This window comes from Drosophila obscura, unplaced genomic scaffold (genome assembly GCF_018151105.1).
Source record: "Drosophila obscura isolate BZ-5 IFL unplaced genomic scaffold, ASM1815110v1 contig_9, whole genome shotgun sequence".
NCBI lineage: Eukaryota > Metazoa > Arthropoda > Insecta > Diptera > Drosophilidae > Drosophila > Drosophila obscura.
Genome location: NW_024542883.1, coordinates 1,998,145 through 2,070,233, shown reverse-complemented (window position 1 = coordinate 2,070,233; position 72,089 = coordinate 1,998,145). Strand labels below are relative to the sequence as shown.

At 42.0% G+C, this 72,089-nt stretch overlaps 2 protein-coding genes across 5 annotated transcripts in view; one reads left to right on the top strand and one right to left on the bottom strand.

Annotated features, from left to right (window-relative positions):
• The window catches only part of LOC111079587 (RNA pseudouridylate synthase domain-containing protein 2), a 19,079-nt gene extending 13,122 nt beyond the window's left edge, over positions 1–5,957 (top strand). For all 4 annotated transcript variants that reach the window (XM_022374822.2, XM_022374821.2, XM_022374820.2 and 1 more), the window contains 5 exons: positions 2,038–2,258; positions 2,323–2,513; positions 2,581–2,808; positions 4,937–5,268; positions 5,335–5,957. In XM_022374822.2, the coding sequence (XP_022230514.2) occupies positions 2,038–2,258; positions 2,323–2,513; positions 2,581–2,808; positions 4,937–5,268; positions 5,335–5,409 (1,047 nt within the window). In that variant the 3' untranslated portion in view covers positions 5,410–5,957. The remainder of the gene's footprint in view (positions 1–2,037; positions 2,259–2,322; positions 2,514–2,580; positions 2,809–4,936; positions 5,269–5,334) is intronic.
• Positions 5,958–37,687: 31,730 nt separating this feature from the next.
• On the bottom strand, positions 37,688–52,682 carry LOC121405357. The gene is made up of 4 exons (XM_041596025.1): positions 52,459–52,682; positions 38,132–38,309; positions 38,037–38,070; positions 37,688–37,985 (listed from the first exon to the last, which is right to left on the bottom strand). Exons 1-4 carry the CDS (start codon positions 52,680–52,682, stop codon positions 37,840–37,842), a joined length of 582 nt encoding a protein of 193 aa, XP_041451959.1. The 3' UTR covers positions 37,688–37,839.
• Between the last annotated feature and the right edge of the window lie 19,407 nt (positions 52,683–72,089).

Here is a 72,089-nt window from a genome sequence, read left to right as displayed (position 1 = left end):
AACTAGTATGAATTTACTCGCTATAAATACATATGTATGTATGCCGTGTAACTCTAAGTAAACGGGAATGGTCCACGTCTGTCCAAGAAACAAATAGAAAAAATTAACTGATTTTATTAATATTAGATAATTCAAAATGTGCCTTTACGATATACATACATACATATGTGATGCTACATTTTACAATTTTATTGTATTAATATATATACATACATATTAGGCTGGGCCAAAAAATATTCAAACGGGACACCCCCTAGTTTTGTTACCTTGGATTTAATAGTAATTTACAGTTTTTTTTAATTTTTTTAAATTTTTTAGAGGTTGCTACCGAACTTTACAAAAAATTTTAATCAAGAAAATTAAAAAAAAAAATGTTGTTGCGGAATGAGTTGGATAATTGGTTAAATCTATTGCATATAATTAATACCATTCATATCGTCATTAATCAGTTATTGGGAGTAAGAAACCTGCACAAGTTTTTGCGATCTAACTAAATATATCAACCTCAGCTGAACTTCTTGATTTTCACCAATCGTTAATTTTTTAACAGTAACTAAAAAAAAAAAAAAAATACCTAATTATCAATATGAACTAGTTTCTAAGTTTCAAAATTATTTGAAAAAACCGCCGAATTAAATTTTTTTTAATGTATATTTACCCAAAAATTTTTATTTTCTTTCCGTGGTAGCAACGCCCAAACATTAAACTAAAAATTTAAAAAAAAATTGTATAATTTTATTGAATACCAAAAAATAGAATTGTCCCTTTGAAAAAACAAAAAATTAATTTTTTGGTCAAATTTTGGCCCTGCCTTATGTGCATGTGTAAAGGATCAAAATCTATCAAAAAAAGATGGCATTGTTCAAATCGGAGAAATGGTGTCGGGTAGTGTTTTTTTATCCTTGCATTTGTTTTTACTTAATTTCAAATAAAGTATTTGTTTATAATCTTTTTTTAAGTATTTCCATTCATTTACAATTAAATTAAAAACGATACGATAATGTGAATATGTATTTAGGTATTTATTCAAACTCTTGCATACATGCAGGTGTCACTCGAAAAATATAATCTAACCGAAAAGTTGAGGCTAGTTTACTAAACCGGAAAGTTTTTTCAAGCGTAAATACGATCAATATTTTAAGCATTGAAAACAAACTGAAAATATTTCCGTATTTGGCTACAAAAAAATAAGAAATTACCTTTATAGAAAAAAAATATTTTGTATTGATAAAATCTAACTTTTTTTTTCTCAAGGATCCAAACCGACTTTTTCTGATAGATATGGGACTTTTAAACTTTGTAAAGAATCATTGTTTTTTTCTATGGCAGAACTTTTTTTTTAAGTCTGGAATTTTTTTTAAAACGTTTTTCAGAGGTAGCACTTCTTTTTTTCACATTACTCTAGTATATTACGTCTGGTTGTTAAGAACTTTGCTATTTTGAAAAGATAGTTAAACAGCTAGCTTACCGTCTGGGACATATAAAGCATTGAAATGCAAAAATGATGATTTTTGTGCGGTATTTTTTACGAAATTTTGACTTTAAAAACTCAGGAAAATTCGAAAATTATATCCGGTGTTCTCTATTTTTTTGGTGTATATGTGCTTTATATAGGCGTCGTTAAATAATATGGAGAAACTTTGGAGCTAAAATTCGTTAACCAAACATAAAAAATGAAAAAAATTAACAAAAATACCTTTTGGAAGTTTGCGGGCCCAAGTGCCAATTTTGAACAAGGGAACGCGATCAGGTACCAAATGTACAACCCTTTTTCGTTTGCTTTGTTCCCAATTGGTAGTTCAATTCATTTCAATGCTTTATATTTCCCAGACGGTAAGCTGAAATCACAAAGTGTTTGGGCTTAACTTCTAGTTGTTTTAATTATCTTTTCTTCGAAAAAAAAGTTCTGCCATAGAAAATATCATCAAACCATTTCTAAGCCCCAAATCTTTAAGAAAAAGTTGGTTTAGTTCCTTGAGCAAAACTCGTGTTGACTAGTGTATTTTAACATGTCCTGTTTTGTATGTGTATCTTTAGGTACATCCTTGTGGCCGCTATAGGCACAATACAGTTGTTTTCATACTCGCTAAGGAATTCAACCTCAAGAATCTGCGCACAATTCATAGGCTTGACCGCTTAACATCCGGCCTATTACTATTTGGACGGAGCCCAAAGAAAGCACGACAAATGGAGCAGCAAATTCGCAATAGACAAGTAGAAAAAGAGTATATATGTAGAGTGGAGGGAATTTTTCCAGAGTAAGATAAAGAAAACTATTACAATTACTATTACCATTACTATTATGTATTTTTGAATTCTTAGCGAAATCTTAGAATGTAAGGAACCCATTGAGGTAGTAAGTTACAAGATTGGGGTGTGTAAAGTCTCGCAACGAGGGAAAGATTGTACCACCACTTTTAAAAAACTTTCACAAAACGGCAAAACTAGTGTGGTACTGTGCAAACCACTTACTGGACGGATGCATCAGATCCGGGTACATTTGCAATATCTAGGTGAGAGTAACCCTTGATCATACCCCACGATTAATAAGCTTTTAACTAACGAAAATTTATTTTATAGGTTATCCAATTCTTAACGATCCACTATACAATCATGAAGTCTTCGGCCCATTAAAGGGGCGTTCTGGGGATATCGGTGGAAAGTCAGACGATGAACTTATACGAGATCTCATTAATATCCATAATGCAGAGAACTGGCTAGGAATAGATTATGATTCCGATATATCTATATTTAAAAATTCTAAGGACGAAACAGATGGGGAGAGCCTTAGCAGCGACCAAATTTTCGGTTGGTATATAAATATACATAGATTAGGCTGGGCCAAAATTTGACAAACTAATTTTTATACCCGTACTCAAAATAGAGTTAAGGGGTATATTAGATTTGTGGTAAAAGTGGATGTGTGCAACGCAAAGAAGGAAACGTTTCCGACCCCATAAAGTATATATATTCTTGATCAGCATCATCACCCTTCCACCCCCACAAAGGACGAAAATCTGTGGCAGGCACAATTTTAAAGATACGATAAAACTAAAAACGCAGTATCGTAGAAAATGACCATATCTACCAGATTGCCGAATCTGAATCAGATCGGATCATAACACTACTCGACAAAATCGAACTTTTTTTTTCCTCAAGGATCCAAACCGACTTTTTCTGATAGATATAGGGATTTAAAATTTTTTAAAGAATTATGGTTTTTTTTCTATGGCAGAACTTTTTTTTGAAGAATTTTTGAAAACTGGTATTTTTCTTTAAGCTTTTTTCAGAGGTAGCGCTTGTTTTTTTCACATAACTCTAGTATCTTTCATCTGGTTGTTAAGAACTTTGCTATTTTGAAAAGGTAATTAAAACAGCTAGAAGTTAGACCCAAACACTTTGTGATTACAGCTTACCGTCTGGGAAATATAAAGCATTGAAATGCAAAAATTATGATTTTTTTGCGGTATTTTTTACGACATTTTGACTTTAAAAACTCAGGAAAAGTCGAAAAAAAATTATATCCTGTGTTCTCTATTTTTTTGTGTAGAGGTGGATTAATTTGGCGTCGTTTAAGGTATCGCTCATTAAGAGCTATGGAGAGACTTTGGAGCTAAAATTCGTTAACCAAACCTAAAAAATGAAAAAAATGAACAAAAAATACCTTTTGGAAGGTTGCGAGCTCAACTACCCATTGGGAATTGGGATCGCGATCAGGTACCAAATGTACAACCCTTTTTCGTTTGCTTTGTTCCCAATTGGCAGTTGAGCTCGCAACCTTCCAAAAGGTATTTTTTGTTCATTTTTTTCATTTTTTAGGTTTGGTTAACGAATTTTAGCTCCAAAGTCTCTCCATAGCTCTTAATGAGCGATACCTTAAACGACGCCAAATTATTGCACCTCTACACAAAAAAATAGAGAACACAGGATATAATTTTTTTTCGACTTTTCCTGAATTTTTAAAGTCAAAATTTCGTAAAAAATACCGCAAAAAATCATAATTTTTGCATTTCAATGCTTTATATTTCCCAGACGGTAAGCTGTAATCACAAAGTGTTTGGGTTTAACTTCTAGCTGTTTTAATTATCTTTTCAAAATAGCAAAGTTCTTTACAACCAGACGTAAGATACTAGAGCTATGTGAAAAAAACAAGCGCTAACTCTGAAAAAAGCTTTAAAAAAATACCAGTTTTCAAAAATTCTTCAAAAAAAAGTTCTGCCATGGAAAAAAAATAAAAAATATCATCAAACCATTTCTAAGCCCCAAATCTTTAAGAAAAAGTTCGTTTTGTCCCTTGAAGAAAAATCGTGTTGACTAGTGTAATTATAGCCAGAATGAAGAAATTAATTTTCTGTTGGTTCCCTCTCCTTCTCCAGCGCTGCTGACGCTACTGATTCTCTTTCTCACTCGCACACTCTGCCGCGTTCAGTGCGCGAGCAACCCCTAGCGGAGACGATGTAGAATCTAAATGGTACATGTAGAATCTACATGTTAGATGTAGAATATACATTGTAGATGTAGATGTAGATAACAGATGTAGGAAAAAAATGTAAAATGTAATTTTTTTTTTTTCAATTCTAAAAAATCATAAGCTCAAAAATGTATATACGGACTGAGTACGGGTATAAGTAGAGTCGCGTCCCCAGAAGCGACTCACACGTTCCTTTTCGTTTTTTATTTTTTTAAGCTGACACCCCTTTATTTGTTCACTGTTAGTAAATAGATTTCACTGCAGAATCTAATTCATGCAAAACAAATTTTTTTTAAATTTTTTTATTAAAAAATTGTTAAATTCGGTAGAAATCTCAATAAAATTTTAAATAAAAATAGAATATTACTATCTATTACTATTATTACTATTACTATTAAAAAAAAAATGTCACCGATACTGTTAAAAAAAATTTGCGTATATTTTGTATTTTTAATATAATTTTAGCTGTTCAGCATAGCGATGACGACGTGGGTGTGAATTCACGGGAAACTACTCCGCCTTGCGTAGATCCTTCCCGAGCTGAAGTGAACGTCAAAAAATTAGAGCCTGCCAACGTTTCGAGGGAATTTTCATGTACTGATATGAAGGATCCTACCAAAGTTTCGTCAGTACTGCAGACATCCGATACTACCCACGCTGTCGAGGGTGGAAATGTGGATGTTGGTATTAAGCTAAATAAAATCACAACAGATGCGCATTGTTATGAGTGCAAGGTGCACTACCGTGATCCAAAGTCTAAGGACCTTATCATGTATCTGCACGCTTGGAAATATAAGGTTTGAGTGCAAAATTGTATTTGCAGATATGTTTTTCTTAATCAATAAATAACCTTTTCTTTATAGGGTCCTGGATGGGAGTACGAAACTGAATTTCCTTATTGGGCTCGGACAAATTGGGAGAACTCAGAGTCTACTTAAGTAGCAATAAATACTGTCATATAACCTTGTAAAGGGGGACTTTGACTAAATATTGGCTAAGCACAGATGAAAGCATATTTGACCACATCGAGTATATGACTTCTGATAAGAATGACAAACAAGAGGTGTCCGTCTGTCAGCTTCTTTCAGTTAAAGCTATCTAGCCGAAACATTTCACAGACCTCTCCATACAGTTAGTACAGCCGTTAGGAACCGCCAAGACAAAATAGGTAAAGGCACTATAAATCGAAAAATATGTTTTTGTTAGAGGATATGTCTCTCTTTATGAATATAATGTATCGTGTACTTTATAGCCAAGTCAAATTGACTAAAATTCTGATAAATTTTCATATAGCTGATAAACAAGTGATAAAGAGGTATGCTTCGGCCCCCGAAACTAGCCTTTCTTTGATTTTTTTAAGTTTATAGATGTACATATTAATTTACTATAATCTTAGAGATACATAACTATATATTAGGCTGGGCCAAAAAATAATTTTTTCCAAATTCAAACGGGACACCCCCTAGTTTTGTTACCTTGGATTTAATAAAAGTTTACATGATTTGATTTTTTTTTTTTAGGTTGCTACCGAACTTTACAAAAAATTTTAATCTAGAAAATTAAAAAAAAAAATGTTTGCGGAATGAGTTGGATAATTCTATTCTATCTATTGCATATACAAAAAAATTTTAATCAAGAAAATTAAAAAAAAATGTTGTTGCTGAATGAGTTGGATAACACTACTCAACACGATTTTTCCTCAAGGAACAAAACCAACTTTTTATTAAAGATTTGGGGCTTAGAAATGGTTTGATGATATTTTTTTTTTTTCTATGGCAGAACTTTTTTTTGCAGAATTTTTTAAATCTGGTATTTTTTTTTTAGCTTTTTTCAGAGGTAGCGATAGTTTTTTTCACATAACTTTAGTATCTTACGTCTGGTTGTAAAGAACTTTGCTATTTTGAAAAGATAATTAAAACAGCTAGAAGTTAAGCCCAAACACTTTGTGATTACAGCTTACCGTCTGGGAAATATAAAGCATTGAAATGCAAAAATTATGATTTTTGTGCGGTATTTCTTACGAAATTTTGACTTTGAAAACTCAGGAAAAGTCGAAAAAAAATTATATCTTGTGTCCTCTATTTTTTTGTGTATAGGTGCGTTAATTTGGCGTCCTTTAAGGTATCGCTCATTAAAATCTATGGAGAGACTTTGGAGCTAAAATTCGTTAACCAAACCTAAAATATGGAAAAAATGAACAAAAAATACCTTTTTGAAGGCGGCGGGCCCAACTGCCAATTGGGAACAAAGGAGCGCGATCAGGTACCAAATGTACAACCCTTGTTCGTTTGTACCAGACTTCAAAAATTCTTCAAAAAAAAGTTCTGCCATAGAAAAAAAACCATAATTCTTTAAAAAATTTTAAATCCCCATATCTATCAGAAAAAGTCGGTTTGGATCCTTGAGGAAAAAAAAAGTTCGATTTTGTCGAGTAGTGTAATTGGTGAAATCTATTGCATATATATTGATACCATTCATATCGTCATTAATCAGTTATTGGCAGTAAGAAACGTGCACAAGTTTATGCGAACTAGTTAACTAAATATATCAATCTCAGCTATACTTCTAATCGTTAATTTTTTAAAAGAAACTAAAAAAAAATAAAAATGCCTTATTTTCAATATGAACTAGTGTCTAAGTTTCAATATTGTTTGAAAAAACCGACGAACTAAATTTTTTTTATGTATATTTACCCAAAAGCTTGTATTTTCTTTTCGTGGTAACAACCCCCAGACATTAAACTAAAAATTTGCAAAAAAATTGTATAATTTTATTGAATAACAAAGAATAGAATTAGGGGGTGGGGTGTCCCTTTGAAAAAAACAAAAAATTAATTTTTTGGTCAAATTTTGTCCCAGCCTAATATATATATGTAAATTTATTTGAACTAGTATGAATTTACTCGATATAAATACATATGTATGTATGCCGTGTAACTCTAAGTAAACGGGAATGGTCCACGTCTGTCCAAGAAACAAATAGAAAAAAATTAACTGATTTTATAAATATTAGATAATTCAAAAAGTGCCTTTACGATATACATACATTTGTGATGATACATATTAGGCTGCGCCAAAAAATATTTTTTTCGAAATTCAAACGGGACACCCCCTAGTTTTGTTACCTTGGATTTAATAGAAGTTTACATGATTTGATTTTTTTTAATTTTTTAGAGGTTGCTACCGAACTTTACAAAAAATTTTAATCAAGAAAATTAAAAAAAAAATGTTTGCGGGTTGAGTTTGAGTTGGATAATTTGTTAAATCTTTTGCATATATATTAGTACCATTCATATCGTCATTAATCAGTTATTGGCAGTAAAAACCCTGCACAAGTTTTTGCGAATTAGTTAACTAAATATATCAACCTCAGCTGAACTTCCTGATTTTCACCAATCGTTAATTTTTTAACAGTAACTAAAAAAAAATAAAAATACCTTATTATCAATATGAACTAGTTTCTAAGTTTCAAAATTATTTGAAAAAACCGCCGAATTAAATTTTTTTTAATGTATATTTACCCAAAATTTTTTATTTTCTTTCCGTGGTAGCAACATTAAACTAAAAATTTGAAAAAAATTGTATAATTTTATTGAATAACAAAGAATAGAAATGGGGAGTGTCCCTTTGAAAAAACAAAAAATTAATTTTTTGGTCAAATTTTGGCCCAGCCTAATACATATACATATATGCAGATAAAGACATTTGTTTATAGTCAATGTGGTTATGAAAACATCATTGATAGAATCTGCCTGTTTTCTTTTGCGTACTCCTGAAAATTATATCTCATTTTAAAACCCCAGAAGTTTTCAAACCATTAAGTGGATGAGCTAAAAAGACATGTAAAACAAAACAAACAATGCAACATTTGTTGCAGACGAGATGCAGCTACATACTTTAAACATGCATACACACATATGTATATGTAGTTTATAGGGTATGGCCAGTATGGAATTTTTACTGACTTCGAACGTTTAATCTTAGCAAAACAAGCATTAATTGTAGTTTAATATTAAAAGTATTAATGAAACAGATACAGCTGAAAGTATTCTTCTGTTATTATACCCTTGGACAGGGTGTTAGGAACGAAGTAGCTCTGACCACTTTTACATATACATATGTACATACACACTTTAGGACATGCCATTATCTCAGTTTTATATCACCCACTGCAATTTAAGCACATTGGAGACTTAATTTATTTTTGAACGATTGTAATTTAACAATAATTTTGTTCCACTTCCTAAAGTATTTATGAACTAATATTAACAAAAAAACGTCAAAATTCTGGGTCGTAATGGGACTAAACAAACAATAATTTTCATAATCATGTTGATAAATTGAAATTGTGCAAAATCCTCTTTCAGCAAACAATTCTACCACAACGCATTTACTTTAGTTGATAAAAATTGCAACTTGAAGATGGCATAATACGAAATAGCTCCCGACACATGCTTAGCCTTTTTATTTGCTTAGAATTCGAAATAGCTCGAGGCGTTCTTGTCAGACTTGCCTTGAAACTACATTTCGTCATGTTTTTTTGCCAATGAATCTTTTAAATTTTACGTTTATCATTATAAAAGTCCCCTATGCGATTTATTAAGCGCACAGTCTCTGAGTAATTTTATGTTTTTCTCATATTTAGACATATTACTTACAAATTTGATTAAAACGTGTGGGCTCCTTCAGATTTGTTAACGCCTTTGTGCAATAGATAGCCCAGCCACATAGCCTCAGCCTCGGTTAAAGCAGTGCTAGCAGTGGGTGATAGAAAGCTGACTTAATGGCGAGTCATATTCAAGTGATCACAATGGCATCAAAGTCGATATACCTCTGAGTAACATTTCTCTGAAACATCGTTGTTTTTCTGTTAGTTTTCTATTAAAAAAAACGTGAGACATTTAGACAGGCTCCGGCTTTCATTTTCGCAAGAAAATTCCGATTTACTTTTCAAAACGGAAAGTTAGGTGTTCCCGCATTCGTAAAATTTTATCCGTTTTTCAAAACGGCAACAAATTCTTTGCCGAAATGAAAAGTAATCGGCTTTTTATACATTAAAACGAATCTTAATTGAAAAATAGATTGCTGATTGAAGGTGTCCCTCCACAGGTGAACATGCTTGCAACGAGCTCACAAAAATAGAACAGGTTCTATTTCGTCGAGCACAGCTGACGAGCCAAAAAACAGCTACGAGCAGTTCATCCACAGTCGAACTCTCGTCGAACTCAACATGCATGCAGCGCATGTTAGCATCTGGATAGGCACCTTGATGCATTGACATGGATTTGACACCATTTCCAGTGCAATTGAGCTTGTGACCTTTTTAAAAATAACTTTTATTTGAACCAACCTCAAAATTAGATCTGAGAAAAGTAGTCAACAACAAATAGTGAATTCCTCCGAACTGCTGTGGCAGCCCGATTTGGTTATCGGTAAATCTCTGTTTAACATAACAGAGGATTTTTTGTATGAGCTGGCCCTAACGCGTGGGTATAACAGGAGTAAATTTCGCGCTTAACAGTACAGGAGGAAATAAACCTTACTTTTGCGAATGTCAGAGCGCTTTGAAATGAAAAGTATGAACTTTAGCCGAAAAACAATAAAAAAGTAAGTGAAAGCTTGATAGTAGTTTCATATAGTTTCAGTTGTTTTTGCCTCTAAGATATATTTTCATTCTTATTAAAACTCATGCAGTCTTTTTAATTACGACAATTTCATGTTTTTATTAGAAAATTTAAAAAGTTAACTCCTTTTTGAGAGTTTTTATTACAGAAAAGATGAATAGGTAAATGATTGAGGAATATGCAATCACCGATACTACATGAAAAGCAATAAAATATTATTAAATAATGAATAGTCAACATTAAATTATTTACATTTAGGTATAAGCAGAAAGCAATATACATACATATGTACATAGTAAAACCATGAAAAATATTAATAAAATTTTACAGTTGTTTCTTAAAAAATCTTGTTTAGTTTAATTTTCGCCCATATGGTAGTACAGGTAAATTTAAAAAATGCGCTTTTATTGTGATACGAGAGTCGTTAATTATATTTCATGTTTAAGTCACTGTAATTTTTGACCATAGTAGGAGCCAAGTGTGCTTTTTCTATTATCTGTTATAAGCCTACTAGGCAGACTTCAGTTTTCACTTTCACAAAAAAATGTGATTTAATGTGTTTTTAAAACGGCAAAATATTTCCCGCCAAAATGAAAAGTAAACCGCTTTTTATACAAGAAAACGAATATTAATTGCAAAAGGAAAAAATAGATGACTTATTGACATTAACATAAATTTGACACCATTACCAGTGCAATTGAGCTTGTGCCATTTTAATAAATAACTTTTATTTACACCGACCTCAAAATTAACAGAGGATTTTTTGTATGAGCTGGTATTAACGCGTGGGTATAACAGAAGTAAATTTCGCGCTTAACAGTACAGGAGGAAATAAACCTTACTTTTGCGAATGTCAGAGCGCTTTTAAATGAAGAGAATGACTTTTTGCTGAAAAGTAAAGCGAAAAGTGAATGTGAAATCCGAAGCCGCCTGTACACCTACATTTTTCATGAACGGGCGCCTTTAATATTGTCTAACGATAAATTCATTAATTCAACAAATTCTAGTCAGGAAACACTTCAATCTCATTTCCGTGTCATTACAATCTACTATATTTGATATACGTTTTTAAGCCAAAAATGCTTAGATAAGCAGCGTTCAATTTTTATTGAAGAAGCACTACGAAAAACTGTTAAAAATAATGAAATAGTATTACCCTCTTGTGAGGGTCGACTTAAGACGGTTATTGTACTCGAACAAGTAGATGCTGTACGGGATTGGCTAATGAAATACTCGTCCTATATATAAGATGTAAGGGAATCTTGTCAATAGATGCGAACAAATTGTGGCCAAATACTGCCACAGTTACTCATGCCACGTTTTTGACATCGTGGCATGTGACGATATATAAATATATGTAAATGGATATATAAATATAAATATGACCCCGAAAAAAAACAGTAAAAACATCCAACTCGACATCGATAAAGCTGTTTAAAAGCGAGTTAAATGCCACAAACGTTTTCGCAAGGAACAATTTCAAACAAACAACAAAACCAACCACAGCTAGTCATGTGGCAACCTTTTCCATAAGTTCCATAATTCTTAGTGGTAAACAGGGCCATGCCAAGGAAAATTTGCGCCCGTGACGATGTTGTAAAACCTTCAAAATTTGTGATGGAGGGAAATAAAATAATATTCATTTTTTTTTACCAATTTTCAAAAAAAATTTAGGTTAATACTTTTTTTATTCCTAATATATATGTATATTTTTTATATATGTTCGATATACGGAATATGCTACGCACGATTAAATGTTTTTTTTTTAACTAGGAAGAGATCGGTGGGAGTAGCAAATAGGAGAATTTAGCCACAAAATCCGCGAAAAAGTCATTTTATAACCCGTGAAACCCGTACAATAAATCGAACATTTACCATATTTATTTAAAGGAAAACAGGAAGACTAAGGAAGACTTCGTAATATTTTTTTCTACTAGTTAAGTTTAATAGAAATAATAAAAATAAATGATAGCTTAAACTTAAATTTTATAGACTTTAAGAAAATTAATTAACAACATTAATTATACCCGTACACAAAAAGAGTTAAGGGGTATATTATATTTAGGGAAAACTGGATGTGAGCAACGCAGAGAAGGAATCGTTTCTGACCCCATAAAGTATATATATTCTTGATCAGCATCGATAGCCGAGTCGATATAGCCATGTCTGTCTGTCCATCCGTCTGTCTGTCCGTCTTGATGAGCGCCTTGATCTCAGAGACTATAAGAGGTAGAGCAACCAAATTTTGTTTCCAGACTCATGTGATATCACTGCTAGAAGTGTATTTCGAAATTTCACTCCGCCCCCTTAAAGGACGAAAATCTGTGGCAGCCAAAATTTTGAAGATACGAGAAAACTAAAATGGTATAGAATGGTGGAAAAATTTATTTTTTCTTACGCCAGAGAGATATCTTCCTTCAAGATAAGCGTCTCCCCAACTCAATTTGAAACCATTTGTTCCGCCAAGTTTTGGCCAGAGCATTTGGTGGTTAAAGAGTTTAAGGCTAAGAAAAAGAACAGGCCCCCCATTTCTCTTCCTAGCATTCAGACCAGTGCTCCATCTCCATCCTCATCTTTCACCTCTACTTCCACCCATCCAAAAAACTAACTTCCTCTCTAGTAGTTACCTACCAGAATGCTAGAGGCTTGCGTAGAAAGCTCAGCACTCTTTTCCTTGAGAGTCTCGCATTCTCGTCCCACGTTATTGTGTTTACCGAGACCTGGTTAAAGCCGGACATCCTTAGTTCCGAAGTTTTGTCAGGTCGGTACACAATTTTTAGAAATGACCGTTCGTCTCGACCTGGAGGTTGGGTCCTCATTGCAGTGGACTCAAACTTCACGTCGGAACATTTCATGGTCCAGGTTCAACAAGACCTGGAATTCCTGTGCGTAAAACTGATTCTTCCAGGCATTTCCATTTTCATTACTTGCTCGTATATTCCACTTTCCTCGGATACCTTAATATACGAGCATCACCTGTCAACTTTCAAAACTCGCTATCAGATAAAGACCATATGATAGCTCTCGGTGATTTCAATTTGCCAGGTACTGTTTGGTCTTCGGTAAACGAGTCTAATAACCTTGTGCCCATGTCACGACATGACTTTATCGACGGCTTGCTAGACCTATCCCTGTATCAAGTCAACCATGTGAAAAATTCCTTGGGTCGATTGCTTGATCTGTGCTTTGTCTCGGATCCGACCATAGCGTTGTTAACCCGAGCCCTTCCGCTCAGTATACCTGAAGACTCCTACCATCCTACATTCGAAGTGTCAGTCGATATTGGCCCTACTGTATTGGATCGAATGGGTAGGCTATCTGAACGTATCCGCTGCTTTCGTAAAGCCGAGTTTACAAAGCTTAATAACCTTATTAGGGATTTTTATTGGTCCGCTCTGTACTTGTGCACTGACGTTATGAAAGTCACAAACATTTTTTACAATGTACTTGACACATTTTTTGATTCTTGTGTCCCACATTCTTGTCCGGTTAGATCTGGAAAGCCTCCTTGGTTTACCAAAGAGTTATCCAGTCTAAAAAATTTAAAATCAAGACTTTATAAAAAATTTCGAGAAGTTGGTTCTCCCTCTTCTCTTTCTCACTACGTAATAGCTCGGTCAAATTTCTCCTTTCTTAACGCTCAATGCTATAAAAACTACCTATCTCGATGCACGATACGATTTTCACAGGACCCTAAACGTCCGCACATCCATCCTCGTTATCTTTTCTCAATATGTCAGCAAACAATGATCAGGCAATTGCCGATCTTTTTGCTAAATTTTTCCAAACAACCTATTCTCATGAAAGCTACTCTGGTCAGCCGTATCCATACAGTTTACCATGGTCGAATGGCATCTTCAGCCCCTTGTTAAATGAAAGCTCACTGCTTCATGATTTTCGACTAGTTAAGCCGGTGTTTTCACCGACGGAGTTGCCGGCTGTGTACTTAGGTACTGTGCCGACGCTCTGTGTGGACCCTTGCTTAAACTATTCACCCTATCCATTAACTCTTCATGCTTCCCCTCCATCTGGAAGGAATCTTTTATTATTCCGCTCCATAAGAAAGGTAGCAAGTCTGATGCAAATAATTATAGAGGTATATCTAAATTATCCGCTATTCCTAAAATGTTTGAAAAAATTTTAACTCCGCACTTGCAACATCTCTGCAAATCACGTATATCTCCGTCCCAGCACGGATTTATAAGGCGACGATCAACAACCACAAATTTATTAGAGTTTACCTCTTTTATCATTAAAGGCTTTCAAGGTAACTTGCAGACGGATGTCATTTACACTGATTTTAGTAAAGCATTTGATTCTGTAAACCATTCCCTTTTAGCACAAAAACTTGACCTTTTAGGCGTTCCGCCTAATCTTTTGAGATGGATTTCTAGCTACCTTTGTTCTAGGTCTCAAAGAGTCCTCTTCAAAAACTCCTTCTCTTCACCTGTTAAGGTTACTTCTGGAGTACCACAGGGCAGCCATCTAGGCCCCCTACTATTCACACTCTTTATTAATGATCTGCCTTTAGTATTAACAAACTCTCGAGTACTCATGTATGCGGATGATGTTAAACTTTGTGTCCAGTATAAGGACATTTCATTTCACTCTCGCTTGCAATCCGATCTCAATAACTTTCAATCATGGTGTTGTGCAAATATGTTACACCTAAATGCCTCGAAATGCAAAGTAATGACATTTCATCGCTCCAGCCCCCTATTGGCTCCTTATAGCCTCTGCGGTGGTTCTCTTGAGAGAATTACATTGGTTGATGATCTTGGTGTTAAATTAGACCCAAAGTAAAAGTTTTCTGAACACATTTCTACCATGGTAAATAAGGCCATGTGTGTGCTTGGGTTTATAAAGAGGTGGTCAAAGGAATTTTACCCCTATATAACGAAGACTCTCTATATCTCGCTTGTTCGTTCGATTTTAGAATACGGCTCTTGTGTATGGTGCCCCCAGTACAAAGTACACCAGGACCGTATAGAATCAGTCCAGAAAAACTTTTTACTTTTTGCTCTGCGTGGCCTTAACTGGGATGCAGGTGTGAGACTGCCATCTTATCCTCGTATATTGCTTTTAATAAACCTTCCAACCTTAGTTAGTCGTTGAGATTCCTATTAGATCTACTAGAAACTTCATTACTCTTTTCCTTCCGCTTTGTAGATCGAATTATTCCTGCACGAACCATTTAGGGTACTTTGCTCGGATTTCAATTCCCTCTACTACATAATATCAACTACTAATTCCCTTCCTCTTCTTAAATCACTAATACTAACATACCTTTCCCGTAATTAGCTATATTTTTTAGCTATCTTTGCATGTTTAGCTCTTTGAGTTGTGTTTAGCTCTAATTTTCCTCGAATTTTAGTCTAACACCTATCTTTCCTGCATGCTCGCGATCGGTTCGGTAACACGCGTCGCGCGTCATGCGGAAGCGCCCCTCGGTCGGTTGGGCGGGAGGAGGGCTGCGTTTCTGCCTGTGTTCCGCTCGTAACAGGCTTCGGCTTGGTGTCGCATGGGCCACTTGATGGTGCAGTCATTGCATATCAACGTCCAGACAAAATGTTTTTAAATTCTACTCCCGCAACTCACAAGTTCCTTCTCGTTTTCTTGCTTTTATTGTAGCAAACGCCTTTACAATCTCATCAATATTAAGTTTCACTGTAATTTATAGGGAAGGTGGGGGTATTTTTGGTCACAGGGAATCGTGAGCCAGCGCCATTTTATTTTTCCTACTGAATAATAAAAGCTGCCAACAACTGTCATCGACGTGTGCTATGATAAGCTTTCATATTTCCACGATCAGTGAACTAGCGCACACGCATCGTTATTTTCCTCTGGTAGCAAATACATACAAATTTGTTGCTCCCGAAGTATCATTTTCACTTCGTATTCTAAAAATACTTACCTGATCATTGTGACACATTTTTGTGAATCCACGCAGGTGAGTATTTATAAAATATTAATTTAATTTAATTCAATTTAATTTAAGAGGTGTCTTTCAATTTCCCGAGATTTTTTAAACTTGAGAAAATGCCTAAAATTTTTGCAATCGTCTGGGTATCATCCAATCCAGAGATATTCGATCAAACTATTGTGACTTAAAGAAAGGTAATTAGTCATACTATAACATCCCGCCCCAAATATCCCTACCTCCACTACTCTATACCATCAATGCCCTCAAATAATTTTTTACCAGCTGGCTGAAGGATCGTTCTGCCAATGGAGATGTAACCGGAATAGTTAAATAAAATACGATAGGCTTTATCCAAGTTTTTAAAGTTTGTGTCAAATTAAAATTTTGTAATTGCTGGAGAACGTCAAGATGGTCCAGGCCAGCAAAATTTGAATTTAATGCAGCGAACAATTTTGTTGCACCTAAGACTTCTTTGATAAAGTCATCTCCAATTACATAGGTCTTAATTATCTGTTAAAACTGTGGAGCCTGAAAAATGAATTGAAAATTTAAAGGTAATTTGTTCTTGACACCATATCTTTGTAATTTTATAGAATCTTTGTTTTAACTTTAGTTAGTTTAATAGTTTTGAATACAAATTGTGGCGCCCGGGGCAAAAGCCCCTTTCGCCGTAACCCCTTGGCACGGCCCTGGTGGTAAATAAAAATTTGTTGTGCGGAAAGCAATTGAGAATTATGGAAAACCTCGATCACATAAAATATCGGAATATCTCCCACCTAATGCGAAAATAGGTTTATCCTATTTCCAAATGGGTATTCATATTTTTGGAAAATATTTTTAAAATCAAGAAAAGTACTTTTAACCACCAAAATTTGTTTCTTCATTGTTAGGGCAGAAATATGAATTGCGAATACTTTTATGCCCTTATGAAAATCTTCCGAAAATCGTTCTTATACAAGCCGGCTTCGGTTTTCACATTTATTATGCGTTTTACTTTTTACGAAATAGTCGAACTTTTCAGCTTTAGAGCGTTTTTCGAGAAAACACATAAGTTGGAGCGTTTTCGGGGCATATTCAGTGCTTGCAAAGCACAGGTTCATAAAAAGTTCATGTCTGAGCATATTCGGAAATAATGTAAGTAAAAACGGCGCTGAAAATAATGAAATGCAGATTCATGCGATAAGCAAGACGATAGGCAATTCACAAATTTATTTAAAGTGCAATGAGCACGTGAAATTCGGACGTGTTTAGTGGTAAATTAAAAGTGGTAGGTGTTCAATTTTATAAACAATGTGTGTCCAAAGATCAAGTCGCAATGAAAGTAGAAAAATAATGAATGCGCTGTTGGCCAAGAATCGACGCTGTAATGAGTCTTTGCCATCAGAAGTTGGAGTGGTGAATGGGGAATGATCCGACATCCGGATTCCGGATTTAATTTGGAGCAAAATTATATGGATCATGATGGATACTCAAGTAACAACATTGACCATTCTGAAGACGCTGAGTGTGAGATCAAATCTCTGCGTAAGGAACTGGGTATACAACTGGACAGTGCTATTCTATATTTTAAGTTCTGCTTTAAATGAGCTTTTTGCATTTCTTGCAACGTATTTCACCTGATTTGCCACGTGATTCCAGAACTTTAAAAAGAGAACTCCTAAAAATGGTTTTTGTGTCCCAATGGACTGCGGCGTCCAAGCTTGAAGACAGCCCACCAGGAACAGATGACCAATTTAAAAATAGAACACATGTGGAGCAGTAGAATATTATCTACTTCTACTTAAGGTTGAAGAGCTTCCTTTATATATGGTGCGTCAATTTCCGTTTGATTATATTCATACAGTTTGCTTAGGTGTTTTAAAAAGTCTATTAAATGGTTGGATTAAAATTATAGGCAAGAATTTCTCCCTATCAAAAGAAAATATATATTCTTTAAATAATAAGTTAATGTCTCTAAAGGCAGATATTTGTAAGGAGTTTGCAAGAAAACCGAGAAGTATTTTAGATATAGATAGGTGGAAAGCCGTTGAGTTCAGGCAATTCCTACTATACACTGGACCAGTAGTTTTGAGAGGAGTTTTAACAGTGAGCCGATATGAAAACTTTCTTCAAATAAGCATTGCAATAAGAATTCTGCTTAGTAACAAGTGTTGCTTGAATAAAAATTTATGTGCTAAAAATCTTATTCGTAGTTTTATAAGCAAACTGCAAGTGCTTTATGATGATACATTTCTTAAATATAATTTTAATTTTCCATCGCATTTGGCAGATTAAGCTATGTTTGGCTATTAAGAGTTTTTAATAGCCGCTGAAACTCAATTATTATTAAGAAAAAGTCTAGCGTTTCAATGTGAAATGTTGTAAAATTTATTTCGTATTGTTAAAATAAAGTGGGCGTCAGTATGACCGATATAATAAAGTGACGCGATGGATACGAAGGTTATGAAGATCAATACCAGACTAAAAACAGGGCAAGCCCTTGCCCTATGCAAGCATATTAGAAGAGAGCGAGAGAAAGCGATAGAAAAAGAGCATATGTGCAGCTTGGGCTGCTGCTAAGCTGAGAACGCACGTTAGCTAGAGCGCGAGAAAAGTGCAGGAACGAAGAAGACGGGATAGATAGACGAAAGAACGGCCGCTGCCGTGCGCAAGCATATGCGGAGACAATGGTTATTTACAGTGGGCAGTGCTAATAATAAACAATGAAGATGATCTTACGACCAAAGATTTTACAACTAAATACCCGGCTAAGAAACCCGACAAGTTATATTTTACCAAGAAAATTTGCATTCCTTCAGTGCTTTCAAATATGAAAGTTATTTATACAAAGTAAAGCAAATGGTAAGAAAAGGAATGCAAGGGGCTACGCAAATATATAATCATCTTGTTGAGCAAAGCATCAATAACATAATAAAAGGAGATACCACAGTAAAAATTGTTCAATTATAAATAAAAACAAATATATATGTGCATAAATGCTCCAGACAACATTTACATTCTGAATTCCAGAGTTTATAAAATTGATCATTTTGTGGAAGAAAAGAATGAAATGTTCGTAAAATCTAATGAAATTTTAATCTACGAAGATCTGTTTATTATGCCCTTAAAATCAAGTCCATTAGGTATAAAATATTCGGAATCGCTTGTTCTTAATGAAATGCCAAGTGTTCATAAAGTAACAGACATCGCACAAAAAAGAATTATTTGTAATATTTCGTCACCAGCTTCCATAATTGTCATTCCGATCATACGCAAGGAATGACATCACCGAACAATTTTTAATCTTCAACAATGAATGTCTTTTTTTTTAGATCTTAGGGAACGCTTAATGAAATTGGAAGCAACGTTTGCTGCTACCACCAACGCCTTTCAAAAAATTCGAATCTTCGAATCGCTCCTTGAGTATCGCCAAAATATTGTAGTTGTTTTCTCAATTTTTATACCTGTACTCAAAAAAGAGTTCAGGGGTATATTAGATTTTTGGTCAAAGTGGATGTGTGTAACGCAGAGAAGGAAACGTTTCCGACCCCATAAAGTATATATATTCTTGATCAGCATCAATAGCCGAGTCGATATAGCCATGTCTGTCTGTCCGTCTGCCTGTCCGTCTGTCTGTCTGTCCGTCTTGTTGAGCGCCTAGATCTCAGAGACTATAAGAGCTAGGGCAACCAAATTTGGTTTCCAGACTCTTGTGATATCACACTGCTACAAGCAGAATCTGAATCAGATCGGATCATAATTATAGCCAGAGTGAAGAATCTTTTTCAGTTGCTTTCCCGGCCTCCCCAGCCAGAGACACGCTATTCATTCTCTTTCTCCCTCGCACACTCTGCCGCGTTCAGTGCGCGAGCCACCCCTAGTGGAGGAGATGTAGAATCTAAATGGTACATGTACAATCTACATGTTACATGTTTTTTTCGAAATTCAAACGGGACACCCCCTGGTTTTGTTACCTTGGATTTAATAGTAATTTACATGATTTTATAAATAATTTTTTTTAATATTTTAGAGGTTGCTACCGGATTTTACAAAAAAATTGTTTAAAGAAGTTTTAAATTCTGATATTTTTTTTCATATCACAGGTTGTGATTCTATTTTTCACATAACTTAAGTATCTTATATCTGGTTGCAAAGAACTTTGCAGTTCTAAAAAGCTGACAAGTGCAGCTAAAAATCTGACACAGACCATTTGTATCTGGAGCTTAACGCCTGAAAAATATTCAGCTTTCAAATTCAAATTTTATCACTTTTTGCGGTATTTTAATACCCGTACTCAAAAAAGAGTTAAGGGGTATATTAGATTTGTGGTAAAAGTGGATGTGTGTAACGCAGAGAAGGAAACGTTTCCGACCCCATAAAGTATATATATTCTTGATCAGCATCAATAGCCGAGTCGATGTAGCCATGTCTGTCTGTCCGTCTGTCTGTCTGTCTGTCTCGATGAGCGCCTGGATCTCAGAGACTATAAGAGTTAGGGTAAACAAATTTGGTTTCCAGATTCATGTGATATCACACTGCTACAAGTGTATTTCAAAATTTCGCCCTGCCCCGATTATACATGTCCCATTAAGATTCTACATCTCCTCCGCTAGGGGTTGCTAGCGCACTGAACGCGGCAGAGTGTGCGAGCGAGATGGAAAATGAGTTGCGTTGTTTTGCTTAGGAGTGGGCGGAAGAACCAACAGAAAATTAATTTCTTCATTCTGACTATAATTATGATCCGATCTAGTTCAGATTTGGCAATCTGGTAGATATGGGCATTTTCTACGATACTGCGTTTCTAGTTTTATCGTATCTTTAAAACTGTGCCTGCCACAGATTTTCGTCCTTTGTGAGGGCGAAATTTTGAAATACACTTGTAGCAGTGTCATATCACATGAGCCTGGAAACCAAATTTGGTGGCCCTTGCTCTTATAGTTTTTTTAGATCTAGGCGCTCAACAAGACGGACAGACAGACAGACAGACGGACAGACAGACGGACTGACATGGCTATATCGCCTTGGCTATTGATGCTGATCAAGAATATATATACTTTATGGGGTCGGAAACGTTTCCTTCTCTGAGTTACACACATCCACTTTGACCACAAATCTAATATACCCCTTAACTCTTTTTTGAGTACGGGTATAAAAATGTTGGCCAAGAATTATTTTTCTTTCGACTTTTCCCGAGTTTTCAAAGTCAAAATTAAAAAAAAAAAAATTCCGCAAAAAATTATGAAATTTGAATTTGAAAGCTTAATATCTTCCAGGCGTTACGCTGCAGATACAAAGTGTCTGGGTACGATTTATACTTGCATTTGGCAGCTTTTCAGAACTGCAAAGTTCAATGCAACCAGATATAAGATACTTAAGTTATCTGAATAAAAAAGCACTAATTTCAGGTCAAATTATTTTTGAGTTGTTTTGGTCAAACGGCTGCAAGTTGACCGTTTATCCATAGATGCTAATGAGCAATAACTTAAACGACGCCTAATTAATGCACTTAACACAAAAAAAAGAAGTCGCAGGATATAATTTTTTTCGACTTTTCCCGAGTTTTTAAAGTCAAAATTTCAACAACAAAAAATACCGCAAAAAAATGATGAAATTTGAGTTTGAAAGCTTAATATCTTCCAGGCGTTACGCTGCAGATAAAAAGTGTCTCGGTACGATTTATACTTGCATTTGGCAGCTTTTCAGAACTGCAAAGTTCAATGCAACCAGATATAAGATACTTAAGTTATCTGAATAAAAAAGCACTAATTTCAGGTCAAATTATTTTTGAGTTGTTTTGGTCAAACGGCTGCAAGTTGACCGTTTATCCATAGATGCTAATGAGCAATAACTTAAACGACGCCTAATTAATGCACTTAACACAAAAAAAGAAGTCGCAGGATATAATTTTTTTCGACTTTTCCCGAGTTTTTAAAGTCAAAATTTCAACAACAAAAAATACCGCAAAAAAATGATGAAATTTGAGTTTGAAAGCTTAATATCTTCCAGGCGTTAAGCTGCAGATACAAAGGGTCTGGGTCGGACTTTTAGCTGCGTTTGTCACCTTTTTAGAACTGAAAAGTTCTATGCAACCAGGTATAAGATACTTAAGCTATGTGAAAAATTATTGAAGCACTACCTCTGAAAAAAAACAAAAAAATACCAGATTTTAAAAAATTTTAAAAAAAATCTATACCATAAAAAAAAACTATAATTCGTTAAAAATTTGTAGACCCCGAAATCTTTAAGAATCTATATCTATACCATAAAAAAAAATTATAATTCGTTAAAAATTTGTAGACCCCGAAATCTTTAAGAATCTATACTTGGGGCCACAGCCTAATTCTAGTGTTGACTAGTGTAATTGATGAAATATATTGCATATATATTGATACCATTCATATCGTCATTAATCAGTTATTGGCAGTAAGAAACCTGCACAAGTTTTTGCGAACTAGTTAACTAAATATATCAACCTCAGCTAAACTTCTTGATTTTCACTAATCGCTAATTTTTTAAAAGAAACTAAAAAAATACCTTATTTTCAATATGAACTAGTGTCTTAGTTTCAATATTGACGAAATAAATTTTTTACTGTATATTTACCCAAAAGTTGGTATTTTCTTTTCGTGGTAGCAACCCAAAACATTAAACTAAAAATTTGAAAAAAATTGTATAATTTTATTGAACAAAGAATAAAATTGGGGGTGTCCCTTTTAAAAAACAAAAAAATTATTTTTTGTTCAAATTTTGGCCCACCCTAATATACATTGTAGATGTAGATGTAGATAACAGATGTAGCAAAAAAATGTAAAATGTAAAATTTTTTTATTAATTCTAAAATTCTTAAAATCATAAGCTCAAAAATGTATATACTGACTGAGTACGGGTATTCGTTCCTTCTCGTTTTTAATTATAACATTTCCGATCCGGAAAAATTTGAAGAAAATTTGTATGGATTTTTTTCATATGTGTTAGTTTTTGTTTTTTGTGCGTATTAATTTGGGCCTTCCAAAATTAGACAAAACTTAACCAACTTGCCTGTCTATTGTGAATAGCAACTAACAAAATCTAACTATATCAAATTAAAGAAGTAAGTGTATATTTACTAATGTCTATTAAATTATTTGGGACCATTCGAAACCATAATAATTTTACGGGTTTTTTTATCTTGTAGTTTAGGTTGACCTTTTTTATGAAACGCTACTAAATATTTGGATTGATAGCAATAAAAATGCTTGCATTAACTCAAGCTTGATATTTTACAAACTGAAGAAATATTCTTACCTCAAGAAGGAATTAAAACGATTAAAAAAGTAAAAATAACTATCTTTGACAGCAAAAATGCGGTGAAATATGAAAAATTGAAGGATATGCATTTTTAGTGGCTATTATCTGAACTAACCATATATGCATATAAATATATAAATTCTCATAAAATAATCACGTCAATAATAATGTAATACTCAACAAAAACAGCTATTCAAAATTTCACTTTATATGGGCGGTAGCAGTGGGCGTGGTCGGAACGGTTCGGATTATATATTTCAGTTTTTATATATATCACTAGAATCAACTGTAGCTAGTTTCAACTCTCTAACTTAATTTTTTGGATTTATGCCAAAATTTCTGGCCCAATGTGCAATGTATTGACCTAATTCATAGTAGGAGAAGCAGGCCCATACTATTATATTACACCCTGCAAGGTTAATAGTTTTTGCGGTGTACTGGGCTTTTCATTCTGTATTCTCTGGACGTCTAACGTATGATCGAGATCCCTTTCTACCAAACATAACCACTTTGGACTCATCTGACCATAAAATATTTCTCCGTTTTGGGTATGTCCAATTTGCATGATCCCTGGCAAACTTCATGCGCTTAGTTATATGTGTCGCGTTTAAAAGTGGTACCTTTCTTGGACTACAGGCTTTAAGGTTATGTTGCCTAGGATATGTGTAAACTGTTTGGTCCGTCGCATTTATTTTAAGCTCTTTTTTAAGATCGGTAGCAGGCTTGAAGGGATCCTTCTTGCTCTGACAGTTAGTCTTTTGACATGAAGAGGGGTCACAGATCGTTTTCGTTCGCGTGTTTCAGTCTTTTCTTCATAGTTTAAGGCGTTTTTAATCATTTTTTTGGAGCACGCTACCAATCGACAAACTTTGCTGTAAGTTTTTCCATGCAATATCAATTTTGTTGATAAGATCGCGCATCTCCGCAGTGCAGTGCTTTCCTCGTCCCATTGTAATTATTATTTTTAACTTTTATGATAGAAACAATGAATTCTTAGTCAAAACTAATGAACACGTGCAAGATAGTTTGTTCTCTTTCGTAGTGACCAGACGTGTTTTTGTTTTGCGCTCCGCATTTTCCTTTTATTTTGCTTAAACAGCCGGTGTTTTTATTTTTAAATTAACTCTCCTACTAAATAACATTAAAATCAATTTTTACCGCGGGTGCATGCAAAATATTTGGTTAAAAACACAATTTAATTAATTTTGTGCGTCGGTTAGTCGTGTGTTTGTGTTATTGCTTCGTAAGTAAGCCGCAGTTAGCCGCTCTTTCTCGAAACTTTTGCAGCCTATCACTCTCTCTATCACCTAACTCTCAATAACTGTTCTTTCTCTCTCGCTCTTGTAACTTTTTGTGCAGTAACGCTCTCACTTATAAGCTGTTGGTGCTACCACTCTCCTCTCTCATCTTATTTTTACCGATTTCGCTTTAAGCATTGCTCTAAGCATCTGCACTGCACATTGGTCTGATTGCTATTTGGTTTTAACTTATATTTTCCTTGAAATAAAAAAATACACGACATTATTAAGGAATTTTCTGTCGTCTGCGCCAAAAAAACCAACAAGAAGCAGATCACCCATGACCAGCCCAATATCCCCTGCTGGCTTTGCGAAAGCGTAGTGCACGCAAAATGTGTAGGGATCTCGGGCCGTGTAGGAGATGCCATTTCCCAAAATATCGACCTCCATTTGTGAGGAATGCCGTGCTGTGGAAAACGACATGCGTTTGTTCATGAGGCAGACGCGGAGTGGCTTCAAAGAGCTGATTGTAGGCTTTAAACAGCAGTATGATCGGCTCTTGGCAATGAACACTCAGTTCAGCAGTTTACAGCTGCTGGCTGAGTCTCCGAGGCGCAAGAAGTCTACTCCGCGGGACTTGCAAGTGCCGACTGCCTCATGTCCGCCGGCATCTGAAAAACTTACTCCGACCACTCCCTTAGTGCAGCAGTTGCACTATACACCAGGACCGTATAGAATCAGTCCAGAAAAACTTTTTGCTCCGCGTGGCCTTAACTGGGATGCAGGTGTGAGACTGCTATCTTACCCTCGTAGATTGCTTTTAATAAACCTTTCAACCTTAGTAAGTCGTAGAAAAATGCTTGGGGTAATTTTTATGCACAACCTGATCAAGGGTGACGTTGATAGCCCTGACTTGTTGAACCGCATAAGCTTTACGATTCCGATTAGATCTACTGGAAATTATTCCTTGCAACCATTTAGGGTCCTATGCTCGGACTTCAATTCCCTCTACCATATAATATCCACCACTAATTCTCTTCCTCTTCTTAAATCACTAATACTAACATACCTTTCCCGTAATTAGTACTATTTCTTAGCTATCTTTACATGTTTAGCTCTTTGAGTTGTTTTTAGCTCTAATTTTCCTCGAACTTTAGTCTAACACCTGACTTTCCTGCGATCGGTTCGGTAACACGCTTCGTGCGTCATGCGGCTGCGCCCCTCGGTCGGTTGGGCGGGAGTTGGGGCTGCGTTTCTTCCAGGGTTCCGCGCGTAACGGTCTTCGGCTTGGTGTCGCATGGGCCACTTGACGGTGCAGTCTCTGTATATCAACGTCCAGACATGGGTCTTTTTTAAATTCCAAAAAATTTATGTAAAGACAAATTTTAAGAGCGGTAGTACTGTTTTTGTTTATGGGGAATACCAAGCAATATAAAAAAAATTAAAATTAAAAAAAATCGCAACAGTAATTGCATTTTTTTTATTAAGAATCAAATCTGTTGTAGTGGTGCTATTATTTTTTTCGAAACTGTATATAAAATATATTAAAATTAAGAATCAATGTATAAATTTCCATATTTTCTTTTCTCATATCAGAAATATAAGTTCAAGTTTAAGGTTGAGAATTATGGAAAACTTCGAGCACACAAAATATCGGAAATCGGAAATATCTCACCTAATGCGAAAATAGGGTAAAACGTTTCCAAATGGGTATTCATATTTTTGGAGAATATTTTTACCGGGGAGGCAGTGGCTCGGAAACCGATCTGATGACGATGATGATGGCTTGTTGTGATTTTTGCTTCTCGCGCCGCTTTAGACGGCTCGTCATTCGTCCATGTCACACACACATTCACGCTACGCTTGACAATTTTAAAGGAAATGGTGTTACTTAGCAATCCCGGCACTCACGCACCGGGCCTAACGATGGAAGCAGCTGGTAATGGGGGTGGAGAGAGAGCTCGACTTGTTTGTGTGAAGCAGCTACTGGCACTCTATAGTGCGTGTATATGTGGGAGGTGCTGAGCACCTAATCAGTGGCCCGCAGATCATAATGAACGATCGATTTATTTACTCCCTGTAGTGTTAAGCGCAAAATTAACTGCTCAGCTCAAACAAAAAGGCCTGTTATATTTAACAGAGAATTACTGATAACGAAATCGGGCTGCTAAAGCTGTTCGTTGAATTTTTGCACAGACCAACTTTTTCAGATCCAATTTTAAGGTTGGTTTAAAAACAAATGATTTATAAAACGGGCACAAGCCTTGGTAATGGTGTCAAACTCATTTCTATGCATCAATAAGGTTTCTATTTTTCTCCTTTTGCAATTAAGATTTGTTTTGTTGTATAAAAAGCCGTTTACTTTTCATTTTGGCGAGAAATATGTTGCCGTTTTGAAAACGGAAAAGTCTTGCGTTTTACGAATGCGGGAGCACCTAACTTGTCGTTTTGAAAAGTAAATCACACATTTTTTTGAGAAAGTTAAAACCTGAGCCTGCCAGATAAATTTACTTCACCACTTCACACTTTTTTCACTGTTGCGGATTGATAGATTGTGCAACAAAATACTTTTACTATCTATACGTATGAGGAATAGCAAATAGCAAAATTTCGAAGATTAAGACTAAAAAGGTCAGGAGATCCGAGTTCTAATGCCCAAAAAGCAAGAGATGGCTTCTAAGGTGAGGGAGAGCGTAAGAGCAGATGCTGCTGCTGAAAGAATGCTTTTTTTGGCAAATACAAACAACTGAACAAAATTTGAGCTAAATCGGCCCAGAAAGAAATTCGCAACTTTAAATCGTTATAGCTTAAGCGTAGTACTCAGATCAGAAAAAAGTAGTTACTAACACAAATTTTAAATCCCGAATCTATCAGAAAAAGGTAGTTTGGTTCGTGGAGTGAAAAAAGTTCGGTTTCGTTTCCTAGAGTAATTTCAAAAGAGGAAGGGAATTAGTAGTAGATGTAATATATAGTAGAGGAAATTATAATCCGAGCATAAGACCCTAACCGGTTAAAGCAAGGAATAATTCGATAAAGCGGAAGGAACAAACGAATTTAATTTCTAGTGGATATAATTGGTTCTCAATCTTTCATTCCAATTGATGCCGCGCAGAGCAAAAAGTTGCTTGGACTGCTTCTATACGGTTCTGGTGTACTTTGTACTCGCGGCACCATACACAAGAGCCGTACTTTAAAATCGGACGAACAAGCAAGATATAGAAATTCTTCATTATATGGCAGTCATCAATTCCTTCGACCACCTCTTTATAAACCAGGGGTCGGCACATTGTGCATACCCTGCAGTACAAGTCAGCGTAATGTAAGAAACCACACATCAATGCCAGCATCATGCAGCTCGATGACATTAGCGATGACCGGCCATACAATGAACTGTTTACGTTAACATGGAGATGTCCTAGGAGCATAGGTGATGAATTTGTCATCGAGCGATAATCAGTTTATAAGTGATGAATTTTACGAAAAATTCATACCTTTATAAGTCATGAATTTAATTAAAAAGTAATCCATTAATGTATTTCACGAAAAGCTGTGGCTATTTTCTTTTCATTCATTGTTTTCTTATAGAATTTTTGACTTACATTTGTTCTGTGTGTTCTTTTTTGCCACAGAAACTTTTTGTAAGTGTTTTTGATGCATTTTCTTAGGGCTCATTCCAGGAACTTGAACTAACTTTCCATGTCCTTCCAGGATATTTCCGTCCCCATTATGATCCGTATTTTGGTGATCCAATAATGAACAAATCGTATGCATATTTATATATATTTAGAGTATTTTATATCTTAGAAATTCTTGAAATCTGTTCAATTGGTTAAACTGTTATTTTAACAATGCTCTCTGTAGATCAGCTATGATAGTTCAGCAGTGCAATTGCACCAATAACAAAAACCCCGCCAGGCTCGACTTGACCCTCGCATTTAGGGTGGTTTCTATTTTTTTCTTGGAATGGAAATTTTGTGCAAAACGCAGATTATTTCGCAAGTTCACAGTTAATTCATTTGATTTTCATTTTTTAAAATGCGCAATACACATATTTTTATTTAATTGAAACACTGCACTATAATACTATATTATATATTTTACCCAAAATAACAAAACAAGCGTCTCACTTTTCACCTCCCAATTCTAATAAATTTTCGACGCCGACGGCAAAACAGAATTCTGTTACGTCGTAACATAAAGAAAAAAAAAAAAACAAAGAGAAAAAAAAATTTGGTGTCGGGCTCGACGTCGACATCGCATTCTGTTCTGCTGCCTAAATCGTAAATGACGCTAACTTGACATTTTTCATCGCTCACTTTTGGTACTGCAAGGTAGTAAATGGCGCTGCCGCCTAGTGTATACGGACATAAATGAATGTGTGCGTGCCGACTACGGTTATAAACCCAAGCACGTAGAAATGTGTCCAGATAACTTTAACTTTGGGTCTAATATAACACCAAGATCGTCAGCCAGGGTAATTCTCTCAAGGGAGCCACCGTAGAGCGAAAAATAATTGATTTACATTTCGTGATAATCAGGTGTAACAAATTTGCCCAACACCAAATGAAATGTCCTTGTACAGGACACAGAGCTTAACATCATCCACATACATGAGTACTCGAGAGTTTGTTAATACTAAAGGCAGGTCATTAATAAAGAGTGTGAAAAGTAGGCGGCCTAGATGGCTGCGCTGTGGTACTCCAGAAGTAACCTTAACAGGTGAAGAGAAGGAGTTTTCGAAAGGGCTCTTTAAGACGTAGAACAAATGTAACTAGAAATTCATCTCAGGTGATTGTGTGGAAACTCTAAGAGGTCAAGTTCTTTACCTTGCTACCTTTCCTTTGGAGAGAATTTAAATAATTTAAGATCTGGAGAAGCATGAACAATCAACATTCACCAAGTTTAAGCAACTCCGTCAGGACTCGGTGAAAGCACCGGCTTAACTAATCGTAGTGAACCGCTAAGAAATTTTACCTATTCTGTTGTTTTTTGCCACCAAGTATTTTGCTGGGCAGTATAGAATATTCTTATATTTCGCAGCTCGAGTTAATTAAAATTTGTGGTCTACAAAAATGTAATAATGAAAATAAAGTAAATGTATTTTGTAAGATTGTTAAGAACCACACTGAGCAATAAGCAATAATCTCGGTTATAGAAAAAAAATCAAAAATAAATAACAACATATGTAATGATGAAATCCAGTATATTTTCATATATTTGTCACAATGTTTTGCAGGCGTGACGTGGCACGCCACCCTTTATCGGATGAATTGTTTTATAAAATAAAATCTACAATATTGTATTTATCTGGATTTGCGACATATCAGCTTTGATAAAATCAATCACTTGTATCACTAGCTATATAAATGGGCTTAGAGTGTATTTGTTGTGTACAGTAGAAGAGGATATTGTTCATCCGACTAAGAGAAGAAATGATCTCCGACTTCATTCCTGATCAGCAGATCTGATATAACTCAGTCGATATAACAGTCTTTGTCTGCTTTCACGCAAGCTTGTTTCTAAGTTGTAAATATATCTCAACGAAAAAATTGTCTTTAATTACACTACTCGACAAAACCGAACTTTTTTTTTCCTCAAGGATCCAAACCGACTTTTTCTGATAGATATGGGGCTTTAAAATTTTTTTTTTTATGGTTTTTTTTCTATGGCAGAACTTTTTTTTGAAGAATTTTTGAAGTCTGGTATTTTTTTTTTAAGCTTTTTTCAGAGGTAGCGATAGTTTTTTTCACATAACTTTAATATCTTACGTCTGGTTGTACAGAACTTTGCTATTTTGAAAAGGTAATTAAAACAGCTAGAAGTTGAGCCCAAATACTTTGTGATTTCAGCTTACCGTCTGGGAAATATAAAGCATTGAAATGCAAAAATGATGATTTTTGTGGGGTATTTTTAACGAAATTTTGACTTTAAAAACTCAGGAAAAGTCGAAAAAAAATTATATCTTGTGTCCAATTGGGAACAAAGGAACGCGATCAGGTACCAAATGTACAACTCTTGCTCGTTTGCTTTGTTCCCAATTGGCAGTTGGGCCCGCCGCCTTCAAAAAGGTATTTTTTGTTCATTTTTTCCATTTTTTAGGTTTGGTTAACGAATTTTAGCTCCAAAGTCTCTCCATAGATTTTAATGAGCGATACCTTAAACGACGCCAAATTAACGCACCTATACACAAAAAAATAGAGGATACAAGATATAATTTTTTTTCGACTTTTCCTGAGTTTTTAAAGTCAAAATTTCGTAAAAAATACCCCACAAAAATCATCATTTTTGCATTTCAATGCTTTATATTTCCCAGACGGTAAGCTGAAATCACAAAGTGTTTGGCATCAACTTCTAGCTGCGTCAATTATCTTTTCAAAATAGCAAAGTTCTTTACAACCAGACGTAAGATACTAGAGTTATGTGAAAAAAACAAGCGTTACCTCTGAAAAAAGCTTTAAAAAAAAATACCAGTTTTCAAAAATTCTTTAAAAAAAAGTTCTGCCATAGAAAAAAAAAAAAATATCATCAAACCATTTCTAAGCCCCAAATCTTTAAGAAAAAGTTCGTTTTGTTCCTTGAGGAAAAATCGTGTTGACTAGTGTTATGAAAGCCCGATCGGACCAATATATCGTGTAGTTGAAATTGGAACAATTTGGAAAAACAAGTATTTTAGAAAAACAGCTTTGTTTATAAGGATTATCTAATCAAACCTAACCGCACCTATTTTCAAGTACTTCTACAATTTAGAGATTGAATGAGTTACTAGGGAGTACAAATAATGGCAAATTTACCGTATTAATATCAGCAAGTTTTGTTCGCATGTCTCTGTCTCTTTCGTGTGCCTTCGGCTATGCACAATCGACCGTTTTGGCACCAAACAAATTTTTAAGAAAATTTTGCTTTTATTTGGCGCACAAAATTCTCTTTTTAAATCTGAAACAACTTGTTTTTTTAGTGTAAACTAAGAAAGCGTAAGCATACACACAACTACAGGCTTTCAGGCTTTCAGGCTTTCAGGCAGAGGGCAAAGCGAAAAGATCTTACACAGTAAAAATCCGGAGACTTGGATTGTTCCGTCCGTTTTGGGCGACCGATTCGAAGCTATGAGAAGGCTGAAGCGTTGATTCAATCGGATCAGACGAAGCTAAAACCAAATCCCTCCGAATCGATTCGGCTGCCTGTTCATGCAGGGCTCTAATTCATATATGTATACAGATTTATCTATACACTGTCCTTTCGTTTGTTGTACCTACACCTGTTTAATCATTATGGTCAGAAAATGCGCCAACTGTTACTGTTTCTGTGTTCATGAATTGTTAATTTAGCTTGTGCGCTAATTAAATGTGTTACCCTATAATTCGTTGCACAAGGTCCTTAGCTGCAACCCAACATATGTATGTAAATATTTACATACGAGTACGTGTTAGAGTACATATATTTATGCATGTTTATATTATTTTATGTATGCCCGTACAAGAGAATGTGTTTGCAATTTCGCATATTAAAGTCAACCTGTAGATGTCCTGGTTCTTAAGACACGTCCATACATACTATGAACCCGGAAAACAATAAGATCTGCGAGTATTAGGTAGCTGATATCGGCTTATCACCGGTCATGGTCGCCCAATATAATTTTCTGTGTTAAATTGTCTTATAATTGGTAAAATAAAAAAAGTCATATCAAAGAATTGAATACAAATTGAGAGCATCGGGATTTTAGTAACTTTACTCCTACACAACACGAATTGAAGCATAAGCTGTAGCTTTTCATATTTGGAGCAGTGTGCCATGATGGTCAATATATAAAAATACAGCTCACTCCAGTCTCTAGTTCAAGCATTTAAACTGCAGAGTGAGTATGCACACATATTTTAATGAAAAAAGTTTCTACCTCCAAAGTTGGCAAGCTATACACATATTTACACATATACATATGTATGTATGAACTTTAATACAAGTACAAAAATTTCTACTCTACATATTTTAATTTAGAATTGGGCAGACCACATCCAGTATGGCTTTACCACATCTTCAAAAGCAGTGGAGTGGCGTAGATAGTTAGGGGAAAGACGGTGCGACGTACCGCAGCCCTCGAGCTTAGGAGCCCTCAAGCTCCAGGGGCCCCCAAAATCGGTGGTCCCAGACTCTGACCAGCAAAACTAAAATTGTACTAGCGAACAAACCTCCAACAACTCATTTGAAAGATAACAGGGGAATTCGAAACAAGTTAGTACTTCTATTGGAAATGCAAGCACGTATAACTGCAAAAATAGTTTAAGGATATCCAGCATAACGCGGTGTACGTACATTGCTCCAGTCAGAATTTAAATTTGGAGATAATTGATGCCGCTAACTTTTGTGTGGAATTACAAAAATGTCCACGCCACGGTGCAAGACTCTTATGATCTTTTAGAAAATAGTATCAAACGCTGTCAAAATTTACTGGCGCATCAGACTAAAAACTAAATCCGACTTAATGGCTCAGTAGGGTAAATTTAATATCTGAAAATAAATTTGGTTTTTTCGTTTTTTTCATTGATTTTTAAAATGAATTTATGTTTTTTATTATTAAAAAAATTATAAATGGATTATATTTTTATTAAATTGTTTAATACAAATTGAAACCAAAAATTATTAACAGAAATAACGCTGGAACATTGTCAGCCGCAGCCTCTTTTACTCAGTCAGTATGTGTACATGTGAGTATATGTGAGTTTAAGATTTACGTAACTTGTGCTATTTATTTTATACGTTGTTAGACGTAAAGATCACTGCTGGGCTCGTAGCCGGTGACTCCCACATGCTCTCTATAAAAAAGTGATAATTTTATATGATTCTGCGTTTTCGTTATCTGACTGACAGAGGGGCATAGCTTTTTCGGCTCGGGTCTTGATGCTGGGTGGCTGTGTGTAACAAAACTAATATACATACATATGTATGTATCCTATACTCTTCGAAAATCGGATATAACAATCTAGATTATATATGGGAATTTCTCTGGGAAGGCTCAATGAGAGCAAAAAATTATATGTCAATAAAAAACCATTTCCATATAATATGGTCGCGACTATTATCTAAATTTATTGAAATTTAACTTACCCAATTGTCATTGTCTGGTTTTACTAGCCTGATATTCCCCATCAAATTCCTCAAAATAGCCAGTGGAGCAAATTAACGTAATTCCAAGTTTGTTTGCTATTTGCATTGCCCAGTGCATATAAATATTGTAACCGATTATACTTACACACGGCAGCGGCCGTTCTTTCGCCTCTTTATAACTCCTTCTTCATTTACTACTGCAGCTGCAGCATCTATACCATTCTCTCGCATTCTCTCTCTCTCTCTCTATCTATCGCTCGTGCTCGGCTCAGCAGCAGCCCGAGCTTCTATCGCTTCTTTCGTTCTCTCTATCGCTTGCATTAGGGCACGGGCAATTAGGTCAGCCTGCCCTTTTTCAGTCTTTTAATTGATCGTCATCATTATCGCACTCACGTTCTACCGTCTTGATCTATCACTCACTTCTCTCGCATATTGAACAGACCCTGCGTCTTCAATTCATCGCTTTGATTAGATCAGCCGGTACATCTCGCCTTTACTTTCGCTACACCTACACACCCCATATTTCGCCTACTTAACAGCTAGTGAAAACTCTCGCTAGCTCAACAGTCATCTAATTTCTATAACTTTGATTTGAAAAGATATTTAAACAAGCAAAACTTCAGTAGAAAGTTCATCACAATACTTTTTGGAATTTTTATAGTATACCCGTACTCAAAAAGAGTTAAGGGGTATATTGTATTTGTGGTAAAAGTGGATGTCTGTCTGTCCGTCTATCTGTCTGCCCGTCTTGATGAGCGCCTAATTCTCAGACACTATAAGAGCTAGAGCAACGAAATTTTATATCCAGACTGCTGTGGTATCACACTGCTACAAGTGTATTTCGAAATTTCGCCCCACCTTCTCCGCCACCGCAAAGGACGAAAATCTGTGGCAGGCACATGATACGATACGATTTAAAGATACGATAAAACTAAAACAGCATCGTAGAGAATGACCATATCTACCAGATTGCCGAATCTGAATCAGAGCGGATCATAATTATAGCCAGAAGGAAGAAATTAATTTTCAGTTGCTTCCCCCGCCCCCTCCAGCAAGAGAAACGCTACTTATTCTCATTCTCTTTCTTGCTCGCACACTCTGCCGCGTTCAGTGCGCAAGCAACCCCTAGCGAAGTAGATGTAGAATATAAATGGTACATCTATAATCTACATGTTAGATGTAAAATATACATTGTAGATGTAGATGTAGATAGCAGATGTAGCAAAAAAACGTAAAATGTAAAATTTTTTTTTAATTCTAAAATTTAAAAAAATTATATGCTCTAAAATGTATATACGGACTGAGTACGGGTACAAGTAGAGTCGCGTCCCCGAAAGCGACTCACAATTCAATTCAATTCTGATCCAACTTTTTGCAGAGAAGGCGAAAGGTCCGTCCGGGCCCGGCTAGGGCATCCTTAGAAATGGCGGCTGCCAAGTCCCTGAGCTCTCCGTTAACGACTGGTCTAGTTTTTATACCCAGCCAGGCTGACTCTCTGATCGTTATGCATAGCTCTTCGTTGAATTCGGCTCTTTACCCTATCCTCTATGCTATGACTATGCTATGCTATGCTTTGATATGACCATCTTAGTGGTCAGTATATAGCTGAAAAGAAACTCACTCCGTTTATTGATGTCAGTGCTTCCCCACTGACAGTAGTTTGTGTTGGCGTCGCATCCCAGAATTTGGCCAATATCCTTTGCCTCACAGTCTGCGATGACCGCCCATAGGGTCGCGTATGTAAGGAGTCAAGTTGGTCGTGACCCATGTATGTGGAGCAGATCGTCAATGAGCTATTCTTGACTTCGAGGCTCAGACCGGAGACCCTATTTTCGAGGATCCCTGTCTGAATTGGTACTTTGTCGGGTCTAACCTTCTATAGGTGGAGCAGCAGGGCAGGTGGTGGAGGATTATCCTCCATTATTGCATTGTCGGCGTCACTCTAGGGAGACTCCAGCTCTTCCCCGACATCGATCAACCTGAAAACCCTAGCTAGGTCGCTCTCATCGAACATATAGCCGTCCAGGATGTCATCAGACACCACAAGCGCCACATCCACCACCGTAGTGTTGCTTTCCGACTTTGAGACCTCCGGCAGCTCCAAGTCTGGCTTGACCTTCGCTTGCCTGCCTTTGGTGTCGGATGGGTCCACCACTTTGGGCGTTTTCTCCAGGAGTTCAAGCGACTCCTAATTCAGGTTTTCCGCCGGTTTCACTGAGACTCACGCCCCGGCCCTCGGTCTGCTATGATGTCTCCTATTTAACGGCCTCCATAATGCCTTCTGTGTAGACCTTCTTGAGCGCCTCCAGCGCCTTCATGTAAAAGGGCCGCCAAGCGAGTATCTTGGCAGGCGATGACTTTCATCGTGCCTTGATGCCCCCCGCGTCCTCACATTTTCGCATTTGCGCTATGTTCCGCAAGCTCCTCAAGGAATCTGTCTCGGAGCTCTGCATCGACCATTTATCATTTATCCCGATGGACATTAGCATTTTTGGCGCCACTGTCTTGGGCCTTGCCACCTTCGCAAACGATATTTTTGCGGGGTGGGTTTTCGCCCGCTTGGCTTGCTGATCTTGGCGCCCTTTCCGGCTTTGGTTCGCTGGCCCTGTGATACAGTACCGCAACCTGCCGGTGTTGGTTGGGGTTCCCAATGCGATTATCACCCGCGATTTCGTTCTGCTTGGCAGTCACACCGATAACCGGTTAGCCCTCGGTGCCCCCGACATGGATTGGCACAATTGGCTTATCGGACCCCTACCCACAGCGGCGTCTGCCTGAATACGGTGGATTGACTGAGCCTTCTTCCCCGTAACATGTAACATGCTGCCAAACTTTACACAAAGCTACCGCGTACACTAACTTTGAGAGCGCACAATCAAATCTATCAGGGGTGCCACATAAATCTCTAGAGATTTTGACTCTAGAGATTTGTCAAATCAACCGAAAAATCCGTGGGTGCCTCAGGAAATCTAGAGATTTCATTTCTTTCTTTATTTTATTGTTTTTCATTAGGGATCTGAGAAGGATTGTTTTGTATAAAATTACCCAAAACAACTTATACATTTGACCACTCTTCGCTCATAATCTTTGAGCATTTTCTGAACAACAAAATTTAAATTTTTTTGCCCGGTCAATTAAAGTGTTGCATGACAACCCTGACAAAGTTTTTTTTGCGGTTGTCTGTGACTGGCCTGGCAAACGTCAATTCTTTGCATAATAAATGAACGTCACGTCAACTACTTGCATTCTAAACTGAACAAATTTCAGTTTGTTTATTAGAAAAATGCCAATCGCCGGACTAATAGCAAGTGATCTTCTTAGAAGAAAGAAAATACCAGAAGAACGAATAGAGCTCAGGATGTTAAGAATAAAGTCAGACCCGTTGTCTACTTCTGACTCCAGGTTGGTTTTTGGGTTTGAGGGGCCCAATTTTAGATCCGCCCCTTAGCGCAACAAGTTTTCGCGATGAAATTGCCAATAGCATAAACAGATGGTGATATGTAAAACCAAAATGATTAAGCTCTTATTTAAATGTAAAATTTATAAAACTTTTTATATTTCTTCTAGGATGCACATTAGGCTGGGCCAAAATTTGAGCAAAAAAATTTTTTTTTTTTAATTTTTAGTTTAATGTTTGGGGGAAAAAACCACGGAAAAAAATAAAAATTGTTGAGTAAATATACATTAAAAAAAATTGAATTCGGCGGTTTTTTCAAATAATATTGAAACTTAGAAACTAGTTCATATTGATAATAAGGTATTTTTATTTTTTTTTTTTAGTTACTGTTAAAAAATTAACGATTGGTGAAAATCAAGAAGTTTAGCTGAGGTTGATATATTTAGTTAACTAGTTCGCAAAAACTTGTGTAGGTTTTTTACTGCCAATAACTGATTAATGACGATATGAATGGTATCAATATATATGCAATAGATTTCACCAATTATCCAACTCATTCAGCAAAAAATTTGTTTTTAAATTTCTTGATTAAAATTTTTTTTTAATTCGGTAGCAATCTATAAAAATTAAAAAAAAATATATAAATAAAAACATGTAAATTACTATTAAATCCAAGGTAAAAAAAACTAGGGGGTGTCCCGTTTGAATTTCGAAAAAAAATTTTTTGGCCCAGCCTAATGCACATGCGTTCACCCATGGCCATTGAATCATTTGCCGACTAGATGGTGGCATTCAATGACCGAATCCCCCCGGATATCTCCTTCATGGTAACATTCTCGTCTTCATTAGAGATGCTAATGACGGCTTCTCCTTCTTGCTACTGGCTCCAGCCACAATTTTTCCAGCTCTGCTGACACCATCCACACTGTCCATTTCCATGTTGAGCTTAACTTTTCTCGCTGCGATTTCTGAAAAATCGCTCTTTGGCTTATATTAAAGTTTAAAATGCACATAATTACCGTCTTCAGCAGCATCCTCGACAGCTCTGGTGTTCTGTGCTTTCCCGTATAATTTATAATCAATTAAAATCAAATAACCACAAAATATTACTTACATTTTCGTTTTCAGCTTTATTCGACCTATTTTTCTTTTTGACATTGACGTTAACACACGATAGCACACTTTGCCAACGAATATACAAATTTGGAGCGGCAGAGTCTTCATTAATTACGCAATTATTTTGCCACGGCTGGAAATTCAAATGATGTAAACTTAAGTTATTTTTTGTATCTCTAATTTAAAACCATTAAATGCATAATATCATTCGAATTTAGCACTCCGAAAAAAATTAAATTGTCAAAAGAACTAGGTGGCCAGATTTAAATTTGAGTTGGTTTTGGACGTCGACACCGAATGGCAATTCTACTAGAGATTTCGTAAAATGTAAATAGAGAGACTAAACCAAGTGAATTCTTAAAGTATTCTAATGCAGATATATCACAAATTTAATAAACTTTCCAAAACTGTAACACTTTCTTTGCGTAAAGTGGGTTTGAGCAGTGAATTTAACCAAATCTCTAGCCATAATACTAGAGATTTAAAAACCAATGGAGACAGTATGCTGTTGCACTTAGCAAACCAACTCAGTTGGAATTCGGTCGGTTTGACAGTCTGTGGCACCCCTGTATAAGACCAAGAGCAACAAAATTTGGTTTCCAGACTCATGTGATATCATACTGCTACAAGTGTATTTCCAAATTTCGCCCGCCCCCTTCCGCCACCACAAAGGACGAAAATCTGTGGCAGGCACAATTTTAAAGATGCGATAAAACTAAAAACGCAGTATCGTAGAGAATGCCCATATCTACCAGATAGCGGAACCTGAATTACATCAGATCATAATTAAAGCCAGATTAAAGAAATTCATCTTCAGTTGCTTTCCCCGCCTACTTCAGCAAGAGACCTGCTATCCATTCTATTTCTTGCTCGCACACTCTGCCGCGTTATGTATGCGAGCACCCTCTAGCGGAGGAGATGTAGGAGATAACATATATAGCAAAAAAATTTAAAATGTAAATTTTTTTTAAATTCTAAAATTTTAAAAATCATAAGCTCAAAAATGTATATACTGACTGAGTACGGGTATAAGTAGAGTTGCGTCCCCAGAAGCGACTAACACGTTCATTTTCTTTTTTTTGTATTGTCTAGATGTTGATATACAATGACGGCAACATCAAGTGGCCCATGTGACACCAAACCGAAGCCTGTTACTCGTGGAACCCAGGCAGAAACGCAGACCCTCCTCCCGCCCATCCGACCGAGGGGTGCTGCCGCATGACGGGTGTTACCGAACCGATCGCGAACATGCTGGAAAGATAGGGGTTAGACTAATATTCGAGTAAAATTTGATTTAAACAGAACTAAATGAGCTAAACATTAAAAGATCCTAATTACGGGAAAGGTAATTTAGTTTTAGTGATTTAAGAAAAGAAACGGAATTAGTGGTGGATATTATAACGTAGAGCGAATTATAATCCGAGTATAAAACCCTGAACGGTTCATGCAAGGAATAATTTAATCTAAAAAGTGGAAGGTACAAAGGAATAATGTTTCTACTAGATATAATAGGAATCGTTAAGCTTATGCGGATCTTCAAGTCAGGGCTATCTTCGTCACCCTTAATCAGGCTGTACATAAAAATTTTCTACGCTTAACTAAAGTTGGAAGGTTTATTAAAAGCAATCTACGAGGGTAAGATGCCAGTCTCACACCTGCATCCCAGTTAAGGCCACGCAGAGCAAAAAGTAAAAAGTTTTTCTGGACTGATTCTATACGGTCCTGGTGTACTTTGTACTGGGGGCACCATACACAAGAGCCGTACTCTAAAATCGGACGAACAAGCGAGATATAGAGAGTCTTTGTTCATAGGGGTCGTCAAATTCCTTTGACCACCTCTTTATAGACCCAAGCACGCCCATGGCCTTATTTACCATGGTATAAATGTGTTCAGAAAACATTAACTTGTGGTCTAGTTTAACACCAGATCATCAACAAAGGTACTTCTCTCAAGAGAACCACCGCAGAGGCTATAAGGACCCAACAAGTGGCTGGACCGACGAAATGTCATTACTATGCATTTCGAGGCATTAAGGTGTAACATATTTGCACAACACCATGACTGAAAGTTATTGAGATCGGATTGCAAGCAAGAGTGAAATGTCTTTATTTCTGAAGAGAAGGGGGCCTATATGGCTACCCTGTGGTACTTCAGAAGTAACCTTGACAGGTGAAGAGAAGGAGTTAAACATCCATCTCAAAAGATTCGGCGGTGTAACGAACCATGGTTCCCCATGGTTCGTCACAACACAGGAACACCTGTCTTTAAATATCTCTACATGTATAACCGCATAAATGAACACTAAGTAAAACCTCTTTAAATATCTCTACATGTATAACCGTATAAATAAACGCTAAGTAAAAATCTCAAATTTCCCTAAAGTTACATTCCTTTCCCACGGTACCGGTGCATATCGATCACCCTACCGGGGACATTGGACACCTATTGGGAGGCGATTGCTTAGGTAACTCTCGATTACCGAGCAAAACCCCCCACATGCGCAAGCCAGTCAGCAGTCTCCAACTTTCCTTATTGGGAATATTGGACACTGACTGCAGGGCAAATGATTAGGTAACCTTCTGTTACCGATCAGCCCGTCTGCACGCGCAGACTATAACTCGGCCATAGATATTTATGTAAGAACCCTTCCCACGGTCTGGAGTAGAAATAAGATATCTATAAGACATTCATGGAAGGCCGGCCGATCTATAAAAAGGCAGTCCACCAGCCATCGTGGGAGGCAGTCCACCAGCCATCGTAGGGCGGCAGTCGAATCAAACTACCATACGCGTCGTAGCACAATTAAAACATAACATAACCGGGTAGAATAATCATACGGAAGAATACGGAAGAATAAAGAAACACATTAAAATTAAAAGAACCAAAAAGTGTTGTGATTTCTATTTCAGTTTCTGGCAAAGTTCCTGGTTTTCCCGATAAAGTCCTCGTGAATTAGAAATAACTTGTAATTCAGGACCCTGGACAGGCTGATGCATACCTCAGCCTGAAATAGGACATTACAAGTGGCGCCCGAGCAGGGACTTTAAAGGATTTTTCGTGGAAACTTCAAGAAAACCGAAATCAGGGACTTCGTGGATTAAAGACCCACCCCAAATATACGCAGTGCCGATCCTAAAAGTGCCGTTTAACAGTGACCCATTGCCAAGAATCAACAGAAAATAAACATGGAACATCACGACGATGAACAACCAGAGGAGGCATACCCTGCGGGACACTTTTCCAATCCAGGGGTCAGGACCGGCTGGATCCACAAACTCCGTCGGGACGAACTAGAAGTCCTCGCGGAAGAATTCGGATTCGGCAGCGAAGGAACGGTCGATGAACGCCGAAGGAAATTTGCCGCTCTAGTCGCTGGGCCACTCGCGCAAGAAGCCTGGGTCCGCCTAGGAGAGTTCGAGAGGCACTATGCCAAACCAGCCTCACGCTCTCGCTCCAAGTCACCACTGCCCACTACTCCTGGACCATCCGACACTCGCCAAATGGATCCTAAGACCGGATTACGAGTCCCCGCAGCCACCGAATACCGCACTCCTGCAGCCCCGTTTCCAAGGCCCCTAGCTACAGAGACCCACCCAGCACCCGTACCGAGGGTCTTGCCAGCGATCGACCGAAGGGCACCACTACAACCACGCTGCACCAATGGCGGAACGCATCCAGAAGTGGGGAATCCAGTTTGACGGCCAAGATGACCCTCTATCATTCATCGAACTGCTCGAAGAACGCGCGCTCTCGTATGGGGTGGACACAAACCATCTGCCGCGGGCCATGGCCGAACTTCTCACAGACCGTGCCAGTCGTTGGTTCCGCACCAGCCGCCTACAAAGTTCCTCATGGGAAAATTTCCGCCAGGAATTCTTAACGTTCTTCTTGCCACCACGGTATTTTGAACAATTGGAAGACCGGATCCGAGCCCGCAAGCAAGTGGCTGGGGAACTGTTCAAAGATTTCCGCATCGAGATACGTCTACTTATGCACCACGCTGGGTACGACGCAACCAAGGAGCTAACCAGGATCTACGACAACGCCCTCCCAGCCTACCAGATGTACGTGCGCCGCCACGAACTGCAGGACTTGTCACAGCTAACACTGCTGGCCACGGAGTTTGAGAGTATTCAAGAGCGGACCATCCCGAGCACTCTCGCACCGCCACGACACACGCCCAGATACGCACGGCCTGCTACAGATCAGAGGAGCGGCGACTCCAATCGGACACCATTCCGGAAGCCTCATTGGGACTCGGCAGACTCACCAAGGAGACAGCCATCCAACCCAACCAGTACGGCAAAACCCGAGGAGGCACATCGCATGATCACGACCCCCGTCGCCAACCCACACGCAGCCTGTCGCCGGTGTGGTGAAGCAGGGCATGCGGCATATGAATGCCAAAATCCTTCGATCCTATTCTGCTGGGAATGTGGCAAGCGCGGCACCCGGACCATCGATTGCTGTCGCCAGAACACGTCGGGAAACGACTCGCGTCCTCGACTGACACGGGATCAGCCGGGAACGACGTCTGCCCCGACCCACGAACAAAAACCCCGCTACACATGAACGAGAACCGGATAGTGGCAATGGTAACCATAGGAGGACAGGCAACGGAAGCCACCGTCGACACAGGGGCATCCCGAAGCTTTATCAGTGCAAACCTCGCCCGACAACTAGACAACAACACCAACCTACAAGATGCATGCGTCCGCATACGCCTGGCCGACGGCTCGGTCAGAGAGATCACCCAGATTATACTGGCGCACATCAGTCTGGATCAAAGAGAAGTTCAAATACCCCTCCTTGTCCTACCAAACATGTTGGATCAAGTTATCGTCGGCATGGACTTCCTATGCGCCATTGAAACAACGATCCAGTGCGGTACCACACTTCTACAATTACGAGATCAGTGCCACACACCACATATCCACACCGTTCCGACCAACAGAGTACAAGGCAACGAACCCCGACACCAGAAACTGAAGCCAACGGCGGCCGTCATACGTCCGCAACCTATCCCAACAATTTCGGCACCCAGCCACGCCAACATGACACCCATACAAACCTCAGCGAACACACGACCACGACCTACCCCAACGAACAAAACGACCCAGATCGCCACGAAGAACACGACACCCAGCCCAGCCCCAGCAGAGACAAAGCGCCGGCCCACGAACATGAAGCCGAAACCAACAACACGAAACAACAATCAAGCAAACGGGAAAACGAGCCCCACGGTCACTACGGAGCAACCGCGTCCTAGGCCAACCACAGGGGACACATACCCCAAAGAAACTACGAGAATCTCACCCACGAGACAAGCACTAACGCACTGGAACCCGGCGCTCGACACAGGAAGCCCAGGTCCAAGTCCAGCAACAGAGCATGTAAGTACCCTCTCCTCCCAGGAGAAAGTGAACATAGAAACACCCTCAGAGACGATAATCAGCCCTGAACCAAGACAACAACATCGACACCGACAACGGCAGCAACAGATCAACAGCCCAGCAACAAGGGAAACAGCCACGCTGACCCCACCATGGTCGGGGCCCATAATTGAACTGATATCCACAGAGCCCCTCAACGCGGGCCCGGAAACCAGTACGATGGCCCCACGATACACCGACCGCAGCCCTGTCATACCCACGGCCGACGCCACACCGATCCTCGCCCACACAATGGAGTACCTTCCGCGTACTGACATGATGTTTGTGATACCAGAGGCGTCATCGCGACTCACCTGTTCACGTACCAGTCTGGCTGTAGTATAACACGAGTACTACACCCAGCGTACCAAAAAATCATACCCATGGTCGACACCACACCCATCGTCGCCCACATAAGCGACTACCAACGGAGGATCGAACCGCCCAGCGCCTTCGATACAACCCTCTTACCCGAAGACCCACGCCAACCACTTGACTCCGAAGCCGCCGACCCAACAGAACATGAGCCTGAACCAGTCCCGGAGCCGTGGCCGCCAGATTTAGCCCCGCAGATCCAAGCATTTCTAGATGAGGAGCTACCAAAATTTGATGGCCTCCACGGGACGTCGGACATCTGCTTGGCGATGACTATTGTCATGAGGGATAACCGGCCCATAAAACAGCGGTACTATCTTAAGAACCCAGCAATCATGCGAATAATTGATGAACAAGTGGACCAATTGATTTCGGAAGGCCTCATCGAGCCCTCCCGGAGCCCCCACAGCGCCCCAATTGTACTCGTCCGTAAAAAGAATGGAAAATGGCGCATGTGCGTGGACTACCGGCAACTCAACACGCATTCCATCCCCGACGCATACCCGCTGCCGAGGATCAACTATATTTTGGAACGGTTACAAAACGCGCGGTTCATCACCACACTCGACCTGAAAAACGGATACTGGCAGATCCCCATGGCCGACGGAAGTTGAGAAGCAACAGCTTTCACCGTACCGGGCCGGGGCCTCTACCAATGGAAGGTTATGCCCTTTGGACTGCACTCGGCACCGGCAACATTTCAGCGTGCTCTCGACACCGTGATTGGTACAGACATGGAGCCATATGGAGCGTACCTAGATGACATTGTCATCGTGGGGCGAGATTTTAACGAACATCTACGCAACTTGAAAGTGGTTTTGTCCCGACTCCGGAAAGCGAACCTAAGGATAAATGCGGAAAAATGCGCGTTCTTTCAAACCCAAGTCAAGTATCTCGGCCATATGATCAGCAATGAGGGAATCCACACCGAACCCGACCAAAATTGCCGCCGTCAAAAAACTCCGGCCGCCCACCAACCTAAAAGAGCTTCGTCAATGCATCGGGATGGCGTCCTGGTACCGAAGATTTGTACCAAACTTCGCGACGGTCGTCCAACCGATGTCTCGCCTACTCAAGAAGGACCAACCATGGGTATGGTCCGAAGCACAACAGGCTGCTTTTGACCTACTGAAGACACTTCTGACGACCGCCCCCGTCCTTGCGTGCCCCGATTTCAACGTCAAGTTCTCGCTGCAAACAGATGCGAGCAATCTAGGAGTTGGCGCAGCTCTCACCCAAGAAATCGAAGGCAAAGAACGAGTCATAGCATATGTCAGCCGACGACTGAACCAGGCGGAAGAAAACTACTCCGCTACTGACAAGGAGTGCCTAGCGGTCATTTGGGCCATTCGAAAACTACGCTGCTACCTGGAAGGGTACTGATTCGATGTAATCACCGATCATCTCGCGCTAAAATGGCTAAAAACGCTTGACAGCCCTTACGGTAGAGTGGCGAGATGGGCCCTCGAACTTCAGCAATACCAATATGACGTGTATTATCGAGCGGGTAAACAGAACGTAGTCGCAGATGCACTATCCAGGCAGCCATTAGGAACTCGCACGGATCGAAGAGGAGAAGACAGCCTGCCCGTGGCTCCAGCACCGGATAAAACAAGTCCAGGACGAGCCTCAGAAATACCCCGACTACACCTATGCTAACGGGGAACTATATCGACATCTGGGCCATGGCGCCGACGACGACGACCATATAGCATGGAAACTCTGCGTAGCAAAAGATCAACGAGCCAGAATACTTCACGAATGCCACGACCAACCCACAGCCGGCCACCTAGGGGTCAGGAAAACCATCACCCGAATATCCCATCGGTACTATTGGCCAGGTTTCTACCGAGACGTGAGGAAATATGTCCGTGGCTGCGTAAGCTGCCAGAAGTTCAAAGCTCAACAACGCAAGCCGGTGGGCCAGATGCTCACTCGCAAAGCCGAAGAGCCATTCGCTACACTATGCGCTGACTTCGTTGGACCACTACCTCGATCAAAGAAAGGAAACACGATGCTGCTCGTCTTCTTTGACACTTTCACGAAATGGGTCGAATTGGTACCACTCAAAAAGGCCACCACCGCTACCCTGGAACTGGCTTTCCGAGAACGAATCCTGAGCCATTTCGGCATACCCAAACGCTTTGTGTGCGACAACGGCACGCAATTCACAAGTCGATCGTTTCGGTCATTTCTACAGACAGCAGGAGTAGAACTGCAACATACCGCACCATACTGCACCCAGGAAAATCCAACGGAACGGGAAAATCGGACGGTCAAGACCATGATTGCCCAATTCGTAGGGGATCGTCAAAATACCTGGGATGAGCTACTACCGGAAATATCCCTCGCAATAAATTCCAGCGTCTCGGAGTCAACGGGATTCAGCCCAGCTTTCCTACTGCATGGAAGAGAGCCCCGTTTGCCTGGAGCCCTCTATGACGAAGTCACGACAGGCACCGGAAGCCCCCCAGAGACCGCTCTCGGCTAGGCAACCAAACTCAGCGAAGTATTCACCATTGTCAGAAATAACATCCAGAGGGCAAGCCAAGAACAAGGAAGGCATTACAACCTCCGCCGCCGGCAATGGCGCCCCACTATTGGATCCCTAGTACTTCTACAACAACACCACCTCTCCAACGCGGCCGACGGATTCGCTGCTAAGCTGGCACCGAAATACGATGGACCCTACCGAGTCAAAGGTTTTGCATCACCGAACATTGTAAAACTACAGCATCCGGGCAGCCGAAAAGCGAAGGTTGCTAGCTAACATCAACGACCTGAAGGAATTCCACGAGGACAGGGATGCCACCGACGAGGCAAATACTACCACTAGCCCCCCGCAATCCCCCTAGCCCCGACTTTGGTTTCTATATATTGGCAGCTGACCAGCCAAAGCCAACGAACCTAAAGACGAGAACGCAGCACACGCGCAGCCAAGAACCAAAAACCCGCGGGCTCAGAATATGTAACCAACCCCCACTACAACGGAAGTAACGAACGCTCTCAAATGACGAGTTCAACACCCAAAGAAATGAAAACTCAGCACATGCGCCACCAAAATCCACAGCAAGAGACAAGACAAAGAAAAATAAATATCAACCTCAGCACACGCGCGGCCTACAGACAGAAAAGTCGAGGACTCAGCACACGTGACATCGAACGGCGATCACCCCCCGCAGCGAAATACCACCAATAACCTGGAAAAGTGTCGCTCAACCCGCTAAGACGAAACCTGAGCCCTGTTCGAAGAAAAGCGGCTACGTACGGCCGCAACGGCCCTATAAAGAAAGGGAAAACGCTATATATAGCTGAGTTCTCCAGTTACTAAATCAGTTCGCTTCTTGATTTGAGTGAAAGTTATTATTCGAGACACCCACCACTAAATTCAACGAGCCCTACAACACCACCTCCTACCGGAAGAAAGGGGGGGTGTAACGAACCATGGTTCCCCATGGTTCGTCACAACACAGGAATACCTGTCTTTAAATATCTCTACATGTATAACCGCATAAATGAACACTAAGTAAAACCTCTTTAAATATCTCTACATGTATAACCGTATAAATAAACGCTAAGTAAAAATCTCAAATTTCCCTAAAGTTACATTCCTTTCCCACGGTACCGGTGCATATCGATCAACCTACCGGGGACATTGGACACCTATTGGGAGGCGATTGCTTAGGTAACTCTCGATTACCGAGCAAAACCCCCCACATGCGCAAGCCAGTCAGCAGTCTCCGACTTTCCTTATTGGGAATATTGGACACTGACTGCAGGGCAAATGATTAGGTAACCTTCTGTTACCGATCAGCCCGTCTGCACGCGCAGACTATAACTCGGCCATAGATATTTATGTAAGAACCCTTCCCACGGTCTGGAGTAGAAATAAGATATCTATAAGACATTCATGGAAGGCCGGCCGATCTATAAAAAGGCAGTCCACTAGCCATCGTGGGAGGCAGTCCACCAGCCATCGTAGGGCGGCAGTCGAATCAAACTACCATACGCGTCGTAGCACAATTAAAACATAACATAACCGGGTAGAATAATCATACGGAAGAATACGGAAGAATAAAGAAACACATTAAAATTAAAAGAACCAAAAAGTGTTGTAATTTCTATTTCAGTTTCTGGCAAAGTTCCTGGTTTTCCCGATAAAGTCCTCGTGAATTAGAAATAACTTGTAATTCAGGACCCTGGACAGGCTGATGCATACCTCAGCCTGAAATAGGACATTACAGCGGAAACCCTAAAAGGTCAAGTTTATGTGCTAGAAAGGAGTGGTTTACAGAGTCGAATGCTTTAATGAAATCAGTAAGCCTTTAATGATAAAAGAGGTAAGCTCTAATAAATTTGTAGAGTTAAAATTTTTTTAGAGATCCTAGGTGATTAAGCGTAAGGCGTCTCAGCAGTTCCACAGGTCAGTTCCCGAGATAAAACAGTGCAGGTCCAAGTTCTTCAGGTTTTATTCAATATGTACAATTATAATCGCGTGCAAAGCCCGCCGTATTGGACACGGGACCAGTGAGCACCCAACCAAAAATGGTTTCTTGGCTGTGAAGAGAGCCACATATGTTGGGCTGTAAGCCGCTTGACATTACCGATGGTAGGATATCGGCTCCACTCAGGACATTGATTGGTGAGCTCTCGAAGAATATAGGATCCGCCAATGGAAGACTCGGCAAATCTTTCAATAAACTTGGCGAGATAAGATGCAACGGAAGATTCTTTGCCAATTCCGGGATAACATAGGCCGTGGCGTTTAATCGAAAACCCAGCCTCGTTGGGGAGCGAATGGAAAACTGACAGAGCTTATCGGAATGAGCGGATACTGTCTGATTGAGGCTGGAGATCTGTGTCTGAATACGTTGGAATGGCAATTGAATCGTGTTGAAAAGGCGTTCCGTAATGAACGTTGCCTCGGAGCCCGAGTCCCCAAGGTGTTCCCAAGGTGACAAATATTAATAATTTCCGTGCCTAGAAGGACAGAGCTTGTGCCGGAGGCGAAATACGTCTGAACGTTAGGATAAGGTTCGGAAGAACTTGAATTTTCTGCGGAAGGTACTGGTCGATTGACGTCTGGCCAAGATGTGGAATTGAGTACTAATATGGAATGTGACTCGCTGGATTGCCACGATGCAGAAGCGTGTGGTGTCGTCCTCCACAATTGTTGCAAATGTGGGAGCTTTGACATTCTCGAAGCAAATGGCCTTTGGCGAAGCAATTTAAGCAGAGCTGCTTTTGCTTTATGCAGCTGGAGCGAGCATCAACAATCATTTGTAGGAAATTGATTCTCCTTGGAACAAAGATCACACGAGCTCTTGCTCGGATTCACGTTATTTTGGAAAGATTGCACTGTCCTTGGAACAGGAATACCTTGGGAACAAAACGGATTGGACTGGCTTTGGGAGGATGGCGGATTCTGACTGCCTTTGGCGGGTGCCGGATTCGGAGCGCCTTGGGAAGTGAAAGGGTCGCTCTCGATAGCCTCTAGCGTTAGGTATCGCTGAGTGAGGAAGGAGTCGATTTCCTTCCAGGGCGGCATCTCCTTTTCGTCCGTTACGGACGATTTCCATAACGCCCGGCTCAACTTTGGCAATTTGGAAGCACAGATGGTCACTAAGAGACTATCCCAATTGTCGGTACAGACGTTGGAGACAGCTAGTGCATTAAGGACCCCTGCATCGTACTTTGCAGCTCCTTCAAACCACGCCTGCACTCGGAAGTTACGCGGGGCAAGAAGAGGAGGATGTTAATCTGGTTGGTAACCAAAAACCGATTGTTCTCATATGGGCTACGGAGGGCTAAAACCGTCATTGGTGAGGGGGGATTTCGCTACGATGGCCTTCGGATCGCCCCGGGTCTTCTCGGTGAGGTAGTACAGCTTTTCAACCGGAGACAATCTAGTATTGCTGATCACAACCAGCGCATGTAGTCCCCTGAGAATGCCTCAATATCGACGGGAGGCAGTCGACAGCTGGATCCTCGTCAGCCATCACCGCGGAGCAGGCCTTGTACTCGGCCTCGACGTCCGTCCACATAGTGAGGATTTGTCCTCGGCGGACTTATAACCGTATAAATAAACGCTAAGTAAAAATCTCAAATTTCCCTAAAGTTACATTCCTTTCCCACGGTACCGGTGCATATCGATCACCCTACCGGGGGCATTGGACACCTATTGGGAGGCGATTGCTTAGGTAACTCTCGATTACCGAGCAAAACCCCCCACATGCGCAAGCCAGTCAGCAGTCTCCGACTTTCCTTATTGGGAATATTGGACACTGACTGCAGGGCAAATGATTAGGTAACCTTCTGTTACCGATCAGCCCGTCTGCACGCGCAGACTATAACTCGGCCATAGATATTTATGTAAGAACCCTTCCCACGGTCTGGAGTAGAAATAAGATATCTATAAGACATTCATGGAAGGCCGGCCGATCTATAAAAAGGCAGTCCACCAGCCATCGTGGGAGGCAGTCCACCAGCCATCGTAGGGCGGCAGTCGAATCAAACTACCATACGCGTCGTAGCACAATTAAAACATAACATAACCGGGTAGAATAATCATACGGAAGAATACGGAAGAATAAAGAAACACATTAAAATTAAAAGAACCAAAAAGTGTTGTGATTTTTATTTCAGTTTCTGGCAAAGTTCCTGGTTTTCCCGATAAAGTCCTCGTGAATTAGAAATAACTTGTAATTCAGGACCCTGGACAGGCTGATGCATACCTCAGCCTGAAATAGGACATTACAGCGGAAACCCTAAAAGGTCAAGTTTATGTGCTAGAAAGGAGTGGTTTACAGAGTCGAATGCTTTAATGAAATCAGTAAGCCTTTAATGATAAAAGAGGTAAGCTCTAATAAATTTGTAGAGTTAAAATTTTTTTAGAGATCCTAGGTGATTAAGCGTAAGGCGTCTCAGCAGTTCCACAGGTCAGTTCCCGAGATAAAACAGTGCAGGTCCAAGTTCTTCAGGTTTTATTCAATATGTACAATTATAATCGCGTGCAAAGCCCGCCGTATTGGACACGGGACCAGTGAGCACCCAACCAAAAATGGTTTCTTGGCTGTGAAGAGAGCCACATATGTTGGGCTGTAAGCCGCTTGACATTACCGATGGTAGGATATCGGCTCCACTCAGGACATTGATTGGTGAGCTCTCGAAGAATATAGGATCCGCCAATGGAAGACTCGGCAAATCTTTCAATAAACTTGGCGAGATAAGATGCAACGGAAGATTCTTTGCCAATTCCGGGATAACATAGGCCGTGGCGTTTAATCGAAAACCCAGCCTCGTTGGGGAGCGAATGGAAAACTGACAGAGCTTATCGGAATGAGCGGATACTGTCTGATTGAGGCTGGAGATCTGTGTCTGAATACGTTGGAATGGCAATTGAATCGTGTTGAAAAGGCGTTCCGTAATGAACGTTGCCTCGGAGCCCGAGTCCCCAAGGTGTTCCCAAGGTGACAAATATTAATAATTTCCGTGCCTAGAAGGACAGAGCTTGTGCCGGAGGCGAAATACGTCTGAACGTTAGGATAAGGTTCGGAAGAACTTGAATTTTCTGCGGAAGGTACTGGTCGATTGACGTCTGGCCAAGATGTGGAATTAAGTACTAATATGGAATGTGACTCGCTGGATTGCCACGATGCAGAAGCGTGTGGTGTCGTCCTCCACAATTGTTGCAAATGTGGGAGCTTTGACATTCTCGAAGCAAATGGCCTTTGGCGAAGCAATTTAAGCAGAGCTGCTTTTGCTTTATGCAGCTGGAGCGAGCATCAACGATCATTTGTAGGAAATTGATTCTCCTTGGAACAAAGATCACACGAGCTCTTGCTCGGATTCACGTTGTTTTGGAAAGATTGCACTGTCCTTGGAACAGGACTACCTTGGGAACAAAACGGATTGGACTGGCTTTGGTAGGATGGCGGATTCTGACTGCCTTTGGCGGGTGCAGGATTCGGAGCGCCTTGGGAAGTGAAAGGGTCGCTCTCGATAGCCTCTAGCGTTAGGTATCGCTGAGTGAGGAAGGAGTCGATTTCCTTCCAGGGCGGCATCTCCTTTTCGTCCGTTACGGACGATTTCCATAACGCCCGGCTCAACTTTGGCAATTTGGAAGCACAGATGGTCACTAAGAGACTATCCCAATTGTCGGTACAGACGTTGGAGACAGCTAGTGCATTAAGGACCCCTGCATCGTACTTTGCAGCTCCTTCAAACCACGCCTGCACTCGGAAGTTACGCGGGGCAAGAAGAGGAGGATGTTAATCTGGTTGGTAACCAAAAACCGATTGTTCTCATATGGGCTACGGAGGGCTAAAACCGTCATTGGTGAGGGGGGGATTTCGTTACGATGGCCTTCGGATCCCCCGGGTCTTCTCGGTGAGGTAGTACAGCTTTTCAACCGGAGACAATCTAGTATTGCTGATCACAACCAGCGCATGTAGTCCCCTGAGAATGCCTCAATATCGACGGGAGGCAGTCGACAGCTGGATCCTCGTCAGCCATCACCGCGGAGCAATCCTTATACTCGGCCTCGACGTCCGTCCACATAGTGAGGATTTGTCCTCGGCGGACATCGGCGAGAGAGACGGATGGACTGGCTGTGCAGGAGGATGGTCTGTGGTTGTGGCCAGCTGAGCATTGAGGTCACTGAGGCACTGCTCAAATGCCCCATAGCATTCTCCGCATTCCGCCTGGATGTCAGCCTGGATTGCTGGATCCTCGTCAGCCATCACCGCGGAGCAGGCCTTGTACTCGGCCTCGACGTCCGTCCACATAGTGAGGATTTCTCCTCGGCGGACTTCGGCGAGAGAGACGGAAGGTGCGGCGGAGATGCGCTCTGCCAGGTGGGAAAGTCGGCCAATGGCGACCAATTTAGTCAGAGCGACAGAGGTGGCGGATTAAGGCAGTGGCGGGAGCTGACGGGGCTACTGACGAACGAGCCTTTGTGTGTCAGAGCTTGAGGGTCACGTGAGAAGGAAACAGAACCGATTTGGTCCTGGCAGCAGGGCTACTACTTGCTGCTCTCGGAGTGAGGGGTGACTTGATTTTTTGTGTCGGCGTAGTTTGGTAGGCGGAAGATGTTCGTAAACGGCTTGAAGAGGTCACAGGCAAAAGCTTGTTGATGTCCTTGTGACCTGTTGTCAAAAAACAACAATGATTTGTTACCAAAATTGTTTTTAATGGTGGCGAAAAAAATTAAAAAATTGAGATTATAAGAAGTGGATGCCTTTATATAATTATTTATTTAATTAAGGTTGCTTGAAAGCTGATCTTATAGGCTGCTTCTTTGCGTCTTGTCGGAGACGCAGTTTTTCTTGCATAGGTTATAGGGCCCTAGTGGTGGCAAAAAGTTGCGTCGGTCTCTGATTCATGTGCGTCTATTCGATATATTCGATTGCTTTTGCGCTTAACTGCACATTTTTGCAGTTTTCTGCCTATCAGCGCAACTATCACCACTAAGAACAACAAAAACTTGTAGTTCAAAAATCAAATTTTGGCGCTAAAAATGTATGGTTGTGCAAAAAGCTGAAAATATACATAAAATCATGAAATAAAATACTTGAAACTGATTGTATAATTATCATACGACATTTTTGTGACCCCCTGATGCCATTAAGACACTGCTGGAGGCGAACTTCGAACTTCGTTCATTTCCGACGTGATCGAGGTGGACCTAGACGGGTCCTGCAGCTCCAGCGCACTCTCTGTAAGCAATGGGCCCCCACAGAAACGGACCAAGCTGGATAGCGTAGTGGCCCCGCTCGTATAGGTGTCCAGAGAGCGCCTAGCTGCTCAGAAGGATCAGATCACCATAAAAAAGCAAAAGGATCACCACAAGAGGCAGGAGGATTTCCTCGAGGAGGAGACTGACTTCATGCAATTTTTAAGAGAAAACAAACAGCAGTAGTACGTTTTTATAATAAATTTCTTGTCTGTTTAAATTTAAGTAATTATAATAAATGAATAAAACTAATTATATAAATTTATTCTATTTACACAATATGTTGCAATTGCAGATCGTATCTATTCTGCTGAATGATTATATATTAATGATTATATAAATCTATATCTGAAGTAAATTGAAATTAAATATTTTAATAATTAAGTAGATAACCTGAAAATATTTGTTTAGGTGCGAATATCTTACCAGTAGTCTACCATTGCAAATAATACTGTTGAATACAAGCCTTTATAATTGTGGTGGTCGACTGCCTCAGTTGCAGGTGGTTTTATTTCGATGTGACATCCATCTAACATACAAATTAAAATATATGTATATAAAATATATAATACTAGCTGACCCGGCAAACTTCGTACCGCCTAACAGTCAATGAATGTCGTGTTACTTTTTAGCTGAACTAATTTAGGCTTGGCCAAACAATTGGATGAACGTAAAACAATGGTACAAAATAATATATTTATATAGATAGAAACAAAAAAGTATTTTATTATGATGAATGATGATGAAAACATACATACAGAATGAGAATAAAAATAAAAAAAAATAAAAAATAATAATTAAGTACTTCAAACTCATGTCAGAAAAAAATGATTGAAAATTATGTTGTGCAGATTGGAAAAAAAAATTAAACTCGGATTAATTTATTAATAGGATTTTCATTCAAGCACTTTGTGGTAAACGACGTTCTTTGTTTTTTGGTCAGGCGCAAGAACAAATAAAGCGGATGGTTTGAGAAAAAATGAGAAAAACATGCATTTTCTAGATTGAGGCCACAAATAGTCAAGGATTGACCCTGTGATTTGTTTATCGTCATGGCGAAGGCAAGATGAATCGGGAATTGAATTCGTTTAAACTCAAAGGGCATATCCGTTGGGATCATCGGAATCCTTGGAATAAGAACTTCCTCGATTTGATTTTGAATTATAAAATTGAGGTCATCTACATCTTTATTTTTAGCGGCCAAAATTGCTGACTCACTTAACCATTTAGTATTTTTGTGGATAGCAATGATATCCGGGAATACTTTGTTGATAAGCTCGTCTTTTGATGATACGAAATTGCAAAAATTTGGAGGAAATGAAATCAAACCGCTCGATTTGTCAACAGGAACACGGCCATTACCGATAGTCAGCAATTGCTTCGAGAAATCATCAGCAGATAGATCGTTCAACAATGCAACTCTCATATTTGCAGACAGTTGAAGTTTCTTTACATATCGCCACAGATTTGATGCTTTGAGGCAAGCGTTTATTTCGTCGGCAGCAGTAGATCTTGGAATGACTGGTAGTGTTTGTCGGAAATCGCCAGATAATAAAATCATTGCATCACCAAAACATACATTTTCGAAAATTAATGTCTAAAACAACCAAATATAACAGTACCTGAACTTTGTAGACATTTTATAAAAAATAAATTTCTGAACGCACACATGATGTCTTCAGGAAAAAATAAAGTTGTGGCTTAAAGGTCTCAGCAACCGGCCATAAGCTCCAAAAAAAAAAAATAGTTGTTACACTATTTGACAGGATTGGACAACAAATGTCTGACATGTAATAAACAAATCATCATCTATTGAAATTATTAAGTATTCATTACACATATCGAGTTTTCATTGTTTTTAAGATGTATTCTGCTATTCGGGACGGAAACAAATCCAACAAATCAAAAACCATGGCAATCGGTCCAGCCGTTCTCGAGTTATAAGTGTTGTAACAAACACGACTTTCTTTTATATATATAGATGATATAATATATAATATATATATATTATATTATATATATATATATATTATATTATATTATATATTATTATATTATTATATATTATATATGAAATTAATTTACATATATGTATATTCATATATTATGGATGATTTTATGGCATTATTACCAATTGCACCTAGGCTCTGAGGAAACCCAATTTCTTCAAATCCTTCGACACACTCGTAAATTTTCTCAGAAGTGAGATAGTTTTTGGACATGTATTTCTATGAGAATTCGTTGATGAATGCTCTGCAAAACTCATGCAGGATATTGCAGACGCTGTTGGCTGACACGCCGAAAAGCCTACCGACTGTTCGGTACTCAGAAGAAGAGCCCAAAGTATATAAAGATATGGCGATACGCTTCTCCAGAGGAATTGCGGCTCGGCAGTTTGTGTCCATCTTCCGTAGCACTTCCAAACGAGTAACCAACAGAGAAAAGCAGGACCACTCCATCCTAAAACTTTGCTTAAAAAACGCCTCGTTGTTTTCGGGTACATCCTTCTCCCAAAATGTACCGAACCGCTTCTGAAAAACATAACATAAAAGCAATCGAATATATCGAATAGACGCACATGAATCAGAGACCGACGCAACTTTTTGCCACCACTAGGGCCCTATAACCTATGCAAGAAAAACTGCGTCTCCGACAAGACGCAAAGAAGCAGCCTATAAGATCAGCTTTCAAGCAACCTTAATTAAATAAATAATTATATAAAGGCATCCACTTCTTATAATCTCAATTTTTTAATTTTTTTCGCCACCATTAAAAACAATTTTGGTAACAAATCATTGTTGTTTTTTGACAACAGGTCACAAGGACATCAACAAGCTTTTGCCTGTGACCTCTTCAAGCCGTTTACGAACATCTTCCGCCTACCAAACTACGCCGACACAAAAAATCAAGTCACCAAAAGCAATATTTATATTCATTTTAATTATTAACGTAAGCAAATTTTCACCGCACGCTATTGTGAGCATCAGCTGTTTCTCATGGATAGTGGATGGTGGATGGTGTCAATGTGAATCGGTGTTTCACATCTTTCAAAAATTCCCACCGTTCCCCCAGGATGGGCTCTGTGTGCTGAGGGCATAAGTATGGAGTGCGGTATTTTTATACGGGATGTAGTATTTTTGTATGTGCGTTATGCTTATATGTATGTATATAGTTGGCAATATAAATATATTGCCGCCAACTATGGAAATAAATTTATATCTATATGGATGGAATTAAATCACTTTATTTGGAGTCTCTTTGCACTCGGAGTGTGCCAAGGTGTATATTTATTAAGGTGGGTGTTTTATCAAATGCACTTTGGAAGGTACGTAGGTATGGTTGGAATTTGAATATTTGGAGATCAGCTGCTGAGTTGTTGTTGTGAGCTGGAATGCACTTGCTGAATGTTTTTTCTTTTTAATTATTGTCACAATTAATGCACAGACAAAACGGAATTCAAAAACTACCGTAGCACTGGTAGTTGGAGTTGAAAAAACGAAGAACGGCCGGAATCGCCGATAATATGGCGATGTCGAAAAGAACGAAGCGACACGGAAAACGGATGGCACAGAAAGAAGAAATAAGTACATATATAAGAATATATATATATGTACCTATATAGCGAAACTCGGACTTTGCGGAAATTGGAAACACAAATCACGAATGGAAGGGATTTGTGGCAAACGAAAGTCGTACTTATCTTGGGACAAATAGCTTTGTGCTCCCACCAACCAACAATCCCGAAGCTACTCCGCCTATCATATTCCATTCAGGAGAAGTCACAAGGGTCATTAAAGACCAAACCTCAAAGCAAAAGAAAGCTCCAGGCCACGATTTCATCTCCCCTAAAATGATCATAGAATTGCCGAGCTGTGCAGTGTTTTTCCTTACTGTGATATTCAACAGCATGATGAAATGGGGCTATTATCCTCAAGAATGGAGGAAATCAGTCATGGTCACAATGATCCATAACGCCGGAAAAGACAAGTCCAAGCCATCATCATATAGACCTATCAGCCTACTGCCTTGCCTATCAAAGATATTTGAGAAGCTGCTCCTGAATCGTATCAAGCAACACCTACACATCAACGGCGAAATCCCGACTCACCAATTTGGATTTCGCGAAAAACACGGAACCATTGAACAAGTAAACCGTATAACCTCTGAGATACGAAATGCATTTGAAAGACGAGAGTATTGCTCCGCTGTTTTTCTAGATGTCGCCCAGGCTTTCGACCGCGTTTGGTTAGATGGCTTAATCCACAAAATCAAAATATTTCTTCCACAGTACATCCATGGAATATTGGAGTCATACCTACAGCAAAGAAGTTTCGCAGTACGATGCAAAGATTTCCTCTCTGAATATCATCCAACTGAAGCTGGTATACGCAAGGCAGCGTGCTTGGACCGACAATTGATATACATTGCAGTTATTCACAGCAGATCTACCGACAAACAGCCTAACAACAACTTCGACATTTGCTGATGATACTGCCATATTAAGTCGCTCCAAGTGCCCAAGAAGGGCCACGGATCACTTATCATCTCATCTGGTGGCCTTAGAAAAATGGCTAGCAGACTGGAGGATACATGTAAATGAGCAAAAGTGCAAGCATGTCACCTTCACGTTAAACAGACAAACTTGCCCTCCATTATGTCTGAACAATATCAACATTCCACAAACCACCGAAGTAACATACCTTGGTGTTCATCTGGGTAGAAGGCTTACTTGGCGTAAACACAGCGAAACACACCCGTTCACCACTAAAACTGGAGTAGAAAGTACTTTTGTACAATGCAGTTCTCAAACCCATCTGAACATACGGCTCCGAGCTATGGGGAAATGCTGGCGTTAGTAATTTAGAAATAATCCAGAGTGCTCAATCGAAGATACTAAGAACTATCACTGGGGCACCATGGTACATACGGAATGAAAATATCCATGAAGACTTAAATGTAGGATCAGTTAAAGATGAAATTGCCAAAGTGAAAGCAAAGTACCAGGCCAAGCTTCAAGCCCATCCTAATAGACTTGCGCAGTCTTTAACTTGGCACACTAGCCATACACGACTCCGGCGAAGAGACCTTCCCACACAGCAAAAATACTTAGCTAGGGACGTACTCTAAGTAATTAAGTGTAAATAATTAAATAAATATATTAGGCTAAGATTTGTATACTTGTCGTAAGTCTCTAATAGGGAAGATTCGATAAATAAAATACTGTAATAATAAAAAAAAAAAAAAAATCTTGGGATCTTCTGGTGGTGAAGTTGATGCCTTAAAGGCTGGATTTTCCTTATAGAGAAGGCGAAGTATCCGGCTCGAAGGACCAATGATTAAGCGTAGGGCGTCTCAGGGGGTTCCACAGGTCAGTTCCCGAGATAAAACAGCGCAGGTCCAAGTTCTTCAGGTTTTATTGTTTATTTACTTTATATGTACAATTGTGGGTGTAAAGCGAAGTGTAAAGTTTTAAAGTCAGCTGCCGGCGGCTGTCGGCAGGCAGAGTGGGAGCGTGGTGAGTATGAGCGCGCGAGAGCGCGTCACCGGGGGAAAAATGCTCATAAGCGTGAGAGCGAGAGCGAGGGAAACAGCTTGCGTAGCCGGAATGCTAACAGTGGTGTTGCTGGAATGCTCACAAAGCTTTTGCTATACCGGACAGGTCCCAAGGAGGAAGCTCTAGAATTGTCGTCGCTTACTACACGATGATGCATTTCTCTCGGCTACATTTTTGTCACTCTTTTCCTTGCTCTCCTCGGCTCGGCGCTGATATTTGTCGCTGGTGCTCTTGCTCTGTTTCTGTCGCTCTCGGATCTCTGCTTGGCGTGAGTATTGGTTGCTGCTGTCGTTGCAATGGTTTCCATTGCTCTCTCGACTAGGCTTGGCGATAACGTCGGCTGTCGCTGCACTCTATCTCACTGTGCTTGGCTCGGATCCCTATCTCTTTTCGATAGGTTGACGGGAAAGTGCATATACTACTATGTTCTGGCTCCCTCGGCGGTAGTGAATATCGAAGCGGTACTGTTGGAGTTCCAAAGCCCACCGGGCGATGCGAGCTATAGGGCTATCAATCGAATTTAGCCATTTGAAGGCAAGATGGTCCGTAACGCCGTCAAAGTGATCGCCCTTGAAGTAGCACCGTAACTTTCTGATGGCCCAGACGATCGCTAAGCATTCCTTTTCTGTTGCTGGGCATGCTAAGATGGGTGCTTGTGTCCACTTCCCTTTCAGGTCCTCATACCCTTTTTACACTGCTGCATCATTGTCGAAGGTGCGGAAAAATGATGTGACGCTTTTATACCAAAGCCGCATCTTTTTCGAAGCATCTGTCGTCTGTTCGGCCTACTACTAATGTAAACAAACTCGGTGAGCAAGAAGAAAATAGCAAAAGCATTTTTATTGGAATTTAAAGAAACTACTAAAATAATGAGCGATTTAATTTTAAATTGTGATGTCCTATTTCAGGCTGAGGTATGCATCAGTCTGTCCAGGGTCCGCTACAAGAAAATTTGTAGTTTGTAGGTGACTTCAGGTGTCTTGCTGGCTTGAAATATGCAGTAGGCAAGCGAGAAATGATGATGCGAGAGTTTTTGTTTGCTGGTTTTCTTGGTTTTATTCAGTATTCTTTTTCATTCACTTTAATTCTTTTAGGTTGCTACTTTGACTCGTAGTTGAATGGTGCGCTGGTGGACTGCGTACTGCTTTGGCCGTGCTTGGCCTTTTTAAGCAGCTGGCACCTGGGGTTCTGACCCGGAAATAATTGCTTATTGCTAACTTATGATTATTGGTGACAATAATTGTGGCGCGTGGTAAGTTGGTCAGTGTGTTTTAGCCGAGATTGCATCTCGGAAGGTGTGGTTGGGAATTTGAGTCTCAAGAGTTCTTGCTAACTCTGCATCGCGGACGTTGAGTTTGGTGGTCGCTTATTTGATGCCGGCTTGACTTATTGCGAAATTTTTATGCCGGTTTGACTTATTGCGAAATTTTATGCCGGCTTGACTTATTGTGAAATACCGCAAATGATATCTCTTATGTAGGTCGTCGATTGCGCAAATGTCCCAAGAGGTGGGGTGTTTTCTTTCTTTCTTTATTGTGTGCTTTTATTGTTCTCTTGGTGACTGCCGGGGTTAAGCCCTGGTTCGGTGGCTCTGTAACTTAATTTGAGTTTCATTTCCAATCCGTGTGGGTGCACCGACACTTCGCCGTATGTAACGAGTCATGGGTAGACCCATGGTTGGTAACAGCCCCCCCCCCCCTTCCGGGAGGGTGTTGGCGAGGTGGTCAGTGGTGTCGCGACCGCTTTGGTGGGCCGCTCTAGTTGGCGGCTGGCGTATTGGTGGCTCTCACCGCGTCCACGACCAGCCTGTGGGTCGTGGTGGTCCGGACCCCCCTTGGGATCAGCACCTGGTCGGTTGTCACCGTGTCCTGGACCACTCGGTGGGTAAAGGCTTCGGGGTCGGTAGGCTCTCCGCCCGAGTCCGTTGATGCGTCCTCCCGGTGCCGGTAGACTCCTCGGCCGTACCGGGGGTCCCGCTGATGAGAGTTGGGTGGGTTTTCCCACTCCGGAGACGGGGACCGTGGCCTGGGTGGAGGTGACCACAGGTTGTCCCGGGAGAACCGGGATGTCTCCGGGTTGGGCCACGTGAAAGGACTGTCGTCCTCCGTGTCGCTGTCCGTCGTCGTGGTATTCAGTGGGGAAGGGGGTACCCGTTGGTTCTCCCATGAGGCCCCGTCGTCCTCGGTGATGGTGGGTGGTCTTTCGTCGGCATTCGTTGGCCTCGGTGAGTACGAGGGCACTTGGGGGGATGGCGTCCGAGGTGGCGGGGATCTGGGGCTGATACGCCCGGCGTGCGTCGTGGCATCTTCCTCCTCGCTGTCCGAGTCCCGGGCGGACGCTGTCTCCGTGTCGCTCCAAGTTCTTTCCGCCGCGGTAGAGTCGCGAGACTCGTCATCCGAAATGGTGATGGTTTCTGCTGCGCTTACTGACGACACCTCGGGTCCACGGCTGGGTAGTTGGGTCATTGTCAGCTTTTTCCTCTTCTGCGTAGTCGGCGTTCCTAAGTCTTCCCGGGCGGGGCGGGGTACTGTTTCAGCACGGTTCCCGGTGCTGGCCTGGTTTGGCAGCGTGTGGCAAAACCTCACCGTTCGCTGGGGCCTCGTCAGCGTTACGCCGGTGCCGTTGGTGGTTGTCGCCGGGTCGCTGATGGGTGGTGCTGGAACCGCTGCTTTGCAATCCGTTGCGCTGTTGTTGGCAGGCCGGTTGTGGAGTCGCCGGCGTAAGCACCATATGCTTCCGCAGAGTATCGCGGCGACGACCCTGGTGAGGAGGTGGGAGGCGCCGCTCTGGACCGTCAGCATTTCGATATTCTTCAAGTTTTCTATGCTCAGCTCCCTCAGGAAAGGCAGACTTAGCTTGTTGTGGTGCCCCGTGACGTTTACGGTTGTCATCGCGTCCAGGTGGCCGGGTAGGGTAGTGCAGTGGGCGGTGGTCCCCGCCACTAGTTGCTGAGCGCAGGTGGGTTCTTGTCGTTCTTTGCAGAACGTGGCGCCGATGGCGGTCTCGCACGTCCCCAGGCTGATGGTTTGACTTCCACATTCCGCGACGGCGTTTCCCTCGCTGAAGTCCAGGATCTTGTGCTTGTGTTGCACGGGGAAGATCGTCACCTTCCGGCAGATCCGCTTCGGTTGGGGGAACTTGATCAGGAAGGTTAGTAAGTCCAGGCTCTGGAACACGTTGATGTTGGAAACCCCTAGAAGCTCGACCAGCCTGATATTGGTTAGCTGTTGTTCCTCGAATTCTTGGAGGTCAGCTCCGTCCAGTAGCGTCGGGCTGATGATGTTCTCTTTGGCCAGTGTCAGGCCCAAGATTAAGTTCTGCAGGTCATTGATGATGACGCGGTTCTTTGCAAGTATCGTCTCCGTCAGCTGGGTTCGTCCTGTGGTTTCCGCTTGCACTAGGCTGTTCATGTAGCCGGTCAGCTCGTTGAGCCGGTTTTGTAGTTTCGAGTTGACCCTCCGTTGCTCTGTCTCGGATTCGATCAGCTGGCCTTGCTTGAATCGAATTTTTGTTCCCAGTTGTCAAAGTCCGGGGTTCCGGCGACGACTTTTAGAGCGGTTCCGAGGATGTTCAGGCTTCTGGTTCCTCGGCGATGGGTTTTCAGCGTCCCCACGAGGGTCCTGATGTGCTCGAGGTCGCCAGTGAGGATGGTGGCGATCCGGATTCCAGGAAATAAGGCGGCGGACTCCTCCGCCTGCGCCAGGTAGGCCTCGTAGGAGGTTATATTGGCTACATGGTGAATGTACCCATATTCCTCCCACAGGACGGCGTCTCCATCCACCACGGGTAGGTAGTCGGCGTTGGTGTAGTCATTGATTGTTACCGTGGCCTGTGTGGTGGTGGTGAGGATCAGGATTATCAGGAGTGGTGACATCAGGGTGTTATATCTTTGGGTGAATACTTGGTGATGCGTTAGCTTGTTGACCGGTGCGTCGGTGGTTTGTGAAGATGTACTGCTTGACTATCGTCATGGTCCAGCTATATATAGTGTATCTCGTTAGGGGGTTTTAGGTCATTTTTTTCTTTCCGGGGTGTTTTGTCCGCGCGTGGCGTGCGGAGCTTGCATTTTAGGGGTCGGTGCCCTTTCGTGTTTCAGCAGTTTTGGTCGCTTGTGCTGAGTTTGCATTCAAGGGGCCGGTGTATCTCGATGTGGGTCAGCCGACCGTTTGGGCTCCGTCAGCCCTATTTTGTGACCGGTCATGCCTCACATACCGCTCTGTTGGTTTATAGGTCAGCCGTGGTGTCTGCTTCGTTCGCAGTTTCTCCCGCGTCGTGTTCGTGGTATTCTTTCAGATCATTGATGTTAGCGATTTTCTGCTTCCGGGTTCTGAGGTGTTGTATTTTTATGATGTTGGCTGACCTAAATCCTCGAACTTTGTAGGGCCCGTCATATTTCGGGGCCAGTTTTGCAGCGAAGCCGTCGGCGGCGTTGGACAGATGATGTTGTCGCATCAGTACCAAAGTGCCCACCGTGGGGTGCCATTGTCTTCGACGGAGATTATAGTGTCTTGCCTGCTCGTGGCTGGCTCGCTGGATGTTATTTTTCACTATCGTGAACACTTCCTTGAGCCGCGCCGCCTTCCGGAGTGTGGTGTCTGGCGGGCTTCCTGTGGCAGGTGTAACTTCATCCTACAGGGCTCCAGGTAAGCGAGGCTCTCTCCCGTACAGTAGAAATGCTGAGCTAAATCTGGTTGTTTCCGAGACACTGGAGTTCACGGCGAGTGAGATTTCCGGAATCAGCTCGTCCCAAGTGTTCTGGTGCTCCCCCACAAACTGAGCAATGATGGTTTTGACCGTTCTGTTGGCTCGTTCCGTGGGGTTTTCCTGGGGGCAGTACGGGGCAGTGTGTTGTAACTCTATCCCTGATGTTTGCAAAAAAGTCTGGAACGACCGGCTCGTAAATTGGGTACCGTTGTCACACACAAATTGTTTCGGGACTCCGTAGTGGCTGAGTCTCCGTTAATGGAAAGCTAGCTCCAATGTGGCGGTGGTGGCTTTCCTAAGCGGCACCAGTTCTACCCATTTGGTAAAGGTGTCGAGGAAACGAGCAGCATGGTGTTTCCTCTTTTGGATCGAGGCAGTGGTCCAACGAAGTCGGCGCATAGCGTTGCAAATGGCTCTTCTGCTTTACGAGTGAGCATCTTACCCACCGGCTTGCGTTGCTGGGCTTTAAACTTCTGGCAGCTGGTGCAGCTGCGGACGTATTTCCTTACGTCCCGGTAAAGCCCTGGCCAGTAGTACCGTTGACAGACCCGGGTTATGGTCTTGCGGATTCCTAGATGGCCGGCCGTGGGTTGGTCGTGGCATTCTTGGAGGACTCTTGTGGGACGGTCCTTTGGTACGCAAAGTTTCCATGATGTGTCCTCATTGTCCTCGGCGCTGCGGCCCAGGTGTCGATATAATTCCCCGTTCTCTTGAGTGTAATCGGGGTATTTCTCGGGTTTGTCCTGAACTTGTTGTATCCTGCGCTTGAGCCAGGGGCAGGTTATCTTTACTTCCTCGACTCGCGCGAGGGTTCCCCGGGGTTGTCGGGATAGTGCATCTGCAACTACGTTTTGCTTACCTGCCGGTAATGTACGTCGTACTGGTATTGTTGGAGTTCCAGTGCACACCTTGCTATTCTACCGTAGGGGCTTTCCAGTGTGTTCAGCCATTTGAGGGCGAGATGGTCGGTGATCACGTCGAACCGATATCCCTCGAGGTAACACCGGAGTTTCCGGATGGACCAGATGACTGTCAGGCATTCTTTGTCGGTCGCGGAGTAGTTTTCCTCTGCCGCGTTGAGTCGTCGGCTGACGTAGGCGATAACTCGCTCCTTACCTTCGATTTCCTGCGTAAGGACTGCACCCACGCCGAGGTTACTCGCGTCCGTTTGTAGCGAGAATTTCACCGTAAAATCGGGGCAAGCAAGAACTGGCGTGGTCGTGAGGAGTTCTTTTAGTCGGTCGAAAGCATCTTGCTGGGCTTCGGTCTATACCCATGGTTGGTCCTTCTTGAGTAGGCGAGACATCGGTTGGACGACCGTCGCGAAGTTTGGTACAAATCTTCGGTACCAGAACGCCATCCCGATGCATTGACGAAGCTCTTTTAGGTTGGTGGGCGGCCGGAGTTCTTTGACGGCGGCAATTTTGTCGGGGTCAGTGTGGATTCCCTCATTGCTGATCATATGCCCGAGATACTTGATTTGGGTTTGGAAGAACGCGCATTTTTCAGCATTTATCCTTAGGTTCGCTTTCCGGAGTCGGGATAACACCACTTTCATGTTGCGTAGATGTTCGTTGAAATCTCGCCCAACGATGACAATGTCGTCTAGGTACGCGAAGGCATATGGTTCCATATCGGTCCCAATCACGGTGTCGAGCGCCCGCTGAAATGTCGCCGGTGTCGAGTGTAGTCCAAAGGGCATCACCTTCCATTGGTAGAGGCCTCGGCCGGGTACTGTGGGGATCTGCCAGTATCCATTTTTCAGGTCGAGGGTGGTGATGAACCGCGCGTCTTGTAGCCGTTCCAAAATATAGTTGATCCTAGGTAGCGGGTATGCGTCGGGGATGGAATACGTGTTGAGTTGCCGGTAATCCACGCACATGCGCCATTTCCCATTCTTTTTACGGACGAGTACAATTGGGGCGCTGTGGGGGCTCCGGGAGGGCTCGATGAGGCCTTCCGAAATCAATTGGTCTACTTGTTCATCGATTATTCGCATCATTGCTGAATTCTTAGGATAGTACCGCTGTTTTATGGGCCGGTTATCCCTCATGACAATAGTCATCGCCAAGCAGATGTCCGACGTCCCGTGGAGGCCATCAAATTTTGGTAGCTCCTCATTTAGAAATACTTGGATCTGCGGGGCTAAATCTGGCGGCCACGGCTCCGGGACTGGTTCAGGCTCATGTTCTGTTGGGTCGGCGGCTTCGGAGTCAACTGGTTGGCGTGGGTCTTCGGGTAAGAGGGTTGTATCGAAGGCGCTGGGCGGTTCGATCCTCCGGTGGTAGTCGCTTATGTGGGCGACGATGGGTGTGGTGTCGACCATGGGTATGATGTTTTGGTACGCCGGGTGTAGTACTCGTGTTATACTACAGCCAGACTGGTACGTGAACAGGTGAGTCGCGATGACGCCTCTGGTATCACAACAACGACTTGTATGGGCGACGAAGACCTCGGACAGGGCTCTAGGCATGGCTCGGTGTATGGCGCTAGAAGTTGGTACGCGGAAGCTACTCCATTGTGTGGGCGAGGATCAGTGTGGCGTCGGCCGTGGGTACGACAGGGCTGCGGTCGGTGTATCGTGGGGGTATCGTCCTGGTTTCCGGGCCCGCGTTGAGGGGCTCTGTGGATATCAGTTCAATTATGGGCCCCGACCAGCGTGGGGTTAGCGTGGCTGTTTCCCGTGTTGCTGGGCTGTCGGATGGTGGTTGCCGTTGTCCGTGCGTTCCCTCCTTCCGAGGCAGATTTTCTGCGCGGTGGCTCTGTTGCTCGTCTTGGACCTGGGCTTCCTGTGTCGAGCGCCGGGTTCAAGTGTGTTTGTCTCGTGTTTGAGACCCTCGTGGTTTGTTTGGGAGGCGTGTTCCCTGTTCTGGGCCTAGGACGCGGTTGCTCCGTAGTGGCCGTGGGACTCGTTCTCCCGATTGCTTGCTTGCGGTTTGTTGGTGCTGGCCTTGGATTCGTGTTCACCGTTGTGGGCCGGCGTTTCGTTTTCGTTGCCATTGGTTTGGGTGTCAAGTGCTGCGTTGCGTTATTGGGTGTCGTGAGCGTTGGGGTAGGTCGGGAACGTGGTGGCGTTGTGGTTGGCGTAAGTTTCTGGCTTCTGGTCGCGGGGCCTGGTATGTGATTGGTCGGATCTTCGGGTGCAGTTGGCGTGGCCGACTGATTGCTTAGTTGCAATTGGGTGCTGCCGCATTTGATCGTGGCTTCGATGGCGCATAGGAAATCCATGCCGACAATAACTTGCTCTAACATGTTTGGCAAAACCAGGAGCGGTATTTGTACCTCTCGTTGGTCCAGCTTGATGGGCTCCCGTAGAACTTGAGTGATCTCTCTGACCGATCCGTCGGCCAGGCGTATGCGGGTGTTGGCATCTTGCAAGTTGGTGCGATTGTCTAATTGTCGGGCGAGGTGGGTGTTGATAAAGCTGTTGGAGGCCCCAGTGTCATACACAAGTCTACCTGCCCGTGCTTCCGCTCCACCCAGCACGCTATGCGCGGGATGAGGGTGTGTGTCCAGCGCCCTTTTTGTGAGCTGTCCCACCTTGCCTGCCAGTTCTCCAAGCTGCTGCTCCTGGCGGCAACCTTCAGCTCGGCCACGGTGTGGGCCGCTTCTCTGTCGTGAGTGGCGTCGTGTATATCCTTCCTCTCCCGTATAAGCTCACCGAGAGGGATTTGCCCGGCGATGACCAGCGCTGCTTCGTCCGATATGGTTCGGAACGAGCACGTGATTCTGATGGCGCATATTCTATACGAGGCCTCTGGTGTTTAGCAGCATTCGAGAGAGCGATTCTGCGGTCCCGCTGGCCTTCCGGTGGGCGTATTCCAGGTGCTCCTTGAAGGACAGTCTCGTGTCGATGTGGACACCCAGGTACTTAATCGACCTCTGCGATTGGAATGTGGTCCCTCCGACCTGCACTCTGTCTGTCTCGACCGCTTTTCGGCTCGATATGAGCACCGCCTCCATCTTTTGAGCCTCCAGCTCTAGTCCTGCGACCACTAGCCACGACTCAACTGAGTGGATAGCCTCGTTGGCGAGGTACTCCACCGCGGCGAGTTCCTTTGCGACCACCACTATCGCAACGTCGTCCGCGAAGCCTACCATGCTTGTACCGGCTGGCATCGGAAGCCTCAACACTCCATCGTACATGGCGTTCCAGAGCAAGGGTCTCAAGACGGAGCCCTGCGGGACTCCGGCTGAGACTTCGTATGCCCTGGAACCCAGACTCGTGTCCATCGTAAGCACCCTGGTGCTGAAATAGCTGTAGGCTATGTTCAGCAGGTAACCCGGGATGTTGAAGCCTCTCAGGGCCTCCAGCGTTCGGCTCCAGTCGGCCGAGTTGAAAGCGTTCTTGATGTCTAGTGTCACCACTAGACAGTAGGACTTGGTCTCGCCTTTCCACCTGGTTCCTGCGGCAGCCTCCTTTGCTGTTCTGACGACCTTCGAGATGGCGTCCAACGTTGACCTTCCCTTCCTGAAGCCGTATTGGTTCGCGGAGAGACCGCCAGAAACTTCGATAGCTGCACTCATCCTCGTTGCGATCACCCTCTCGAAGACCTTCCCAATTGTGTCCAGGAGGCAGATGGGCCTGTACAAGGAAGCCTCTCCTGGAGGCTTGCCCGGCTTGGCCAGCAAAAGCAGCCGTTGCCTTTTCCACCTCACGGGGAAAGTGCCCTCCTGCAGACACTGGTTAAAAAGCCCAGCAACTTCCATCGGAAGCAGCGATAGTGCCAGCTTCAGCGCTCTGTTGGGAATCGCATGAGGGCCCGGTGCCTTTTTGGGCTTAAGGTGTCTGCCCGTATGTCGTACCTCCTCTACCGTGACCTCGGAGATCTCGTCTAGGCCAATTTCGGGCCGTGGAAAGCTCTCAACCTGTTGTCCTCGCGGGAACAGGGCGCTGACTATCCCCTCCAGTACCACGTGATCAGTTGGAGCTTTGCCGCCCGCGTTGAGCCTCTTCACCACCATCTTGTAGGCGCATCCCCAGGGATCTGCTTCGGCTGCGTCGCACAGCCTGAGGAAGCACTCCCGTTTGCTGACCCTGATGGTGTTCTTCAGCTCTTTCCGAGCCGACTTGTAGCGCTCGATGCAGGGGTCTGGGCGCGAAGTGCCCCTGGAACGTTGCAGTAGCCTTCTGGCGCGGAGGCACGTTCTTCGGAGTTCTGCAATCTCCTCACTCCACCAGAACACCGGGACGTGGTGCTTCCTGAACGACCAAGTAGCAGCTATATAGCCAGATCCCGCCTACACTCGCACGGACGAATCCTTCTGCCGACTTGGTGTCGCGCATCTGTGGCGCCTCCACTCCGCAGAGCCACTGGGCCGCTTTGCCAGAGCGGTCCGTGGCCCATTCGCTGGTGCTGCCCACCCTATAAGGCTCGCTGAGGATTGCCACCTCCGAACCCAGTTCGCGCACCGTCTGCGCCAGGAGATCCTGCGCAGCTCTGCAGTGATTCAAGTTGAGTTGAATCACCTGCATTTTGGTCTGGAGTTTCCGTCCCCGCTGCTTGAGGCTGGGCAGCTTCTGCTGCCTGCCTGGTGCCTGACCTCCTTCTTTCCAGCTGCTGAGCAGATGAAGCACGATGGCTCATTGCTGCACTCGGCTGCCTTGTGCCCCTGCTCTCCGCATTTGATGCAGCAGCCGCTCCTATCCACCGTGCTCTTGCAGTTATGTGCCCGGGTTCCAGGCATCGGTAGCACCATGGGAGACCTTCTCTCTCCCGGATCCTGCAGACGGTCCAACCAATCCGCAACTCACCGCGCTGTAGGACGGCTTTGCCCAAGGAGAAAGGCAAGCTGACCACTGCCAACTGTGACTCTGCGTAGCTGCGGCGCAGGCTCCGCACTCTCACTCGTCCCTCCTCCATTCCAAATTGGCTCGCGATAGCGGCGCAGATCTCCCGCTCCGTCGCGAGGGAGTCGAGATCACGTATCTCCAGCACTACCACCTTGTTATCCTCCGTCATGGCACGGACTGACGCTACATCGCCAAGGACCCGCGCGATGCTCTCCTTCATGGCCTCAGCGCTCTCCGCACTATCTTTGGCCACCTCCAGCAGAAGATTGCCGTTGATGGTACAGCGTACCTTGCTGACGCAGCTTCCCAGGTCCGACAGCTGCTTGTCCTCCTTTCTAGTCACCATGGCCAGTACCTCGCTGTGTGACTTGCCGCCTGCCTGCACCACGATCGCGTCTGGGCGTGCCACGTTCCATCCGCTCTCCGGGTTCTCTGGGCTCTCGGGATTTCTAGCAACGCTGTAAGTCACGTCCTCTTCTTGGGGCTCCATTTGTGGCTTTCTGCGGGTCCTCCTGTGTGCTGGGGCGCCTTTCCGCTGCGCTGGGCGTGGGGGTGGCGGAACAAGCTCCGCTACCGATGCTTCCTCCACGGCCGGCTGGCTCAGCCTTCGCCACGGCTCCGTCTGCGCTGCGGCCTTCTTGGTCCAGACTTTCGTCGTCTGCTGCTCCTTATCAGCGCTCTGTGTGCTCTGTGAGCATTTCGGGCACATGAATTCGGCGTTGTGGCCTTCCTGCCTGCCGCCTTTTCCCTTTGCGGCTGCTCGCCTCGCCTCGAGGATGCTCGAGTGAAGCACCTTCATGCGCACAAATGTCGCCCTCGTGGGGATGGTGATGTGGCGCGAAGGCTTGTCCAACAGTTTGGTGGTCACCTCCTGCAAAAGTTCCCCCAACTCCACGAGGTTTTCAAGGCAGGCTGCCTCCTGGGAGGCCTTGCTCTTCTTGGGCGGCGTCGCTCTCTGCGAGCTTGCCGGGCTGGCAGGGTCTCTCGTCCTCTTAGGGGTCTCCCTAGGGTCCGGGTCCGTGCTCAGTCCCGCTGCTGGAGTTGACGTGGATGCTGGCGAACGGATGAGCGAGCTGCCCGCGAAAGGGTTTGCTGGTTCCATCTCTTCTGCTTCTTGGTCTGCACTAGGTGGCTCCCGCGCTGGCCACAGATTTCCCCTTGGCTTCACGATGGGGGATATACCGTCCCTCCCCGGTCCCCGACGTCCCGTTGACCGGGACACCGCCTGAGCGGGGGATCGGAGGTTGGTCGGGTCCGTGACCTTTTCCCACGTGCCACCTGTGCTGCCTGGTTAAGCCTCGAAGTATGCACTTCCTTAATTGCCTCGCGCTCAGCCTGAGGGTATGCAATGCTTTTGCGTGATCTGCAACTTTCTTGCACCCTGGCAGCTACTGCCTGCTACGGTGGAGTCGTAGCCGATGGGTGCCAGCTGGTAGATTTGTGCACTACCCAGCACTATCGATCGCAGTCAGCTGTTTGGCGAGTCGGCGAGGAAAAGGAAGGAAAAATTGTTTGTGGAAAGTTCTTTTGTTGTTGCTAGGAGAACAAAATGAGAGAGCGAGGAACAGTGTTGAGTGTCCCCTCCGCTCCTCCTCTTGGGATGGAGCACCGCTTTCCGCCTGGTAGAAGCGCTCGGAGATGTTCCCCTGGCGTGTAGGCCTGGCTCGGTACGTACCCCTTCCCTTTGGACACCTCTTTCTTACTCTTCCCCTGTTTTTTAGGGAGGTTCTTCACCTGCAACTTGGCACTTTCACTGGAGGATTTAAAAACACGTTACCGTTCACTTTCGGTAATACTCTCGACACCAGCCCAACACATGCAAACAACTTTGTGTGTATGCGATGCGTCCAGCAAACACCAGTTTACCACTTATCTGAATGGTGCTATGATTTTTTTGTTGTATTTTCTTCGAGTTTGCACTGTTCCCTTATTGGTATTTGTGTTTTTGTTTGTGAGTATTGGTGATTGCTGCGCCGTAAGCTGATTTTGGGCACCCTGCTATAAAATTACATATGTAGATACTTCATGCAAAACAAAGTGCAGAATAATTTTCCCCCAACTTTAAATATGATTTTTACCCGTACTCGAAAAGTTAGGGGGTATATTAGATTTGTGCTAAAAGTGGATGCGTGTAACGCAGGGAAGGAAATGTTTCCGACCCCATAAAGTATATATATTCTTGATCAGCATCAATAGCTGACTCGATATAGCCATGTCTGTCTATCCGTCTTGTTTGTCGCCTAGTTCTCAGAGACTATAAGAGCTGGAGCAAGCAACCTCCCACCTTGCCTACCATTCTTTCGGTCAGACAAGGCCAGCCCCGAACATTAAGTTCCGGCATATCTACAAATTTCTTATAGAGG

What these genes read in the sequence shown, in the direction of transcription:
- LOC121405357 (XM_041596025.1), bottom strand. Translation starts at nt 52,682, where the DNA reads ATGGCTGACGAGGATCCAGCAATCCAGGCTGACATCCAGGCGGAATGC. An exon ending in AGTATAAGGATTGCTCCGCG is followed by an intron (nt 38,310 to 52,458) that starts GTGATGGCTGAC and finishes GTTTTAAATTAG; the next exon opens with AGATACAAAAAATAACTTAA. An exon ending in ATAAAGCTGAAAACGAAAAT is followed by an intron (nt 38,071 to 38,131) that starts GTAAGTAATATT and finishes GGGAAAGCACAG; the next exon opens with AACACCAGAGCTGTCGAGGA.